This window comes from Bombina bombina, chromosome 9 (assembly GCF_027579735.1).
Source record: "Bombina bombina isolate aBomBom1 chromosome 9, aBomBom1.pri, whole genome shotgun sequence".
NCBI lineage: Eukaryota > Metazoa > Chordata > Amphibia > Anura > Bombinatoridae > Bombina > Bombina bombina.
Window position 1 is genome coordinate 265,362,273 of NC_069507.1, and position 62,483 is coordinate 265,424,755.

The window sequence follows — 62,483 nt, forward strand, 5'->3', positions numbered from 1 at the left end:
ATCAGGCCGTAGATGAGCGTGAAGAGGAAGAGTTGTGGTCACCATCACCACCAGAAACAGCCTTATCAGCATCGCTTGCTAGAACTGCGGCAATGCTGGAAGAGGATTGTGAGGAAGAGGAGTCAGAGGAGGAATGTGGCTTTGAGGAGGAGGAGGAAGACCAACCACAACAGGCATCCCAGGGTGCTCGTTGTCACCTATCTGGTACCCATGGTGTTGTACGTGGCGTGAAGAAGATACCTTCAGTGAGATCACTGAGGACGAGGAACGGGACATGAGTAGCTCGGCATCCAACCTTGTGCATATGGGGTCTTTCATGCTGTCGTGCCTGTTGAGGGACCCTCGTATAAAAAAGCTGAAGGAGAACGACCTGTACTGGGTGTTCACGCTAGTAGACCCCCGGTATAAGCATAAAGTGCCTGAAATGTTACCGATTTACCGCGAGTCGGAAAGGATGCAGCAGTTCCAAAATAAATTAAAAAGTATGCTTTACACAGCGTATAAGGGTGATGTCACAGCACAACGGGAATCTAACAGGGGAAGAGGTGAAAGTAATCCTCCGATTCCCACGACCATGCCGGCAAGGACAGGACGCTTTACAGACGTGTTGTTGATGGAGGACATGCAGAGCTTTTTAACTCCTATGCATCGCCACAGCCCTTCGGGGTCCACCCTCAGAGAACGACTCGACCGACAGGTAGCAGACTACCTCGCCTTAACTGCAGATCTCGACACTCTGAGGAGCGATGAACCCCTTGACTACTGGGTGTGCAGGCTTGACCTGTGGCCTGAGCTATCCCAATTTGCGATAGAACTTCTGGCCTGCCCCGCTTCAAGTGTCCTGTCAGAAAGGACCTTCAGTGCAGCAGGAGGTATTGTCACTGAGAAGAGAAGTCGCCTAGGTCCAAAAAGTCTAGATTACCTCACCTTTATTAAGATGAATGAGGGATGGATCCCAAAGGGACTGACATTGGGTGATACATTTGAGTAAAAAAGGCCTGATGACATGAGCTGCCTTGGGCAAAAAATGGTCCACACGCTAATGTATTTTATCTTCGAATGCCGGATGACTTGCGAGACTTATCCACCACCAACTAGGGTTCAAGCCGCAATGTTTTAGGGCACTTTCTGCCTGGGAAACAAACATCAATTTTTCTGGCCGCTGCTACAGCAGCGGCTGCAACAATACCTAATTTTTCAGGCATGTGTACAATACATGCCAAATTTTTCTGGCCTCTGGTGCTGCACTGTGGCTTCAAAAACCACACCACTTATATCTGGTGGCACAGTAGATTGCACGCGCAGTGCTCCAAATTTGAAGTAGGAGGACTGACCAAGCATCTTTTTCCATCTCCCGGTTCCTAAAATCCATGCCATATACACGTCCCCTGGCGCCGCAACTGCCTCTGGGAACCTTACCATGGGTCCCAGACGGCACGTCTTGTAATTCTCTGTCTGGGATATTATCTATCTATCAAATCTATCTATTTATCTATCAAATCTATCTATCTATCTATCATATCTATCAAATGTATATTGCATCTATTGATCTATCTATCTAATCTATGTATCTATCTATCTATCTATCTATCAAATCTATCTATCTTGTGGCCGGACTGTTTTGTGACAGCCACTTGTGTTTCGGCCAAATGTCCGTCGGCCAAATGTCTGTCGGCTAAAAGTCCGGCCACGATTGCACGCGCAGTGCCCCAAATTTGAAGTAGGAGGACCAACCAAGCATCTTTTTCCATCTCCCGGTTCCTAAAATCCATGCCATATACACGTCCCCCGCTAGGGGGAGTAACAGGTATTAAACTGATCAGAATAGTACTACTTAACACACCACTCATATCTGGTGGCACAGTAGATTGCACGCGCAGTGCCCCAAATTTGAAGCAGGAGGACCGACCAAGCATCTTTTTCCATCTCCCGGTTCCTAAAATCCATGCCATATACACGTCCCCTGGCGCCGCAACTGCCTCTGGGAACCTTACCATGGGTCCCAGACCGCACGTCTTGTAATTCTCTGTTTGGGAAATTATCTATCTATCAAATCTATCTATTTATCTATCAAATCTATCTATCGTATCTATCAAATGTATATTGCATCTATTGATCTATCTATCAAATCTATCTATCCACTTGTGTTTCGGCCAAATGTCCGTCGGACAAATGTCCGTCGGGTAAAAGTCCGGCCACGATTGCACGCGCAGTGCCCCAAATTTGAAGTAGGAGGACTGACCAAGCATCTTTTTCCATCTCAATCCCCCAATAGGGGGAGTAACAGGTATTAAACTGATCAGAATAGTACTACTTAACACACCACTCATATCTGGTGGCACAGTAGATTGCACGCGCAGTGCCCCAAATTTGAAGTAGGAGGACCGACCAAGCATCTTTTTCCATCTCCCGGTTCCTAAAATCCATGCCATATACACGTCCCCTGGCGCCGCAACTGCCTCTGGGAACCTTACCATGGGTCCCAGGCCGCACGTCTTATAATTCTCTGTCTGGGAAATTATCTATCTATCAAATCTATCTATTTATCTATCAAATCTATCTATCTATCTATCTATCTATCATCGTATCTATCAAATGTATATTGCATCTATTGATCTATCTATCTAATCTATGTATCTATGTATCTATCAAATCTATCTATCTCGTGGTTGTGCAAATGGACTGTTTGCGGTTGTTTGCGGTGCGTTAAACGGGGAGTTTGGTCTGTCACTGTGAAGCGGGCGTAACCCTTACACTACCTGATCGATACAACATCATACCTGATGTTTTAAAGCACGTTATTCCAAACAATTTAGGAATGTTAGGTGATTTATGCCCTTTATGGATTAAAACCAGACTCTGCATCAACTATGTAATTTTCCGTGGGAGTTTTGCCATGGATCCCCCTCCGGCATGCCACAGTCATGCAGGCCCATTTATCAAAGGGCTTGCGGACCTGATCCGACACTGCGGATCAGGTCCGCAAGACCTCGCTAAATGCGGAGAGCAATACGCTCTCCGCATTTAACATTGCACCAGCAGCTCACAAGAGCTGCTGGTGCAACGCCGCCCCCTGCTGACTGGCGGCCAATCGGCCGCCAGCAGGGAGGTGTCAATCAACCCGATCGTATTCGATCGGGTTGATTTCCGGCGATTCCTGTCCGCCTGCTCAGAGCAGGCGGACAGGGTTATGGAGCAGCGGTCTTTGTGACCGCTGCTTCATAAGTTGTGTTTCTGGCGAGTCTGAAGACTCGCCAGAAACACGGCCCTTCAAGCTCTGTACGGAGCTTGATAAATGGGCCTGCAGGTGTTAGTCCCCTTGAAACAACTTTTCCATCACTATTGTGGCCAGAAAGAGTCCCTGTGGGTTTTAAAATTCGCCTGCCCATTGAAGTCAATAGCGGTTCGCCCGTTCGCGAACAGTGGCGGACGTTCGCGTTCGCCGTTCGCGACCGGAAAATTTTCAGTTTGCGACATCACTATGTATATACACAGCGAAGATCTGTATCTAGTAATCCTAAATAAAAGAACACTTATAAACAGTGTCTATTATCGAATTCTTTATCATTTATCTGTCTAAATATGTTATCTAAATACATGTCTATGAGCTAAATTACAAGTGGAGCGCTAATTTATAGCGCGCGGGCAAACGGGCAGATTCGCCATTACACGCACGTTGATATTTTACCCCATAAACTTAAACGAAGCATCGTTTTCATGTCGACAGCCTCCCAGCTACAGCTTGCATAATTTGAATGGCAACAACACAGCACTATACTGTATGTGTATACAAATGTATTTATGCGAATAAATGTGTATATAAGTTTTTCTTTAAGTGTAGACATAAAATATCTCAAACTTGCAATTATCTCATAGAAGGAAATGAGGCTGTTTCAACAGTTACATCTGAAAATGATAACATTAAGTATTACATTAATTGTAACGCTACTCATGTTATCGATCTCCTAACCTGTGAAGTGTGTTCCAGACAATGGCATCTACTTATCAAGCCGTCAACTGCAAATGTGCTGGAATTCCGCAGCATATTTGTGGCGAGCCTGATTCCCCTTAGTTATCAAACCCTACAGACCGGCAAAAGTAGAATTTTGTGACGTAACATACGATCCGCCGGGCAAAGTCCGACACAGATCGATGCTTACGTCATTACAGATGTTCCGAATGCAAATTCGGCACTATCTGACTACTTTTGCTAGTTAACAAATATCTACTGGAGGCGGCGGATACCATAGGAATCAATGGGAGTCTGAAAGCAGCGAAAGCTTATGTTCGCTGCTGCCCGATATCCCATTGATTCCTATGGTAATGTTTACACCTAACACCCTAACATGTACCCCGAGTCTAAACACCCCTAATCTGCCGCCCCCTACACCGCCGCCACCTACATTATACTTATTAACCCCTAATCTGCCGCCCCACCACCGCCACCGCCGCCGCCACCTACATAAAGTTATTAACCCCTAATCTGCCCCCCTACACCGCCGCCACCTACATTATACTTATTAACCCCTAATCTGCCCCCCCTACACCGCCGCCACCTACATTATACTTATTAACCCCTAATCTGCCCCCCCTACACGGCCACCACCTACATTATATTTATTAACCCCTAATCTGCCACCCCCTAAACCGCCGCCACTATATTAAATTTATTAACCCCTAAACCTAAGTCTAACCCTAACCCTAACACCCCCTAACTTAAATATAATTTAAATAAATCTAAATAAATATTCCTATCATTAAATAAATTATTCCTATTTAAAACTAAATATGTACCTATAAAATAAACCCTAAGCTAGCTACAATATAACTAATAGTTACATTGTAGCTAGCTTAGGGTTTGTATTTATTTTTTTTATTTTTATTTATTTATTTTTTTTTTAAAGATTTTTATTGAGGTTCTGCAAATACATAACAGTAAACAAAAGTTCAGCAACATATACGTATAAGGTACAAAAATATTTGGTTAACATTGACATTCGGGTAGAGTGTATTGAATTACAATGTATAGGACACCTTTATAATTAGAAAGACAATATAGTACTACTGCACAAAACACCAAATCTAACAATTGGGACCTCATTTTCTGTTTTTTATAAGAAATAAGAGATGAATGCACCTCCTAGTGATCAGCTGGCCACTCATGGGCCTATGTAATTTAAATAACTAGAGAGGAGGGCTCTAATGTTACAAACGTCTCTTTTGGACCTTGAGATTTAATTTTAACAGAGTAAGGCTGAGAGAAACAATGAAAAAATAGAAACTGAAGATCAGGTTGGTATGGGGAGACATCACCATTGGAACTATATGGCAAAAAGAGCTTATGTTGTGTCTCCCCCCAGGGTGTTTCGTCTCCACTGGACACAGACGGGAAAGGGGTAGTGGATATGACCCGCTCCCATAAACAGAGCGGGAAAGGGTGAGGGGAGACACCATCGGTGGAGGAATATTGTGGGAGCCAACAACCCTATTAAACTGAGACCAAGAGACACTATGCTAAATAAGTACCTGGGTATTAGTGGGTGATACCATTTGTAGATTGAGCGTCCTTAATATTGGGCTGCGTGGAATGGTTATGCAGGTTTATAATCAAGAGGTAGCCATAGCAAAACGACAAAATTGCTTATATAACTAGATATCCTCTCCCAGGCATGGGCCCTATACCCGGGTGGGAGGCAGATTACTTGTAATAATAGTCGTTAGCAGTCATAGTATAATAGACCACAGGGTTTAAACCTTAATTATGTGGGAGGGCAGTTGCCACTGTCTGCAAATGGACATTTATATGGAATTGAACAGAGGCTTGGAGGGTAGGTGAGAGAAAAATATAGTGGGAAACTTAAACTTTATTGAACAGGAAGCCCTTGTATTAAACTAATCTGATGAGCTAAACAGTAGCTAATAGAATAAGGATTAAGAGCCTCTCAAATGTATGTAGGATGTTAGCTGCCTGTATGTGTCATCCTCAGGGAGCATCTTTTCAATAGGTAGGTACACAGTTAAAGAAAACAAAACAAAAAAAACAAAACAAAAAAAAACAAAAAAAGGGCACAGCACCTCCCCAGGGAGTCATTCAAGTGAATCTAGGAAGATTATGGGTAGATTATGGGTAGTAAAATGTTAAACCACTTAGGGCACAGGTATCTGATATTAATGACCAACTCATGAGCAAAATTAATTATGCAGCAGTGACTAACGGTCCACAATAATGGATAAACAACTTGCTTTCAAAACAGCAGTATTATGTACAATAGTCCCACAACTGTTAATAATATATAGATTTAGGAGAAACTGTCCGTGACAATAAAGTTCATCCTATCCAAACTTACTGTATAAGCCAGATGCTCATATGAAATATTATGAATTAGTGGCATAAGTAAAATCTGGGTACCAACTTAGAATTAGAGACTGTCTTCGAGAGGTCGGCAGTTCAAGGGTCTAATTCTACACACCACGGCACAATGGCATGGCAAAATAAAGAGCCTCTCTCCCCATATGTATCTGAAGTAGTTGTATTCAATAGCTGGGCTGGAGGAAGGAAGAAAAGAGAAACGGCTGTCCTCGGGGCTAGTGTGGGTGTCGTTAGTGTAATAAGGCAGTCCCGGTACTCCAAACATGATTAACCCACACCTTGCCGGTCAATTCGAATTCCCCAGAGCTCCACGGAAAAATCTTGCTCTGTCTGTGGCCCAGAGGACGCAAGTTGTTGGGAGTCAAGCTTAATCCAAGGATTGGGAGCAAGTCTGGGGGCTCCCCACGCTAGCACTCTTTTCCCCAGAGCAGGCCTACTTACATACTCGTGCCTGGGGTCCTCTGCTGTATAAATAAGTCGGGCGGTTCGTGGTTCAAATTGAGAGGAAGAAACCCGACTTGCTGCAACTTCCCCTGACTGAGCCGGTCGCCTTCTTTGTGACCCCCTGGGTCGGCCAGTGACCATGTGAGATACCGGAACTCTCGAGGCCAACCGTCTCACCCTCCGCCTGCATCTTCTAATCCATCGAGGTGCCAAATCGCCCCCTGATCTCAGAACCATAGGCGGTAAGTGTTTATCTGCGGCTAGAGGTAGGTGATCCGCTATGCAGGGTTGTTGCAAGGGAGGAATTATGGAGGGTAGGCCGCTATCATTCAGAGACACAGGTTGAGATTGGGTGTTGAGCCCTCCGGCAATTAGATGGGTCAGCTCCTTTGTCAACTCAGTCCTTCTTGCCCTTAGGTCAGTATATTGGGACTTTGGTTTTAGGATAAGCTTGCATAGTTCAAATTCGAGATTTTTAAAATGATCGTGTATGAGCTGCGTCACCTTGGCCTCCCACCTAGTCAGGGCCTCCATTTTCTGGAGGAGATTTCAATCAGCTCCCCTGTATGAGTATATTATGACAGGTTTAGTGGCTTCAACAGTAGATTGCTCTAAATGGTGCAGGTTGCGGGATTTCTCTCTTAGAATGTGGATCGGGCAGTCCGAATGCGACTGCTATACCCCATATACTGGGGGGGGGGTGTTGAGACCTCTTGGTAAGGCCGCCGCCGGAGTTCTCAACGGTCCAGATCTGGATCTAGTAGTCATAAACCCTTCAAGTTTTATATCAATCTGCTCAGTAGCACCTGAGTTGAGCAAATATGAGAGTAGTTTTTAAAATAACTTGCAGGATGGGCTCTAAAACCGGCGGGTTAGAGAGATCATACTCAGAGCTTCAGATATTGCGACCTAACATGGCCGCTGCCCAGACACGCCCCCGGTTTGTATTTATTTTACAGGCAAGTTTGTATTTATTTTAGCTAGATAGAATAGTTATTAAATAGTTAATAACTATTTAATAACTACCTAGCTAAAATAAATACAAATATACCTGTAAAATAAAACCTAACCTAAGTTACACTAACACCTAACACTACACTATAATTAAATTAATTCCCTAAATTAAATACAATTAAATACAATTAAATAAAATTATCTAAAGTACAAAAAAACAAACACTAAATTACAGAAAATAATAAACAAATTACAAGATTTTTAAACTAATTACACCTAATCTAACCCCCCTAACAAAATAAAAAAGCCCCCCCAAAATAAAAAAAAGCCCTACCCTACACTAAATTACAAATAGCCCTTAAAACGGCCTTTTGCTGGGCAAAAAAAAAGGGACATTCCATTACTTTCTTAATCAACACTTGACACTTAGGTAATAATCTGCAGTTGTGATCCAAGATACCACAGCAGCAACAGAGAATTCTAGCTGCATTACACGGGCAGAAGTCTTCATCTTCTATCTTCAACCATCCGGTGCGGAGCGGCTCCATCTTCAAGACATCCGACGCAGAGCATCCTCTTCGGCCGACGTCTTCTTGCTGAATGAAGGTATCTTTAAAGGGACAGTATACACTCATTTTCATATAACTGCATGTAATAGACACTACTATAAAGAATAAGATGCACAGATACTGATATAAAAATCCAGTATAAAACTGTTTAAAAACTTACTTAGAAGCTGTCAGTTTAGCTCCGTTGAAAAGGTAGCTGGAAAGCCCACTGCAAGTGGCAAATAAGACACCCCCCCTCCCCCTTCTTTTGCATATGAAAAGACCCTTTACACAAACAGGAGCAAGCTGGAGAAGGTAGCTGACGGTATTCACATAAAACTTTGGGGCTTGGTTAGGAGTCTGAAAATCAGAGCAATGTTATTTAAAAATAAGCAAAACTATACATTTATTTAAAAAAAAAACTTTATGGGCTATATAAATAGATCATCTACAAAACATTTATGCAAAGAAAAAATTAGTGTATAATGTCCCTTTAAGTGACGTCATCCAAGATGGCGTCCCATAGATTCCGATTGGCTGATATAATTCTAATCAGCTAATTCCAATCAGCCAATAGGATTGAGCTCGCATTCTATTAGCTGTTCCAATCAGCCAATAGAATGCAAGCTCAATCCTATTGACTGATTGCATCAGCCAATAGGATTGAACTTAAATCCTATTGGCTGATTACATCAGCCAATAGGATTTTTTCTACCTTAATTCCGATTGACTGATAGAATTCTATTAGCCAATCGGGATCTAAGGGACGCAATCTTGGATGACGTCACTTAAAGGTACCTTCATTCAGCATGAAGACGTCGGCCGAAGAGGATGCTCCGCATCGGATGTCTTGAAGATGGAGCCGCTCCGCGCCAGATGGATGAAGATAGAAGATGCCGTCTGGATGAAGACTTCTGCCCGTCTGGAGGACCACTTCTGCCGGATTCGTTGAGGACTTGGGCCTTTTTTTTTGCCCAGCAAAAGGCCGTTTTAAGGGCTATTTGTAATTTAGTGTAGGGTAGGGCTTTTTTTTATTTTGGGGGGGCTTTTTTATTTTGTTAGGGGGGTTAGATTAGGTGTAATTAGTTTAAAAATCTTGTAATTTGTTTATTATTTTCTGTAATTTAGTGTTTGTTTTTTTGTACTTTAGATAATTTTATTTAATTGTATTTAATTGTATTTAATTTAGGGAATTAATTTAATTATAGTGTAGTGTTAGGTGTTAGTGTAACTTAGGTTAGGTTTTATTTTACAGGTATATTTGTATTTATTTTGTTTGTTTTTTGTACTTTAGATAATTTTATTTAATTGTATTTAATTTAGGGAATTAATTTAATTATAGTGTAGTGTTAGGTGTTAGTGTAACTTAGGTTAGGTTTTATTTTACAGGTATATTTGTATTTATTTTAGCTAGGTAGCTCAATTCCCCCTGTATTTGTTTTGTTTAAACTTTGGTGTCTTCTATATTGTATTGTACTGTACTTTTATCTTTGTACCCATGGACAGTGCTGCGGAATCTGTTGGCGCTTTATAAATAAAGAATAATAAATAAATAAATAGTTAATAACTATTTAATAACTATTCTATCTAGTTAAAATAAATACAAACTTGCCTGTAAAATAAAAATAAACCCTAAGCTAGCTACAATGTAACTATTAGTTATATTGTAGCTAGCTTAGGGTTTATTTTATAGGTAAGTATTTAGTTTTAAATAGGAATAATTTATTTAATGATAGGAATATTTATTTAGATTTAAATTATATTTAAGTTAGGGGGTGTTAGGGTTAGGGTTAGACTTAGGTTTTGGGGTTAATAAATTTAATATAGTGGCGGCGGTGTAGGGGGGGCAGATTAGGGGTTAATAAATATAATGTAGGTTGCGGCGGTGTAGGGGGCGGCAGATTAGGGGTTAATAAGTATAATGTAGGTGGCGGCCGTGTAGGAGGCGGCAGATTAGGGGTTAATAAGTATAATGTAGGTGGCAGTGGGCTCCGGGAGCGGCAGTTTAGGGGTTAAACACTTTATTTAGTTGCGGCGGAGTCCGTGAGCGGCGGTTTAGGGGTTAATACATTTATTAGAGTTGCGGTGGGCTCTGGGAGTGGCGGTATAGGGGGTAAACAGTATAGTATAGTGTGGGTGTTTAGTGACAGTATACCAATAAAGCTGGGAAAAAGCCGAATAGCAGCGAGATCAATGACTGTTAGTTAACAACAGTCCGCTGCTCATCGCCCCGTACTTGGTGCACGGCTTTTTGACAGCTTTTTTGGTAACTTTGGAGAACATATTCAGGTCCACGGCAGTGATGTTAGGCGATCTTAGGCAAGCGTATTGGTGCCATCGAATGCAAGTAAGTTGACGGCTTGATAGGTAGATACCAATGGGGCCAATTTATCAATGTCTGTCCAATATCATACGCTGTAGCGCATCATGTCCGACAGACATCGCTGAATGCCAGCAGCATACGCTGTTGGCATTTAACTTTGCACAAGCAGTTCTGGTGAACTGCTTGTGCAATACCGTCCCCTGCAGATTTGCGGCCAATCAACAGCTAATAGAGGGTGTCAATCAACCCGATCATATAGGATCGGATGGATTGATGTCCGCAGCCTCAGAGGCAGCAGACAAGTTAAGGAGTAGCGGTCTTAAGACGCTGCTTCATAACTGCTGTTTCCGGCAAGCCTGAAGGTTCGCACAGAAACAGGGGCATCAGGGGCTATTCGGTCCTTCATAAATCGTCCCCAACGCATTGATAGAACCAAGAGATTATTAAGAGAGAGATTTCTAGAACATATCAGATCGATAGAGGATTTGCACACACATTGCTAGAGACTTCTGTGAACATCCTGATTCAAACACAAATTGACTAAAAATACAGTGAATTGATGATATTGCTAATCCTAGGAGAGGTGGGGACAGAGAGGGTAAGTTAAACTTGAGAGAGGTTTATTGGATTTTCACTCTACAAAGTAGCTCACCTAGAGGTCTCAACACCCACACAGACGTAGATCTTTTTGTTTGAAGAAAAAACATTTTTCAGTCCCTTTATCAGATTTGTCATATAAGATATTGGTAAACATCCTGGTAAGAACTCGCTTGCAATGTTTTGTAGGAATTGCTTTGTCATTAAGTTTTTTCTCTTTGTATAAATTATTGTCTTTTTAGGTGATGTATTATATAGTCAAATGTACATTGTTTTGTAAAGCTTCTATATTAATCACATATTTATCTATGCTTTAAGTTGGTAAGCAATTTGATTTTTTTACTCACAGATAGGGTTACATATATACTTACACAAGCTATGTGCTGTCACTTTAAGGAATCATGTATAAAGTCTGTAGCTCGCTGATGTTCCATAGGATAGTGAACAAGTGAGTATGCGCATGAAAAGCGCCTGTCATTGAACCTCAGTTTCCCATGCACCAAGAGGTTTGCGACTCCCCCTCCAGTGTAAAGCAGTTTTTGTATAATGTAAAATCCAGTGCTATAGAACATTGTATCTTTAAACAACACATCTAAAATGTAGGAGCCGCCAAAGAAACCAGTGCCAGACAAAGAAAGTCTCTATTGGGTGTGTAATTGCCTAAACCAACAACGCCTCCCCCCAGGTGTTACAGCCAATCACAAGCTATCTCATGTCATGGAATCTGTGAAAATGCCAGTCACGTGCACACTCCTACACCTTCCTACCTGCTTTTCCTCAAAGAATACCAATAAAACAAATTTCATAATATATGTAAACTCAGACATGAAAGATATTTTTTTATTTTGCTATTTGGGATACAGATTGATTTTGCCAGCAGATCACAAGGGGTCCAATGATCTAAACCTTGCAAGTTCAGACATGTTTTTTCCCCACCGACCTTCGCAGGGGCTACCCTGGTGGAATTATCTTAAAAAGGGGCAGTTCCTACGAGTGGCGAGATGTCTCCTATTGAAAGTAATGGAGCTCGCTGGAAAGGGACAGTTTGCTCTGTAGAGAGAAGTTAGCAGCCATTGTAAATCACATTACGTTCTTTCTGCGTATAGCATCTTACAATCGCCTATGGATGTGTTTGTCTATTAGGGTTATAAGTATTTTGACTGTTGAGAAAATCTCTCCACCTTTTTAGTTTGTGAGATCTTTAGAGCATAAAATCTTTACAGAATTACACTGGGATTAGAGAGAAAATGTCATATACGCCCATTGAACTCCCATGTTCAGCCCAGTTTATGAAAAACGACAATTACGCGTTGTATTTTGGATTTATACGTACGACTTTTTAAGTGATTTTTGCACATCCAGTGTATCCAGATTACTATTTATGCTGTGAATATTTAATATAATTTACTCCTGTGTAATTTGCATACATACAAAATGCAGTATACGCCCCTTAGTGAGACACCCAGTTTTTAGGTTAAAAGTGGCTTTAGATGATTCCACCAGGAAACTAGAAGTACTGGTGAGCATTGTTTAATAATCTCGCCAGCCCAGAGAGCTTTAGATCATTGGTCTCTAGGACTCTTCTACTGTCACGTTCCTTTTAAAACCTTGAGGACCAAAGCTCACTGGGCTTGGTTACCATGTGATTATAGCTTGTGTTTACTATTAACATTGGACTTGTGTTGTGTTATGTGATCTGTATGTATCCCTGCTACAGCAACTCTCTTGTATTCAGTTTAGTGCTTAGTTTTGTTTGAAAAACCCAATGTTAAAGAAATAATATGCAACTTGGTCATCTCGTGCCTTGTCTGCGTATTACACAATCCTTAAAACAACTTGTTTAAAAAGCTGTGGAAATACAAGAGCATTTACATCTGTCAACAGGAATTAGTGAGAGGATATGGAAAGGGCCAAATGACCTTGACTTGCAAATATTCCCATTACATTGCTGGCTATCATGTAGAAAACAATAAAACGAATCTGGAGATAGCTAACTCTACAACGCTTATATCTTAGAAAATAAACAAATAATCATCAGACAAAAATCTCAGTATTTAGCTGCTTGTTCATGTGAGAAGATACAAATTGTGTTGAATATGTTGAGCTAAACGTTTTTTCAATAGAATTAGGAAAAATTATCATAAATTCTACATTCAAATGACTTGAAATAAGATTGCAAGTGTCTCCAAAGAAAGAGGACGTGGTGACCCCTCTAATGAGCTACGTGTGAGGACTATTGAGTATTTCTGCATTTCCGCTATGTTGGACCCCAGTGCAGTTGCTTTGCTGATTGCCCATTCTGCATTTTTTATAACAGGTTCAATGGAAAATATATTTATACTTCTGGTAAACTTTCTAGACTGGCTAAAAAGCAGGAAGCTTGGTCCATGCGACCAAATTATCAATTGCCTTGGCTTCTTCAACCTCTTTTTCCAGGGAACGGTGGTTATCAATGAGTTTTGTATCCGTTTATGGACAGGGTACTTCCAAGACTTTGTGGTAAAGATATTTGTGTCTATTCAGATATTTCTTTTTTTCTCTAGTCTCTGGTCTTGCACATTTCTTTGCTTCTATTACTGTGTGAAAATTATTCATTTTAGCTCTTCATTCTTCTTCCTGCTGAAGGCCAACATCTCTAAGATTGTGCCCTGGTTTCTCACATTGTTTGTTTTAGTGTCGGTCGGGTTTAGCCTGCCAGCCTTTTGGGAACTGTACAAGGACTTCTCACCGGTTCCTGGAAACTTTTCTGGGAATGTCTCAAGTTCTCTGAATTATATCTTTAAGAGTAAATGTAATTGTCTCTTCAGGATATACCTATGTCTCTCTTCAGCAGCTTTCACAATCTTCACATTGCTAGCAGTGACCATACTCATTTCTCTGTGTAGGCACATGCAGAGAGTCAGCAAAAACAGTGATGGCTTCGATGCCAGGCGGCTGGCTGCCCACATATCTGCCACCAGAACTGTAACGTTGCTTTTAGTTCTTTATATCTCCTTTTATATTGCTCTTAACTTTATTTTTAGCTCGCCAGCTGCAGTGGGCACTCTACTTTTTTCACTTTCCATGCTAATGATTTCAAGTTTCCCTTCACTGAACGCTCTGATTCTGATAACGGGCAACACAAAGCTAAAGAATGTACTGAAGAAGATATTTTTGGCCACAACAGAGACTGACACAAGTGAATTACACAACACTGAGTGCAATGCAGGGGGCATCACTAGCAGTGCAGGCTAGTATTGGCTCTCTGGATAGGTCAGTACCAGTATAAACAACAAACAGGGCAGCACAATTTTCTTTTTATGCCTTAGTCATTTAAGTTTTGTAGCTACGTCTGGTGATGTGCGTAGATGATATTTTGTCTTTAAAGAAAGGTGCTGGGATGTAACTTGTTTGCTTTATTATGTCAGTTCTAGTTTCAGGATTAAAAAAACTGTTGCGTGTTTAAACTGTGTATTAGTCCTTGGCTAACTTTCAAAAGATAGAAACAGCTGAACTACACAATATTTATTTTCACTAATGGAAAATATTTCTGTCAGTAACATCATTACGCTTGAAGGTGAAATGACTTTTATGGTTTCATGAAAATAAAGAAACACTCATGGTGAACACCTCAACTTTTTCTAAATAAAATTTTATTTGGTGATTTACACCAAATAAATTTTTATTTAGAAAAATGCATGGGAAAAAAACCAAGAGCTGAGAAAATCAAATGTTATATTGGAAGACAATAAATTGCGCTGATTAAAAAAGAAATTCAGAAATACCTAGGTAAATGCAATCAGGCAAAGTAAGCAGCTGCCTATGGCAAACCTGACTCTGGGGTGGAAAATAATGGGATACATATTAGCAATCTTTCCTTTTGTCTCACATCCAACATGCAGCAACTACAGTTGTAGGTACTCCACCTGTACCTCTAGGATTAGAAGTGTAATGTTAGCCATATAGGGACTGAGAAGAGATGTGAAATAAAATGCTCCCAAACTAATGTATAAATCAAATGTTCTAATGCATTAGTGTGTGTTATTTATGCACTAATACCCCTAATCTACTAGTTCCCCACTCTACTATAGGGGTTAAACACATAACTAAATTCACACTCTGAAGCTGCAACCCATGGAAATTCCAAAATCAAGGGTAACAATGTGCTGTGGCTCCCAATCAGCACTTTAGCTATGTGTTTAACCCCTTAGCAGGGGACTCTACATGATAGGTTAAGGGTATTATTACAAAGTAGCGTGCTCTTTTCTTTTAAAATATATATTTGTGCACTAAAATGTCTCTTTATGTGTCCATGTGGTTTGACTTACGTGGGTAAAACCTCTAGAAAGTAAAGAACTTTATTGATGAGCAGAATCATGATGCTCCATGTCATACTCAAGCAGCTTATAAAGGAGACAAATTGTTAAACAGATAAGGAAATTGAGGACAGATGGTGATGGTGCAGACTCATTTTCATTTAACCCCTTTATGTGTCTGCTCTTTTTAGCATCCATCCAAAAGTGCCTGAGGTATTAGGTAGTTAAGAATATGTTTTGCTTACTTTATATAAGAACTATTGTAATAGTAGGAGATTCTGTTGTTTTCTCGTCATGTATTTATGTCATGAGAAATGATTTATGAGCTTTAAACTTTATCAGTAGCTCTATATGAAAATTGTGATGATTTGCTTTGTGTATGTAACTCACATTTGACCATTAGGTTGTGATACTGTATTTAATGTGATTCTGGTGACCTTTGTAAGACTTTTTATTTTAAATGGACATAAAGGTAGAAGAATAAACTATTGTGACTGGTGGATACGTTTGTATGCTGCTCTTTATCGCCTCACTGATCACGTCTTCTTCAGGAACACTAATGCTTTGTGGTTGGGGGTGCAACTTATTTAACCCCTTTTCAAGAGTTAAACACTGAGTCTGATGTTTAATTTGTACCAAACAAGTATATCAGGTGGCACTGCTGTTCATTATTGTTCTCTGAACACTTAAAAACTGTGACATATGATTCATCTTATAAACAAGCATTAAAGGGACACTGAACCCAATTTTTTTCTTTTGTAATTCAGAAAGAGCATGCAATTTTAAGCAACTTTCTAATTTACTCCTATTATCAATTTTTCATTCTACGAGCAAAAACAAGTGATGCCATTATTAAAGCAAAATGAAAAGAAAAAAACCTCAAAATCTGAAGTATAAAAAAGATCACTCAGAGAAATAAATATAAAAATTATAATCTTTCCATTCATCATGTGAGGGATTCATATCATTCTTGCTATGCATTGATCTTCTGGGGTGTTGCTGGGTGGCAAAAGGCTAGGGGATCCAGCCCAAAGGTTTATTTGATGCTACATCCCCAACTTATTGACATTACTTCCTCCTTAAGGAAGGTAGAGAGATAGAGAGAGAGAGCGAGAGAGAGAGAGAGAGAGAGAGAGATGGAAGAGAGAGAGAGAGAGAGAGAAAGAAAGAAAGAGAGAGAGAGAGAGAGAGAGAGAGAGAGAGAAGGCGAAAGAGAGGTAAATAAAGAGGGAAGAGAGGGAGATCGAAAGAGGAAGAGAGGGGACAGAGAGGGAGGTAGAGGAGAAAGAAGGAGGGAGAAAGAGGGAGAAAGAGGGAGAGATTGAGAGGGAAGGGAGAGGTTGAGAGGGAAGCGAGGGAGAGCGAGAGGAATAGGAAAAGAGAGGGGGAATGAGGGAGGAAGAGGAAAATAGAGGGGGAGTGAGGGAGGAAGAGGAAAATAGAGGGGGAGAGAGGGAGGAAAAGAGTGGGGAGAGAGAAAGAGGAAGATAGAGAGAGGAGAGAAAAAGGGAGTGCGAAAGAGGAATAGGGAAAGAGAGGGAGAGAGAGAAAGAGGAAAAGAAAGGGGAAGAGAGAGAGAGAAGAGAAAAAGACAAAGGGAGAGAGAAAGAGTGTCAGCGCCTCATGTCTGCCAGGTTGTTGCTGGGATTCACATACAAGGCTCCCGTTAGCTCATACTCATACAGTTCTGGTTTCAGTCCCGCCCAAGAACAGCCTAACTTCTCCTTGATACATACAATACAACTCTGCCCCTAGAGAGCTCATGCTCTGACTGTGATCTGCACATCACAGGTCCTAGGATTATTCAGTGTTGAAGACGCTCTCACTCTGTTCTCTCTCCCCACCTCTGTTATCTCTCCCTCCCTCTGTCATCTATACCCCTCCCTCTGTCATCTCTCCCTCTGTTATCTCTCCCTCTCTCTGTCATCTCTCTCGCTCCCTTTGTCATCTCTCCCTCTGTTATCTACCCCTCCCTCTGTCATCTCTCTCGCTCCCTCTGTTATCTCTCCCTCTCTCTGTTATCTCTCTCCCTACCTCTGTCATCTCTTTCCCTCACTCTGTCATCTCTCTCCCTCTCTGTCATCTCTTTCCCTCCCTCTGTTATCTCTCCCCCTGCCTCTGTCATCTCTCACCCTCCCTCTGTCATCTCTTATTCCTCTGTCATCTCTCTCGCTTCCTCTGTTATCTCTCTCGCTCCCTCTGTCATCTCTCCCTCCCTCTGTCATCTCTCTCCCTCCCTCTGTCATATCTCTCCCTCCCTCTGTCATCTCTCTAGCTCCCTCTGTCATCTCTCTAGCTCCCTCTGTCATCTCTCTAACTCCCTCTGTCATCTCTCTAGCTCCCTCTGTCATCTCTCTAGCTCCCTCTGTCATCTCTCTAACTCCCTCTGTCATCGCTCTAGCTCCCTCTGTCATCTCTCTCGCTCCCTCTGTCATCTCTCCCTCCCACTGTCATCTCTCTCCCTCCCTCTGTCATCTCTCTTGCTCCCTCTGTCATCTCTCTCGCTCCCTCTGTCATCTCTCGCTCCCTCTGTCATCTCTCTCGCTCCCTCTGTCATCTCTCTCGCTCCCTCTGTCATCTCTCGCTCCCTCTGTCATCTCTCGCTCCCTCTGTCATCTCTCGCTCCCTCTGTCATCTCTCCCTCCCACTGTCATCTCTCTCCCTCCCTCTGTCATCTCTCTCGCTCCCTCTGTCATCTCTCTCGCTCCCACTGTCATCTCTCTCGCTCCCTCTGTCATCTCTCGCTCCCTCTGTCATCTCTCTCGCTCCCTCTGTCATCTCACTTGCTCCCTCTGTCATCTCTCGCTCCCACTGTCATCTCTCTCGCTCCCTCTGTCATCTCTCGCTCCCTCTGTCATCTCTCTCGCTCCCTCTGTCATCTCTCTCGCTCCCTCTGTCATCTCTCTCACTCCCTCTGTCATCTCTCGCTCCCTCTGTCATCTCTCTCGCTCCCTCTGTCATCTCTCTCGCTCCCTCTGTCATCTCTCTCGCTCCCTCTGTCATCTCTCGCTCCCTCTGTCATCTCTCTCGCTCCCTCTGTCATCTCTCTCCCTCTGTCATCTCTCTCGCTCCCTCTGTCATTTCTCTCCCTCTGTCATCTCTCACCCTCCCTCTGTCATCTCTCTTGCTCCCTCTGTCATCTCTCTCCCTCTCTCATCTCTCTCTCTCCCTCTTTCATCTCTCACCCTCCCTCTGCCATCTCTCCCTCCCACTGTCATTTCTCTCCCTACCTCTGTCATCTCTCTCCCTCTGTCATCTCTCTCTCCTTCTGTCATCTCTCTCCCTCTGTCATCTCTCTCTCCCTCTGTCATCTCTCTCCCTCCCTCTGTCATCTCTGCTGTATACCCCCCTGCTCTGCTGTATACCCCCCTGCTCTGCTGTATACCCCCCTGCTCTGCTGTATACCCCCCTATCCTGCTGTATACCCCCTGCTCTGTTGTATACCCCCTATCCTGCTGTATACCCCCTGCTCTGCTGTATAACCCCTATCCTGCTGTATACCCCCTGCTCTGCTTTATACCCCCCTACCCTGCTGTATACCCCCTGCTCTGCTGTATACCCCCCTGCTCTGCTGTATACCCCTGCTCTGTTGTATACCCCCTGCTCTGCTGTATACCCCCCTATCCTGCTCTATACCCCCCTGCTCTGCTGTATAGCCCCCTGCTCTGCTGTATACCCCCCTGCTCTGCTGTATACCCCCCTGCTCTGCTGTATACCCGCCCTGCTAGGGCCCCTGTACATGATGCCAGCTGTAAGTACTAGGGCCCCTGTACATGATGCCAGCTGTAAGTGCTAGGGCCCCTGTATATGATGCCAGCTGTAAGTGCTAGGGCCCATGATGACAACTGTAAGTGCTAGGGCCCCTGTACATGATGCAAGCTGTAAGTGCTAGGGCCCCTGTACATGATGCCAGCTGTAAGTGCTAGGGCCCCTGTACATGATGCCAGCTGTAAGTACTAGGGCCCCTGTACATGATGCCAGCTGTAAGTGCTAGGGCCAATGTACATGATGCCAGCTGTAAGTACTAGGGCCAATGTACATGATGCCAGCTGTAAGTACTAGGGCCCCTGTACATGATGCCAGCTGTAAGTGCTAGGGCCCCTGTACATGATGCCAGCTGTAAGTACTAGGGCCCCTGTACATGATGCCAGCTGTAAGTGCTAGGGCCCCTGTACATGATGCCAGCTGTAAGTGCTAGGGCCCCTGTACATGATGCCAGCTGTCATCTCTCGCTCCCTCTGTCATCTCTCTCCCTCTGTCATCTCTCTCCCTCTGTCATCTCTCACCCTCCCTCTGTCATCTCTCGCTCCCTCTGTCATCTCTCTCCCTCTGTCATCTCTCTTGCTCCCTCTGTCATATCTCTCCCTCTGTCATCTCTCTTGCTCCCTCTGTCATATCTCTCCCTCTGTCATCTCTCTCTGTCCCTCTGTCATCTCTCACCCTCCCTCTGCCACCTCTCCCTCCCACTGTCATTTCTCTCCCTCCCTCTATCATCTCTCTCCCTCTGTTATCTCTCTCTCCTTCTGTAATCTCCCTCCCTCTGTCATCTCTCTCCCTCCCTCTGTCATCTCTGCTGTTTACCCCCCTGCTCTGCTGTATACCCCCCTATCCTGCTGTATACCCCCTGCTCTGTTGTATACCCCCTATCCTGCTGTATAACCCCTATCCTGCTGTATACCCCCTGCTCTGCTTTATACCCCCCTACCCTGCTGTATACCCCCCTGCTCTGCTGTATACCCCCCTGCTCTGCTGTATACCCCTGCTCTGTTGTATACCCCCTGCTCTGCTGTATACCCCTCTATCCTGCTCTGTACCCCCCTGCTCTGCTGTATAGCCCCCTGTTCTGCTGTATACCCCCTGCTCTGCTGTATACCCGCCCTGCTAGGGCCCCTGTACATTATGCCAGCTGTAAGTACTAGGGCCCCTGTACATGATGCCAGCTGTAAGTACTAGGGCCCCTGTACATGATGCCAGCTGTAAGTGCTAGGGCCCCTGTACATGATGCCAGCTGTAAGTGCTAGGGCCCCTGTACATGATGACAACTGTAAGTGCTAGGGCCCCTGTACATGATGCAAGCTGTAAGTACTAGGGCCCCTGTACATGATGCCAGCAGTAAGTGCTAGGGCCCCTGTACATGATGTCAGCTGTAAGTGCTAGGGCCCCTGTACATGATGTCAGCTGTAAGTACTAGGGGCCCATGTACATGATGCCAGCTGTAAGTGCTAGGGCCCCTGTACATGATGCCATCTGTAAGTACTAGGGCCCCTGTACATGATGCCAGCTGTAAGTACTAGGGCCCCTGTACATGATGCCAGCTGTAAGTGTTAGGGCCCCTGTACATGATGCCAGCTGTAAGTGCTAGGGCCCCTGTACATGATGCCAGCTGTAAGTACTAGGGCCCCTGTACATGATGCCAGCTGTAAGTACTAGGGGCCCCTGTACATGATGCCAGCTGTAAGTACTAGGGCCCCTGTACATGATGCCAGCTGTAAGTACTAGGGCCCCTGTACATGATGCCAGTTGTAAGTGCTAGGGCCCCTGTACATGATGCCAGCTGTAAGTGCTAGGGCCCCTGTACATGATGCCAGCTGTAAGTACTAGGGCCCCTGTACATGATGCCAGCTGTAAGTACTAGGGCCCCTGTACATGATGCAATCTGTAAGTGCTAGGGCCCCTGTACATGATGCCAGCTGTAAGTGCTAGGGCCCCTGTACATGATGCCAGCTGTAAGTACTAGGTCCCCTGTACATGATGCCAGCTGTAAGTACTAGGGCCCCTGTACATGATGCCAGCTGTAAGTACTAGGGCCCCTGTACATGATGCCAGCTGTAAGTACTAGGGCCCCTGTACATGATGCAATCTGTAAGTGCTAGGGCCCCTACATGATGCCAGCTGTAAGTGCTAGGGCCCCTGTACATGATGCCAGCTGTAAGTACTAGGGCCCCTGTACATGATGCCAGCTGTAAGTACTAGGGCCCCTGTACATTATGCCAGCTGTAAGTACTAGGGCCCCTGTACATGATGCCATCTGTAAGTGCTAGGGCCCTTGTACATGATGCCATCTGTAAGTGCTAGGGCCCCTGTACATTATGCCAGCTGTAAGTGCTAGGGCCCCTGTACATGATGCCAGCTGTAAGTGCTAGGGCCCCTGTACATGATGCCAGCTGTAAGAGCTAGGGCCCCTGTACATGATGCCAGCTGTAAGTGCTAGGGCCCCTGTACATGATGCCATCTGTAAGTACTAGGGCCCCTGTACATGATGCCAGCTGTAAGTACTAGGGCCCCTGTACATGATGCCAGCTGTAAGTACTAGGGCCCCTGTACATGATGCCAGCTGTAAGTGCTAGGGCCCCTGTACATGATGCCATCTGTAAGTACTAGGGCCCCTGTACATGATGCCAGCTGTACGTACTAGGGCCCCTGTACATGATGCCAGCTGTAAGTACTAGGGCCCCTGTAAATGATGCCAGCTGTAAGTACTAGGGGCCCCTACATGATGCCAGCTGTAAGTACTAGGGCCCCTGTACATGATGCCAGCTGTAAGTACTAGGGCCCCTGTACATGATGCCAGCTGTAAGCTAGGGCCCCTGTACATGATGCAAGCTGTAAGCTAGGGCCCCTGTACATGATGCCAGCTGTAAGCTAGGGCCCCTGTACATGATGCCAGCTGTAAGCTAGGGCCCCTGTACATGATGCCAGCTGTAAGCTAGGGCCCCTGTACATGATGCCAGCTGTAAGCTAGGGCCCCTGTACATGATGCAAGCTGTAAGATAGGGCCCCTGTACATGATGCCAGCTGTAAGTGCTAGGGCCCCTGTACATGATGCCAGCTATACGTGCTAGGGCCCCTGTACATGATGCCAGCTGTAAGCTAGGGCCACTGTACATGATACCAGCTGTAAGCTAGGGCCCCTGTACATGATGCAAGCTGTAAGCTAGGGCCCCTGTACATGATGCCAGCTGTAAGCTAGGGCCCCTGTACATGATGCCAGCTGTAAGCTAGGGCCCCTGCACTTGATGCCAGCTGTAAGCTAGGGCCCCTGCACATGATGCCAGCTGAGCTGTAAGTACCAAGGCAAAGTACGCGCTATATCTGTATATACAGCACAGATACTGTATAAAATGTAATAGCTGTGCAGTGCACTGTTATTAACCCCTTATCCCCGCACGTCATTTCAGGTCACGTGTTGCACCTGTTACAGTATTTATATCATACCTGCTCTGCTTTATACCCCCCTACCCTGCTGTATACCCCCTGCTCTGCTGTATACCCCTGCTCTGTTGTATACCCCCTGCTCTGCTGTATACCCCTCTATCCTGCTCTGTACCCCCCTGCTCTGCTGTATAGCCCCCTGTTCTGCTGTATACCCCCTGCTCTGCTGTATACCCGCCCTGCTAGGGCCCCTGTACATTATGCCAGCTGTAAGTACTAGGGCCCCTGTACATGATGCCAGCTGTAAGTACTAGGGCCCCTGTACATGATGCCAGCTGTAAGTGCTAGGGCCCCTGTACATGATGCCAGCTGTAAGTGCTAGGGCCCCTGTACATGATGACAACTGTAAGTGCTAGGGCCCCTGTACATGATGTCAGCTGTAAGTGCTAGGGCCCCTGTACATGATGTCAGCTGTAAGTACTAGGGGCCCATGTACATGATGCCAGCTGTAAGTGCTAGGGCCCCTGTACATGATGCCATCTGTAAGTACTAGGGCCCCTGTACATGATGCCAGCTGTAAGTACTAGGGCCCCTGTACATGATGCCAGCTGTAAGTGTTAGGGCCCCTGTACATGATGCCAGCTGTAAGTGCTAGGGCCCCTGTACATGATGCCAGCTGTAAGTACTAGGGCCCCTGTACATGATGCCAGCTGTAAGTACTAGGGGCCCCTGTACATGATGCCAGCTGTAAGTACTAGGGCCCCTGTACATGATGCCAGCTGTAAGTACTAGGGCCCCTGTACATGATGCCAGCTGTAAGTGCTAGGGCCCCTGTACATGATGCCAGCTGTAAGTGCTAGGGCCCCTGTACATGATGCCAGCTGTAAGTACTAGGGCCCCTGTACATGATGCCAGCTGTAAGTACTAGGGCCCCTGTACATGATGCAATCTGTAAGTGCTAGGGCCCCTGTACATGATGCCAGCTGTAAGTGCTAGGGCCCCTGTACATGATGCCAGCTGTAAGTACTAGGTCCCCTGTACATGATGCCAGCTGTAAGTACTAGGGCCCCTGTACATGATGCCAGCTGTAAGTACTAGGGCCCCTGTACATGATGCCAGCTGTAAGTACTAGGGCCCCTGTACATGATGCAATCTGTAAGTGCTAGGGCCCCTACATGATGCCAGCTGTAAGTGCTAGGGCCCCTGTACATGATGCCAGCTGTAAGTACTAGGGCCCCTGTACATGATGCCAGCTGTAAGTACTAGGGCCCCTGTACATTATGCCAGCTGTAAGTACTAGGGCCCCTGTACACGATGCCATCTGTAAGTGCTAGGGCCCTTGTACATGATGCCATCTGTAAGTGCTAGGGCCCCTGTACATTATGCCAGCTGTAAGTGCTAGGGCCCCTGTACATGATGCCAGCTGTAAGTGCTAGGGCCCCTGTACATGATGCCAGCTGTAAGAGCTAGGGCCCCTGTACATGATGCCAGCTGTAAGTGCTAGGGCCCCTGTACATGATGCCATCTGTAAGTACTAGGGCCCCTGTACATGATGCCAGCTGTAAGTACTAGGGCCCCTGTACATGATGCCAGCTGTAAGTACTAGGGCCCCTGTACATGATGCCAGCTGTAAGTGCTAGGGCCCCTGTACATGATGCCATCTGTAAGTACTAGGGCCCCTGTACATGATGCCAGCTGTACGTACTAGGGCCCCTGTACATGATGCCAGCTGTAAGTACTAGGGCCCCTGTAAATGATGCCAGCTGTAAGTACTAGGGGCCCCTACATGATGCCAGCTGTAAGTACTAGGGCCCCTGTACATGATGCCAGCTGTAAGTACTAGGGCCCCTGTACATGATGCCAGCTGTAAGCTAGGGCCCCTGTACATGATGCAAGCTGTAAGATAGGGCCCCTGTACATGATGCCAGCTGTAAGCTAGGGCCCCTGTACATGATGCCAGCTGTAAGCTAGGGCCCCTGTACATGATGCCAGCTGTAAGCTAGGGCCCCTGTACATGATGCCAGCTGTAAGCTAGGGCCCCTGTACATGATGCCAGCTGTAAGCTAGGGCCCCTGTACATGATGCCAGCTGTAAGTGCTAGGGCCCCTGTACATGATGCCAGCTATACGTGCTAGGGCCCCTGTACATGATGCCAGCTGTAAGCTAGGGCCACTGTACATGATACCAGCTGTAAGCTAGGGCCCCTGTACATGATGCAAGCTGTAAGCTAGGGCCCCTGTACATGATGCCAGCTGTAAGCTAGGGCCCCTGTACATGATGCCAGCTGTAAGCTAGGGCCCCTGCACTTGATGCCAGCTGTAAGCTAGGGCCCCTGTACATGATGCCAGCTGTAAGATAGGGCCCCTGTACATGATGCCAGCTGTAAGTGCTAGGGCCCCTGTACATGATGCCAGCTATACGTGCTAGGGCCCCTGTACATGATGCCAGCTGTAAGCTAGGGCCACTGTACATGATACCAGCTGTAAGCTAGGGCCCCTGTACATGATGCAAGCTGTAAGCTAGGGCCCCTGTACATGATGCCAGCTGTAAGCTAGGGCCCCTGTACATGATGCCAGCTGTAAGCTAGGGCCCCTGCACTTGATGCCAGCTGTAAGCTAGGGCCCCTGTACATGATGCCAGCTATACGTGCTAGGGCCCCTGTACATGATGCCAGCTATACGTGCTAGGGCCCCTGTACATGATGCCAGCTGTAAGCTAGGGCCACTGTACATGATACCAGCTGTAAGCTAGGGCCCCTGTACATGATGCAAGCTGTAAGCTAGGGCCCCTGTACATGATGCCAGCTGTAAGATAGGGCCCCTGCACTTGATGCCAGCTGTAAGCTAGGGCCCCTGCACATGATGCCAGCTGAGCTGTAAGTACCAAGGCAAAGTACGCGCTATATCTGTATATAAAGCACAGATACTGTATAAAATGTAATAGCTGTGCAGTGCACTGTTATTAACCCCTTATCCCCGCACGTCATTTCAGGTCACGTGTTGCACCTGTTACAGTATTTATATCATACCGCTGATTACTACGAGCACTACTACACATGACCGCCAGTTGTCAGCACTGCGCTCCCGGCATACCTCGCGCGGTCAGCTGATTCAATGTCAGATACGGCAGGTGCAGTTCTGGGTGTCGCCGCCAAGTGCCGCTAGTGCTCTTTCGGCCTTTGCCCCGCTCAGTGTTTACTCACTCAGTCGGTAAAATGTCAGGTGGCCGCAGGCAGCTTCTGGAACTCTTCTATGATGTCGTCTCCCCGTACTCCTGGTTCGGGTTCGAGGTGATGATCCGCCAGCTGTATACCCTCTCTGCCCTGCTGTATACCCCCTGCTCTGCTGTGTACTCTTCCTGCCCTGCTGTAGAGCCCCCTGCTCTGCTGTGTACCCCCTGCCATGCTGTATAGCCCCCTGCTCTGCTGTGTACCCCCCTGCCCTGCTGTATAGCCCCCTGCTCTGCTGTGTACCCCCTGCCATGCTGTATAGCCCCCTGCTCTGCTGTGTACCCTTCCTGCCATGCTGTATAGCCCCCTGCTCTGCTGTGTACCCCCCTGCCCTGCTGTATAGCCCCCTGCTCTGCTGTGTACCCCCTGCCATGCTGTATAGCCCCCTGCTCTGCTGTGTTCCCCCTGTCATGCTGTATAGCCCCCTGCTCTGCTGTGTACCCCCCTGCCATGCTGTATAGCCCCCTGCTCTGCTGTGTACCCCCCTGCCCTGCTGTATAGCCCCCTGCTCTGTACCCCCCTGCCCTGCTGTATAGCCCCCTGCTCTGCTGTGTACCCCCCTGCCATGCTGTATAGCCCCCTGCTCTGCTGTGTACCCCCCTGCCATGCTGTTTAGCCCCCTGCTCTGCCGTGTACCCCCCTGCCATGCTGTATAGCCTCCTGCTCTGCTGTGTACCCTTCCTGCCATGCTGTATAGCCCCCTGCTCTGCTGTGTACCCTTCCTGCCATGCTGTATAGCCCCCTGCTCTGCTGTGTACCCCCCCTGCCCTGCTGTATAGCCCCCTGCTCTGCTGTGTACCCCCTGCCATGCTGTATAGCCCCCTGCTCTGCTGTGTACCCCCTGCCATGCTGTATAGCCCCCTGCTCTGCTGTGTACCCCCCTGCCATGCTGTATAGCCCCCTGCTCTGCTGTGTACCCCCCTCCCATGCTGTATAGCCCCCTGCTCTGCTGTGTACCCCCCTGCCATGCTGTATAGCCCTCTGCTCTGCTGTGTACCCCCTCCCTGCTGTATACCCTCGCTGCCCTGCTGTATACCCTCGCTGCCCTGCTGTATACCCTCGCTGCCCTGCTGTGTACCCTCGCTGCCCTGCTGTGTACCCTCGCTGCCCTGCTGTGTACCCTCGCTGCCCTGCTGTGTACCCTCGCTGCCCTGCTGTGTACTCTCGCTGCCCTGCTGTATACCCTCGCTGCCCTGCTGTATACCCCCCTGTGCTGTTCTATACCCCTCTGGGGTGTAATAGAATGTACAAGAGTTAACCTCTGGTGCAGATGCAGAATTTCCCTATATTTACCCTCTTGACTCCCAGAGACGCAAGGCATTGTAGCCCTCTGTCTTCCTGCAAGTTAATGTAATGATGCTTTATATGTGGTGACATCAGATGAGAACACATCTGTGTATGTGCAGTGAGCTGAGTGTGCACGTGCACAGTGATACTAGAGTGATGCACAAGCACACACTTCCCAGCTAAGCCCATAGTCACTGGTTTGTATACACATGCAATTGCTTTATTACATTTTTATACACACTTCCTATCATGTGCACAATTTATACAGGAAGGCGCAAATATGCCATTACAGTCACACCAGAGAGGATGGCGGTAGGCAGGTGTGTGCGTCAGCAGAGATCACAAGTCTCGGTTACTCCGAAGCCCTGGTCTGGCGAATTGTTTTTCTTACAGTCATGAAAAGTAAATAGAATCTCAGTGCACATCTCCCTCCTTCCCTGGGTTTAGTTATATTCATTGGGATCTTCTTGCCGTAGATACTCTGTCGATATCGTAACATCTGGAATGTGGACATACGCCTGCGCCCAGGGTTCCTTGGTGGGATTATGCATGCGTCAGGTATGTGCTCTTAATGTTTTAGCAAATACTAAACGGCCCGGTGTTAGTGTACATAATAATGGGGTGTTAGTGTACAGGGTAACCGTTTATACTGGGTGTTAGTGTACAGGGTAACAGTGTATACTGGGTGTTAGTGTACAGGGTAACAGTGTATACGGGGTGTCAGTGTACAGGGTAACGGTGTATACAGGTTGTCAGTGTACGGAGTGTCAGTGTACAGGGTAACGGTGTATACGGGGTGTCAGTCTACAGGGTAACGGTGTATACAGGGTGTTAGTATACAGGGTAAGGGTGTATATGGGAAGTTTTGTTTTCATGTTAGCGATGTATACGGGGTGTTAGTGTACAGGCTAACGGTGTATACGGGGTGTTAGTGTACAGGGTAATGGTGTATACGGGGTGTTAGTGTACAGGCTAACGGTGTATACGGGGTGTTAGTGTACAGGCTAACGGTGTATACGGGGTGTTAGTGTACAGGGTAATGGTGTATACGGGGTGTTAGTGTACAGGGTAATGGTGTATATGGGGTGTTAGTGTACAGGGTAATGGTGTATACGGGGTGTTAGTGTACAGGGTAATGGTGTATACGGGGTGTTAGTGTACAGGGTAATGGTGTATACGGGGTGTTAGTGTACAGGGTAATGGTGTATACTGGGTGTTAGTGTACAGGGTAATGATGTATACTGGGTGTTAGTGTACAGGGTAACGGTGTATACGGGGTGTTACTGTACAGGGTAATGATATATACGGGGTGTCAGTCTACAGGGTAACGGTGTATACAGGGTAAGGGTGTATATGGGAAGTTTTGTTCATGTTAGCGATGTATACGTGTCGTTAGTGTACAGGGTAACGGTGTATACGGGGTGTTAGTGTACAGGGTGACTGCGTATATGGGGTGTTAGTGTACAGGGTAACGGTGTATACAGGGTGTTAGCGTACAGGGTAACGGTGTATACGGGGTGTTAGTGTACAGGGTGACTTTGTATACGGGGTGTTAGTGTACAGGGTGACTGTGTATATGGGGTGTTAGTGTACAGGGTGACTGTGTATACGGGGTGTTAGTGTACAGGGTGACTGTGTATACGGGGTGTTAGTGTACAGGGTAAGGGTGTATACGGGGTGTTAGTGTACAGGGTAAGGGTGTATATGGGGTGTTAGTATACGGGGTGTTAGTGTACAGAGTAAGGGTGTATACGGGGTGTTAGTGTACAGGGTAAGGGTGTATATGGGGTGTTAGTATACGGGGTGTTAGTGAACAGGGTAATGGTGTATATGGGGTGTTAGTGTACAGGGTAAGGGTGTATATGGGGTGTTGGTATACGGGGTGTTAGTGAACAGGGTAATGATGTATACGGGGTGTTACTGTACAGGGTAACTGTATACGGTGTGTCACATTACAGGTGTTTTAATAAACTAGATATTCTTTTAAAATATTTAACTAATAAAAACAAAATAATGCTGAAGTAAACAGTCACTATTTATTTTGCCTGGTTTTGCCATAAAATACCTAAACAATTACCTTGTTCCACTCGCTGCAGTGAAATGTCCCTGACCTTGTTGCATCCTGCACAGTGATTACCTAGCACAGAGCACAAGTTCATTTTATATCTTTCAAAATAAATTATTTGAAAACCTTTTTTGTGCAATGCAGGTCATAACTGGTAACGTATATTAATGGGTTAAATGTTTCTTAAAGCTCTTCGACAGATGGCTGCAGTGCATGATGGGGCCCACTGTGCTAAAGTTAGGTGCCCTTCAAGGGTTGCTGTGTAACAAGCGCTGCCTCCTGCTAAACGGACTTTGGTAAGATCCGTACATATGTGACACTCTAGCGATATACGCGTCTGACAGTGTCAAGTGCTAGTTACTGTGTCCTCTGTCCCATATTCTGACCTTGTTTATCTTTTTTTTTTTTCTCCTGTGTATCTAATATTGCTGTACAGTACTTATCACTGTTACTAAAGTAAAGAGATCTCCCCTATACACCAGGACAAGCGCACGTGTTACTGACATGACCTGGTGTATCTAATATTGCTGTACAGTACTTATCACTGTTACTAAAGTAAAGAGATCTCCTCTATACACCAGGACAAGCGCACGTGTTACTGACATGACCTGGTGTATCTAATATTGCTGTACAGTACTTATCACTGTTACTAAAGTAAAGAGATCTCCTCTATACACCAGGACAAGCGCACGTGTTACTGACATGACCTGGTGTATCTAATATTGCTGTACAGTACTTATCACTGTTACTAAAGTAAAGAGATCTCCTCTATACACCAGGACAAGCGCACGTGTTACTGACATGACCTGGTGTATCTAATATTGCTGTACAGTACTTATCACTGTTACTAAAGTAAAGAGATCTCTTCTATACACCAGGACAAGCGCACGTGTTACTGACATGACCTGGTGTATCTAATATTGCTGTACAGTACTTATCACTGTTACTAAAGTAAAGAGATCTCCCCTATACACCAGGACAAGCGCACGTGTTACTGACATGACCTGGTGTATCTAATATTGCTGTACAGTACTTATCACTGTTACTAAAGTAAAGAGATCTCCCCTATACACCAGGACAAGCGCACGTGTTACTGACATGACCTGGTGTATCTAATATTGCTGTACAGTACTTATCACTGTTACTAAAGTAAAGAGATCTCTTCTATACACCAGGACAAGCGCACGTGTTACTGACATGACCTGGTGTATCTAATATTGCTGTACAGTACTTATCACTGTTACTAAAGTAAAGAGATCTCCTCTATACACCAGGACAAGCGCACGTGTTACTGACATGACCTGGTGTATCTAATATTGCTGTACAGTACTTATCACTGTTACTAAAGTAAAGAGATCTCCTCTATACACCAGGACAAGCGCACGTGTTAGTCACATGACCTGGTGTATCTAATACTGGTGTGCAGTACTTATCACTGTTACTAAAGTAAAGAGATCTCCTCTATACACCAGGACAAGCGCACGTGTTACTGACATGACCTGGTGTATCTAATACTGATGTGCAGTACTTATCACTGTTACTAAAGTAAAGATCTCCTCTATACACCAGGACAAGCGCACGTGTTACTGACATGACCTGGTGTATCTAATACTGATGTGCAGTACTTATCACTGTTACTAAAGTAAAGATCTCCTCTATACACCAGGACAAGCGCACGTGTTAGTCACATGACCTGGTGTATCTAATACTGATGTGCAGTATTGATCACTGTTACTATATAAAGAGAACTCCCCTATACACCAGGACAAGCCCATGTGTTAGTCACATGACCTGGTGTATCTAATACTGATGTGCAGTACTTATCACTGTTACTAAAGTAAAGAGATCTCCTCTATACACCAGGACAAGTGCACGTGTTAGTCACATGACCTGGTGTATCTAATACTGATGTGCAGTATTGATCACTGTTACTATATAAAGAGAACTCCTCTATACACCAGGACAAGCGCACGTGTTAGTCACATGACCTGGTGTATCTAATACTGATGTGCAGTACTTTATCACTGTTACTATATAAAGAGAACTCCCCTATACACCAGGACAAGCCCATGTGTTAGTCACATGACCTGGTGTATCTAATACTGATGTGCAGTACTTTATCACTGTTACTATATAAAGAGAACTCCTCTATACACCAGGACAAGCCCATGTGTTAGTCACATGACCTGGTGTATCTAATACTGATGTACAGTATTGATCACTGTTACTATATAAAGAGAACTCCCCTATACACCAGGACAAGTGCATGTGTTAGTCACATGACCTGGTGTATCTAATACTGATGTGCAGTATTGATCACTGTTACTATATAAAGAGAACTCCCCTATACACCAGGACAAGCACACGTGTTAGTCACATGACCTGGTGTATCTAATACTGATGTACAGTATTGTTCACTGTTACTATATAAAGAGAACCCCTCTATACACCAGGACAAGCGCATGTGTAATATAGGAGAAGGTCTAAGAGAGATTAATCATTTAATTGCAACTTATGTCCAAAATCATCAGCTCCCCTGATTTTGTTTTTTCTTTTTTTTTTCCTCTTGCACACTCCTGGCAGTGGAATTTCATATAAGGTGGGCATTGCTTTGTTTTTTTTAAATACAAATACAAGGGTCCTTATTACTCAAACCTATATGTATTTGCTATGTATTTACTCAGTAGTTATTTGACTTTCATTAATGCATGGATTATGTTAGGCATTGGTGAGTGATTGGCGGTTTGGTGCCACCTTAGCTATTTTTTCCTCTAGACGTTTATGTTACACATGCTGCAGGGGGTGCAGTAAGGAACATGTATTGTGTTTTGGGACCCTCCCTGCACCATGTGTAACTCATTAGTGTCTAGAAATACATGGCTGAGGTGGCAACCCTAGCCACATGTAGCCCTCCAAAGCGTCCCACATCCCCCGTGTTCTGTCTAGAGCATCTACAGAGCTCTTCATGTGGCTTGTTTTGTCCCCACTCATCCCCGGTGATATATATTACTAACCATAAATGTATTTATCACAAATTGTGTCTTCATTTACTACACAACACTATAGGACGAGGAGTGATGGGTTTGTTCTGTTTTCTAACGTAACTTTGGATAATTTAGTACGTTTTTGAGGAAAGAACTCAAATTTTTGCTAAACTGAACTAAGCTACAGGATGGAAGATCACAAGAGGACCATAAAGCATCTCCAAGGCAACAATAAGCTGAAAAGCAAACACACGATGAAGACTTAGCAGTAAAATAGGGAGGTATTCTCTCCGGGTGAATATAATAGTACATTACTGGGTAGGACTGGCTCCTCACTCTATAACCTAAAGAGATACAATGCCTGAGCTCCGCCTCAGAGGGACGTCACGCTCGAGCAGCTGGTTGAGTTTGTAGGAGCAAGTCAGTCACATGGTATGAACATATAGCTAGTACTGAGCACAGGGTCAGGTTAGTAGGAACGGTATCATTAGAGATCGGCTCTGTATGTTCTATCAGAGTTATACAGTGGGTGTTGGTAACTGTTCTGTGTGACAGTGGTTCCTTATAACCATTAGTGCGCCGCTGTACGCAACTGACTACAAAATAGAAATGTTTACAAGAAAATGCTTTTTTGTAGAAAAATCTATTTAGTTATTCATCATGAAATAAGGATTAGTGTTTAATTATGAAGCACGGAGCTGTGTGTTCATGGCTGTAACGTGTAAGTATGACGCACAAGGCTGTATGTTCATGACTGTAACGTGTAAGTATGAAGCATGAGGCTGTGTGTTCATGGCTGTAACGTGTACGTATGAAGCACGGGGCTGTGTGTTCATGGCTGTAACATGTATGAAGCACGGGGCTGCATTATGCAGTGTTTGCTAATAGCATGGTGTGGTTGCTTAGTTAACTGTTTCACCGCTTGGCTGCACACAAAACTGGCCTTAAAGGGAACACTGACTGGGAGCTAGCTGAACACTGGGGGAGCCAATGACAAGAGGCATGTATATGCAGCCCCCAATCAGCAGATAGCTCCCTTTACTGCATTACTGCTCCCAAGCATACCTAAGTATGCTTTTGAACAAAGGATACCAAGAGACTGAAGCAAACTAAATAGAAGTACATTAGAATTGTTCTGTCTGAATCGCCTCTCTAATCTCATTGCTCCCCTACAAATCTATATACACAGAATTAACCCCTTACTGAGTGTCAAGAAGCTCAATGAATAGGTCTGCACAAGGACCTAAGTGTGAATAGGGAGGAGCAAGCAGTAAAATTATATATAATGTTATTGTTTTTAGTTACATAAAACTACGTCATTTATTATTAATTTAATGGTTATTTTTATCTATTTACATAAAACTATGTCATTTGTTGTTATTAAGATAACTATTATTTTCTCCTTCTAATAAAGTACAGCCCAAAAGTTGATCAAATATGAATGATTAACCTGTTAAACTGGAGACGCTTCACCTCCAAAATTTTTCATAATTATCTATGTATTTCTAATGGTATCAGAGTGGATAAAAAAAAAGAAGTTTTTTGAGGAAAAATCTATCTAAATATAGTTTTGTCACTATTTAAACAGCTACTGAAAAAATACATCTACATGTTCTTCTCAGACTAATCTTTCCTTTGAGTGCGTCATTCTTTCTAGCATTTATTTAGTGTTTAATGTCCCTTCAAGCCATTCACAATGTCATGCTGTCCCAGAGGTTTCTGTAAGATTGTTTTGGACATTTTTTCTATCTAGTAGATCTAACAAATTCTTGGTTTTGTAGTTGTGTCTGCAGAAATAACGCCTCCTCTTCACAGCAAAAACATTATAAAATAATTTGTTGTCCTTTACTCTAACATAGGTAACAAAGCACCTGCGCTGGTCCCTAACAAAGGCGCTTACATGAACCTGGACCTGAAGAGACTGTCAGAGTTTTGCCAAGTTCCTCTTCGTCAGCCCAGTGATTTCTTCGAAGTTGTCATAAAAAAAGGTTTGTTCTTGTTGTATGAGCAGCACATATAGTTCTAGTCTCTGAGGATTATGTTGTATTTAGTTTTTCCTTTTTTGTTTCATTTTCTCTGTTCTGTTTTTCATCACTGAGATCATGTGAATTAGATTCACTAGGGGTCATGTGATGTAGATTCACTAGGGGTCATGTGATGTAGATTCACTAGGGGCCATGTGATGTAGATTCACTAGGGGTCATTATTAGATTTGTCTTTTACCTTAAACTTAATCTGAATGATCAGACGTGCGCATGCACAGAGCAGTGATCTCATTTGATTAGTCTCAGGTGTGCGTGCGCACATTAGAATATTTACTTCTACCACCCACATAAGAATAATTAACAATAAAAACATAGAGAGAATAGAAATTAAGTTAAATTAAGGGTTTTTGTTTTATTCTATGTATTTTAAGCATCTTTACAAAATAGGATTTTTTACTTTCCATAGTGACTGACGTTTAGGGCTTTTCCATGAGAGCTGTGTGTGAGGTTTGCTGAGGTGCAAGAAACTATTCACATGATCAGTTGTGTCAGACGGATGCTGCTGTACCCTTGTGACACTGTGTGCTTGTTAGACAATAAGCCTAATAATATCTATATTTCCTTTTGTCCTTGAGACTTACAACCTTGTGTTCTAACCCTATCAGCCACTAAGGGCTAGACTTATTAAAGCTGAGGCGGACAGGGGCGCGTATAGGCGCCTCTGTACGCCTCAGCTCGCCTGTGGCGGGGCGAAATTACCCGCAGGTATTCACCATTGCACACGAGCGCAATGCATGCAATCCCGCCCCCTGCCCGCGCACAGCCAGTCAAGCGTGGGCAGGAGCTGTCAATCTCCTCGGTCTGACTAGACCGAGGAGATTGAATTTCGCTACCTTAGAGGTGGCGCAGAGGTTAGGGAAGCAGCGGTCTGGTGACTGCTGCTTGATAAATTACGGCGAGCAAGTTCTTATGAGAACTTGCAGCCGTAGGGCTTTAATAAATCTAGCCCTAAACCTCTATCCTTGTATGCCCCTGTTGTTCTAGTGTCACACGGCTAACGTACAGACTCTGCCCTATGTCTCCTCACAGGCAGTCTCTCTGCTATGCGTTTTCTCACGGCTGTGGAGATGTCGCACCCAGAATTTGTGGAGTCGGTATCCCGAGAATTGTGGAGACGGATCTGGTCGGAGGTTCGTTAAACGTTTTTTATTACCCTGTTTCATGTGTTTGCTTTAGACCTTAAATGGTACACAGTGGGTTTATTATTCTGTATTGTGTAATGATTTCATCTCTCCCCACAGGACAAGGATATTACTGAGCCTGCCAGTATATTAGAGGTGAGAGATAGCTGGGCATTGCATTGCAACTGCTTATCTTTCTGTGGTTGGGTAAGAAGAACTGTGCAGGTGTTGTGACAATTTCTTAATTTATGCTTTTCAGGCTGCAAGAAAGGCCGGACTGCCTGAGGATCAGACCAGCAAGCTGCTGGAACAAATCTCATTGCCCTCTGTAAAAAACAAACTCAAGGAAACCACTGATGAGGCTCTGAAATATGGGGTGAGAAAATGATGGCAGGGCTATAGGTGTGAGGAGCTGGGGGCAGGGCTATGGGTGTGAGGAGCTGGGGGCAGGGCTATGGGTGTGAGGAGCTGGGGGCAGGGCTATAGGTGTGAGGAGCTGGGGGCAGGGCTATGGGTGTGAGGAGCTGGGAGCAGGGCTATGGGTGTGAGGAGCTGGGGGCAGGGCTATAGGTGTGAGGAGCTGGGGGCAGGGCTATGGGTGTGAGGAGCTGGGGGCAGGGCTATGGGTGTGAGGAGCTGGGGGCAGGGCTATGGGTGTGAGGAGCTGGGGGCAGGGCTATAGGTGTGAGGAGCTGGGGGCAGGGCTATGGGTGTGAGGAGCTGGGGGCAGGGCTATGGGTGTGAGGAGCTGGGGGCAGGGCTATAGGTGTGAGGAGCTGGGGGCAGGGCTATGGGTGTGAGGAGCTGGGGGCAGGGCTATGGGTGTGAGGAGCTGGGGGCAGGGCTATGGGTGTGAGGAGCTGGGGGCAGGGCTATGGGTGTGAGGAGCTGGGGGCAGGGCTATGGGTGAGAGGAGCTGGGGGCAGGGCTATGGGTGAGAGGAGCTGGGGGCAGGGCTATGGGTGAGAGGAGCTGGGGGCAGGGCTATGGGTGAGAGGAGCTGGGGGCAGGGCTATGGGTGTGAGGAGCTGGGGGCAGGGCTATGGGTGAGAGGAGCTGGGGGCAGGGCTATGGGTGAGAGGAGCTGGGGGCAGGGCTATGGGTGAGAGGAGCTGGGGGCAGGGCTATGGGTGAGAGGAGCTGGGGGCAGGGCTATGGGTGAGAGGAGCTGGGGGCAGGGCTATGGGTGAGAGGAGCTGGGGGCAGGGCTATGGGTGTGAGGAGCTGGGGGCAGGGCTATGGGCGGGGGGGGCAGGGTCATGGGCAGGAGGAGCTGGGGGCAGGGCTATGGGTGGGGGGGGCAGGGTCATGGGCAGGAGGAGCTTGGGGGCAGGGCTTTGGGTGTGGGGGGCAGGGTCATGGGCAGGAGGAGCTTGGGGGCAGGGCTATGGGTGTGGGGGGCAGGGTCATGGGCAGGAGGAGCTTGGGGGCAGGGCTATGGGTGTGGGGGGCAGGGTCATGGGCAGGAGGAGCTTGGGGGCAGGGCTATGGGTGTGGGGGGCAGGGTCATGGGCAGGAGGAGCTTGGGGGCAGGGCTATGGGTGTGAGGGCAGGGCCTGGTGAAGGAGTAGGTAGCAAGAACTGGGTATCAGGTGCTGATGGTAGAATTGAGGAGACCACCTCTCCTGTTGTGTTGCATTTCAAGGGACATTGAAGTAAACTTTACTTTCTTTGTATCATCTAAAAGAGAGAGCTTAAAAAGGTGGTGTGTCCATCTTCTCTAGGAAAGCAGAGGCAGATGGTCTTATCAAAAGAACAGTATATACTAATACTGCATTATTAGTTCAACAGATATTCATTCTTTTTTTTCATGAAAAATATTTTTTTTGACGTGTAAATGCTGCTTCGTTATACGCAGGACATTTTTGAGTACACGATAGGGCAGTAATATTCTGCTTTAGTGTTTTAGATCATTTTATCATTACATAAATACCTGCTTGTAATTCTATATTTAAAGTGATGGTAAAGTTCACTTAATCTCGATCAAGTATATCATTCTGTGTGTAAAATCAATATGTTTCATTCATCATTTGTTATATATTTTCATAGAAATAAAGTTATCACCTTTTATAAAGCAATTTCAAGATGTCCACTAATTCAACCCATAATATTTTTTTATTTTTTTTTACCTCTAGATCACGTTTTTATCTAATCCAATTGAAATTTTGTCCGTTAGGCAACCTACTCCACGTCATCCGCCCCTTTAATCATCTGCACATGCGCTATTAAAATTTTCTTCAGATTGAAAACCGTGTGCCCTCCCGTTTCACACATGCGTCTTACTTGCAGATAGGAATCCTAAGCGGCATCGGCGATTAGCACATGAAAGCTGAATTGGCGACTAGCGCATGCGCAGTGTAAGGCAGCATAGGGAACGCGCTTTTGAGAGACGTAGAGAGCGGGTGGGACCGCTCTATACGTAGCAAAACGGAGAACGCGGAAATAGGGACTGGGAGGAGTCAGCACATAAACGGTAGGGATTTAAAAGTATATATTGTTTTAAAACTATTGCTGTAATGTAGAAAAAAAACGTAGCGATTACATTATGGTAATATTTAGAAATGCATTGTTGTCTTCAGTAAGTCTAAACTTTACCTTCACTTTAATGACTTGTTTTAATCTCTCTGTAAGGGTTAAAAGTCCACTGCCAAGACAGTCCTGAGCAGATCACAGCTGGTAATTGGTGGCTACATGCATATGCCATAGCCTGATTGGCTAATGTATTTTAGCTCCTTAACTGTGTGTTAAACCCCTTTGCAGTAGCTAAACACAGTTAAACAGATAGTGTACTCATGCAAGCTGATTCAGGAACACTATATAATGGGCCATTCTACTTACACAGGGAAACTTATTTCTTTTGATGCCTCTTGTTTACATAAATTTTCTGTAACCATTACCGCAGTATTGGCCTTTTTAGTATAGGTGGAGAAAATGCAGCTTTTTCAGATGACAAAATGATTTAATACACCCCCATTGGGAACACTTTGAAGGGCTGACAATTTTACAGTACACTGTTGCTTTAACAGCGAGCGTTGATACAATACTAAAAACTTCTAGCAATATAGAACATTTTGAAAATATAAATCAGTGTCAGCTTTTGTGTCAAAGATATGAGCAATAGTGCCACGAAATACAAAAATTACAATTGCAAAATAGAATGTCCCTTTAAATGTATATTAACCTTTTTGTTTGACCATATTTAGATATTGTCTTTCTGTCCCTTATATGCTGCTGTCTGTCTCTTCTTTTCGCAGGCGTTCGGGATGCCCACTCTCGTGGCTCACATTGATGGCAAGCCTCACATGTACTTCGGGTCGGATCGCTTTGAATTAATAGCGCACCAGCTGGGTAAGTTTTATATAATTGTATAAGACCCACTGTCTCTTAGGTTTAGCGTTCAGTTATTGCTAAAATGAGGCGGTATAGCCTGAGAGTGCCGGTGGTGTCTGTAGCTGAATAAGGGGGTGTGAGTGCTAAAGTGAGGCGGTATAGCCTGAGAGTGCTGATGCTGTCTGTAGCTAAGTAGGGAAGGGGCGTTAGTGCTAAAGTGAGGCGGTATAGCCTGAGAGTGCCGGTGCTGTCTGTAGCTGAATAGGGGGGCGTTACTGCTAAAGTGAGGCGGTATAGCCTGAGAGTGCCGGTGCTGTCTGTAGCTGAATAGGGGGGCGTTACTGCTAAAGTGAGGCGGTATAGCCTGAGAGTGCTGGTGCTGTCTGTAGCTGAATAGGGGGGCATTAGTGCTAAAGTGAGGCAGTATAGCCTGTGTGTGCCGGTGGTGTCTGTAGCTGAATAGGGGGACGTTAGTGCTAAAGTGAGGCGGTATAGCCTGAGAGTGCCGGTGCTGTCTGTAGCTGAATAGGGGGGCGTTACTGCTAAAGTGAGGCGGTATAGCCTGAGAGTGCTGGTGCTGTCTGTAGCTGAATAGGGGGGCATTAGTGCTAAAGTGAGGCAGTATAGCCTGTGTGTGCCGGTGGTGTCTGTAGCTGAATAGGGGGACGTTAGTGCTAAAGTGAGGCGGTATAGCCTGAGAGTGCAGGCGGTGTCTGTAGCTGAATAGGTGGGCGTTAGTACTAAAGTGAGGCGGTATAGCCTGTGTGTGCCAGTGGTGTCTGTAGCTGAATAGGGGGGCGTTACTGCTAAAGTGAGGCGGTATAGCCTGAGAGTGCTGGTGCTGTCTGTAGCTGAATAGGGGGGCATTAGTGCTAAAGTGAGGCGGTATAGCCTGTGTGTGCCGGTGGTGTCTGTAGCTGAATAGGGGGGCATTAGTGCTAAAGTGAGGCGGTATAGCCTGTGTGTGCCGGTGGTGTCTGTAGCTGAATAGGGGGACGTTAGTGCTAAAGTGAGGCGGTATAGCCTGAGAGTGCAGGAGTTGTCTGTAGCTGAATAGGGGGGCATTAGTGCTAAAGTGAGGCGGTATAGCCTGAGAGTGCAGGCGGTGTCTGTAGCTGAATAGGTGGGCGTTAGTACTAAAGTGAGGCGGTATAGCCTGAGAGTGCCGGTGGTGTCTGTAGCTAAATAGGGGGGCATTAGTGCTAAAGTGAGGCGGTATAGCCTGAGAGTGCAGGCGGTGTCTGTAGCTGAATAGGTGGGCGTTAGTACTAAAGTGAGGCGGTATAGCCTGAGAGTGCCGGTGGTGTCTGTAGCTAAATAGGGGGGCATTAGTGCTAAAGTGAGGCGGTATAGCCTGAGAGTGCAGGCGGTGTCTGTAGCTGAATAGGTGGGCGTTAGTACTAAAGTGAGGCGGTATAGCCTGTGTGTGCCGGTGATGTCTGTAGCTGAATAGGGGGACGTTAGTACTAAAGTGAGGCGGTATAGCCTGAGAGTGCAGGCGGTGTCTGTAGCTGAATAGGGGGGCATTAGTGCTAAAGTGAGGCGGTATAGCCTGAGATTGCCGGTGGTGTCTGTAGCTAAATAGGGGGGCATTACTGCCCAGTAGTCCGCTCCCAGTAGGGACAACGTTACACAACACAAACTTTACTTGTCACTGCAGGAACTTGTATGTAGATTGGCATCTCCTGACACCCATTTTAGCCATAACAAACAGCAGACTCTGGAGAATATATCCTCTGAGGGTGAGAGCAATAACACCAGATGTGCCCAGAAGGATGTGACTGCACCCACTGACAAAGCCTAAGCGAGGCTGAAACATACGTCTGGGGTTTGCCATGTGCCTGGTATTGTGGGGCTGTGCATTATATTGCAGGATGCTCTTCTCTGGGCACATTCTAGGCAAATAGAAGCAGCTCCTGGAGTTCTCACTAGCTGTGTTTCCTCATTGAGACCTTTCTGTATATGTGTACGAGACCCTATATATCAAACTATTTAACAGTAAACCCAAAGTGTAATTTACCATAAAATATTTCATTAGAAAAAGAGAGGGATATATTTTTTATATATATATATATATATATATATTTAGTTAATTATGTAAAATAAAAACATTTTTTTTAAAGTGCCATGATACCCAAATGTTGAAACACTTGAAAGTGATGCAGCATAGCTGTAAAAAGCTGACTAGAAAATATCACCTGAACATTTCTATGTAAAAAAGAAAGATATTTTACCTCAAAAGTTCCTCAGTAGCCACATCCCATTGTAAAGGACTTCTAAGCAGCAAATCAGTATGTCTGTCCCGGGACAGCTAAGGGAGTGAGCTTCTGTGCACACTCCTCCTATTTCCCTATTCAGTTTAAGGAAGTTTACTATAAAATCTCATGAGATCACTGTAAAAGAGTTGATGACCTCAGCACTGCTGATGCTGATTGGCTGCTGTTCATTTTTTTTTTTTTTTTACCTGCAGCTGAGTAACTTTTTACACAGAACTTACTCTGCTGAGCTGAGTATATTGTGAGGTAAAATATCTTCCTTTTTTACATAGAGATGCTCAGGTGATATTTTCCTCTCAGCTTTTTACAGTTATACTGCATCAGTTTCAAGTGATTTAGCATATGAGTATTATGTCCCTTTAACTCTAATTATTTGTTTTACCTGCTTGTACCTGTAGTTCCCCAGCCCAAGAGAGGCTGACGTAAATACTATGATTTTCCCTCCTACGTGCTACAGTGATTGCTTGATCAGTGCAGGAGCTCTTTTATACCTGTCTCTGACAGCATAGGAGACTAGATAAACCTCAAGAGGCTTTACATGGGGTGTGTCCCTGGTCTGCAGCGTATTTTGTATGCAGAACCTTTAAGGAGCGGTGATAACTTGCTGATATGTGCCAGGTTTACATATTATCCCTGTAAGGTTCTAACGCACTCAGCTGCTGCTCTTTATTTTGTTAAAATGTCCGATTATAAACGCAACATTAAAGGGTAAAATATAGTGATTTGCTTGAATTATTTAGACCATGTCCTTTGATCACTAGCGACCCTTCATATCTACTGTAAGTGTTTAAACCACAGCTAATATGTTAAACACATGGTTTAAGAACTGCCACTGTGTTATGTGACTAGCACTGCTGATTGGGTTCGCATCCGTTTCTGCTCAGGACTAGCAGTTCTCTTTGCACCTCCCAAGCATTACTTTAACTGTATTTAACCCATCTGCAGGGTTTAAACACATAGGGCTCGTTTCCATTAAGCCGTAATTAGGTTTGCGTTCACTCGCAAACCGATAAATATGCTGTCGGAAGCACTATCGTTCACCGACTGCTTTCAACAGCCCGTTATACCTCAATTTTGGCAACCAGACTCTGTCTGGCGAAATTTTTTTCGTGTCCCATACAAAACATCAGAAGCCGCTAATCTATAAATGATACCAGGTTTCCAATGACCGCGTAAACATTTAATACACTGTCGGAGGCTGCCGAAACATTAACAGAAATTTATACCCAGCTCAACTAGGTGTAAAATAGGGAAAAGGAACTTTTTCATGTAATTGGCAAGAGTCCATGAGCTAGTGACGTATGGGATAAACAATCCTTCCAGGAGGGGCAAAGTTTCCCAAACCTCAAAATGCCTATAAATGCACCCCTCACCACACCCACAATTCAGTTTGTTTTACAAACTTTGCCTCCTATGGAGGTGGTGAAGTAAGTTTGTGCTTGATTTTTATGATTTCTTCTATGATAAGCGCTTCTAAGCATTCTGAAGCCCAATTCCTCTCAGAGTGCAGTGTTTGTCAGAGGGATGTGAAGAGAATATCGCCTATTGATTTTATGCTTTCCCTCGCGGGAAATCTTTTCAAGGGTTCTCTGTTATCGGTCGTAGGGATTCATCTCCTACCTCCCTTTACAGATTGACGATATAATCTTATATACCATTACCTCTGCTGATAGTTTTCAGTACTGGTTTGGCTATCTGCTATATGTGGATGGGTGTCTTTCGGTAAGTATGTATCGTTATTTAAGACACTCTCAGCTATGGTTTGGCGCTTTATGTATTAATATAGAGTTTTAGATATATGTATTTTACTTATATTTGCCATGAGTCCGGTCTATGTGTATTTCCCTTTGCAGTCTGGCAGTTTCGTTATGGGAATCATGTTTTAGGAAGTCTGTCTTACCTGGGGTATAGTCTTTTTCTTTAAATTTGACTTGTTTTTTCTTTGAAAACTTGCGGGCAAATTAGGCTTGCGAGGGCACAAAATGCTGTTTTTTATTGCATCATTCTTGCATGAGAATTTTTTTAACGTGAATGTGCGTCTGTAGTGACGCAAGTTCGCCATTTCCTGCGTCTTAGTTGACGCCAGGTTGTTTGGCACGAATTTGCTATGCTATTTGCTTTTTAGCATTTGCATTTTTTTCCATTGCTGAAACCGCTATATGTGGAAATAAGATGTTTCTGTTTAAATGTTATTTTTTCTTTTACATTTTACAAGATGTCTCAATCTGATTCTGTCTCAGAAGCTGCTGTAGGAGCCATGCTGCCTGAACACAGTTCTACCAAATCTAAGTGTATCTGTTGTAAGCTAGTGGAGAATATCATGATAAGCTTTTGCATGCAGAAAAGGTTTCTATTAGTGCTAGTACAGTATCTGTTGTTCCTTCAACATCTAATGTTCATGATATCCCTGTTGATATGAAAAATTATATTGCTGATGCGATACAGAAGGCTATGGCTGCTATACCGCCTTCAAATAAACGTAAAAGGTCTTTTAAAACTACTCATAATACTGATGAAATTTGTAATGACCGACAACATACTGATATATCCACCTCTGATGAGGATCTCTCTGATTCAGAAGATCCTACTTCAAATATTGACACTGATAAATCATCTTATGTTTTTAAGATTGAGTATATTCGTTCTTTGTTAAAAGAAGTGTTGATAACTTTGGATATTGAGGAGTCTGGACCTCTTGATAATAAATCCAGTAAACGTTTAAATTTTGTCTATAAACCTCCTGTGATTACTCCTGAGGTTTTTCCTGTTCCTGGTGCTATTTCTGATGTGATTGCTAAGGAATGGTCTAAGCTTGGTGCTTCTTTTGTTCCTTCTTCAAGGTTTAAAAAGTTGTATCCTTTGCCAGTAGCTAAATTAGAGTTTTGGGGAAAAGTCGCTAACGTTGATGGGGCTATTTCTACTCTTACTAAGCGTACTACTATTCCTATGGAAGATAGTACCTCTTTTAAGGATCCTTTAGATAGAAAAATTGAATCTTATCTAAGGAAAGCTTATTTACATTCTGGCTATATTCTCAGACCTGCTATTTCTATGGCTGATTTTGCGGCTGCAACAACTTTTTGGTTGGATAGCTTAGCACATAGGGAAAAATATTCTGATTTGCATAGCATTGTTTGCTTCAACATGCTAATCATTTAATCTGTGATGCTATTTTTGATATCATCAAACTGGATGAACTGGAACAATACCAAATGGATGCAGATCAAATGTAGAGGAACATGCAACTCCACTCCACATTTGTAGTCTACGGTTTAACATGTGGATGTGGGAGGATTTACGTAGGGAGAACGAAACGGAAAATAAAGAGGAGATGTTATGAGTATCTAAACAATATTGAAATAGGTTTAAGAACCCATAGTGTATCTGACCACTTTAGAGTCCATCACAATAAAGATCCGAGCAGCCTACGCATCAGTATTTTAGAAGTGGTACCTGTAGGGGAAAATCCTCATCAGAGGCTGATTACATTGAGAAAAAAGGAGACAAGATGGATTCAAGAATTAGAAAGCCTTACCCCTAAGGGCTTGAACATAGATCTAGACTTACAGGCTTTTATGTTATAAACTCTTGTCCAGTAAAAATAAGTTTTTAAACACCTATATAAATTTAAGGAGAAGTGTGTATTATACCATAACTCAATAAGGATGTATATTGATTATTTAATACCGTAGGTTTAGTCATAAGTTGGTTAATTAACACTAATGAGCATAATATAGAGGCTGCTATGAGGGGTGCAGTAGGGTACAATAGCTAACTGCTGAGTTTTAAGTTCACATACAAAAACAAAGGTCCACGTAACAAATAGATCAAGATTAGAATTAGCCTTGTTGGTGGGTTCAGGTAAATTGTTTAATAGGTTGAAAGTAATTTTTAGAACAATAAGAATTTAAGAATTTAGTGTAATGGGAATCTAGATAATAAAATATATACAGGTGGCCCTCGTTTTACAACGGTTCAATTTACACCGTTTCAGAATAACAACCTTTTTTTCCCAGTCATGTGACTGCAATTGAAAAGCATTGAGAAGCAGTGCATTTATTAAAATAGCCAGTAGGTGGAGCTGTCCGCTTGTGTTGCAGCAAAGCCAAGCAAGCTGAAATTAATCAGTTTAACCAGACCTGAGCTATCGAGCAGATTTTAAAGGAACAAGCTCTTCCTGTCTATAAATCAGTCCAGATTGGAATGCATAGAAAGAACTGTTTGCAGAAAAATGCAAGTGAAGTCTGTGTTGTGTGATTATTTTATTAGGTTTATAATGCTGTTTAGCAAAAAATTTTGTTCATTTAACTTAGTTTAATTATATATTCTGTGTTGTGTGATTATTTTATTAGGTTTATAATGCTGTTTAGCATTTAAAGTCTTCATTTCAAAGCTTTAAAAATAATGTATTAGGTGTTACTTATGACAATTTTGAGAGGGGCCTGGAACCTATCTCCCTCACTCCCCATTGACTTACATTATAAACTGGGTTTCAATTTACAACGGTTTCGATTTACAACCATTCCTTCTGGAACCTAACCCCGGCGTAAACTGAGGGCTACCTGTATTTCAAATTCACTCAAAAAATAAGCTTTAGTACAGTGGGCATTAATAACAATAGAAATGGTTAAGAATATACGGGACAGTGGCTGAGAAAGGGGCGTGTAGTGTTTACTTTGTGGGCAATGAGCCGAGTAGCGAATAGAACAAGCACTGCCACACAATAAGGGTCCCGGCAAGATATACCAGGTCAGCTGTTTGATCTGTGAATAGGTTAGTAGGAGGCGTGTGCTGTGTACATTGACGTAATGAACGTAGAAAGGTAAGAGGCATAACAAATAGAACACAACATCGCCGCACAATAGGGTTCTGGACCATATGAATCAAGGCAAGCGGTTTGACCAATAGAATAGAAGGATCGGCGAAAAGGTAATAGGGGGCGTGTACTGTTGATACTTTGAGAAATGTACCGTTGCAAAGGAAAGGGGTGTCATAGAGCATAATATTGCCATACAATAGGGTCCCGGTCACACATAGCAGGTCAGAAGTTTGACTAATATAACATCAGGATCGCCGAAGAGGTTAGTAGAGGGCTATTCGCAATTGATATATATAATAGAAAGGACGGGACTTGTTGATGGCAACATTATGAATACACAGTCATACAGTTAATCATATATAGATGTGGTTACTGATAACAGACATATGCTGTACTGTTTCTAATAAGAGAAGAATGTCTAGAAATTTAATCGCTAAGTAATTTATCATTTAGATGTTTATATTTTTAAGTAGATGTTTATTGCTGTATAGGGCTGTTTACATATTGCACATGGCTAGGGTGTGTGTTTGTTTTGGTTCCACGTAGTGACAGGAAGAGGTGGAGCAGGCAAAGCCCTATTTAAGGAGGGGATCCTCATATGAGTAATACACGTTCATTGTCTTGAAAAAGTTTGCAAAGGACAAACGAAAAACGCGTAGACAGAACGGTCTAATTTTAAAGACAAGACTTGGCACTGAATAAGAGACATTTTTAAGCTAGACTTATAAGCCGGATTTTTAAGTTGTTTTTTTAACGAAAGTGCTTTGATTGGAGGAGTCTGTGGATCTATATAGTCTTAAGAGGAGCAGGAGTTGTCATCTGTTGAATCCTGTGGAGCAGAGAGACTTTCCCTTCAAGCTACTTCATAAGGCAATTTTTATATGGATCTCTTGTAAGTGCAATAGATTGTGTGCACAAATAAAGTATAAAACTTTTTACCTTGAATCTGGGATGCACTTTGTGTTCTTATCTTTCCAGTGCATCAAGATTGATGTTAAATTTATTTATTTCGCTATTTTAGCTAGAAGAGCTTTATGTCTCAAATCATGGAATGCTGACATGGTATCTAAATCTAGGTTACTATATCATTCCAGGGTAATAATTTGTTTGGTTCCCAGTTGGATTCTATTATTTGCACTATTACTGGGGGGAAAGAAGTTTTTTTTACCCCAAGATAAAAAGTCTAAGGGTAAATCTAAAGCTTCTAATCGGTTTCGTTCCTTTTTTCAGAATAGAGAACAGAAAACCATTCCTTCCCTTAAGACTCTGGCTCCAATTGGAAGCCATCTTCGAGTTGGAATAAATCCAAGTCTTTATAAGAAACCAAAGCCAGCCCCCAAGTCTGCATAAAGGTGCAGCCCTTAATCCAGTTCTTCTGGTGGGGGCAGATTGAAATTATTTCAAGACAATTGGGCAGGTTCCATTCAGAATCATTGGATTCAGAATATTGTTTCTCAGGGGTATCTAATAGTTTTCAGAATAAGACCTCCTGTGAGATTTTCTTTCTCTCACACGTTCCAACAAATCCTGTGAAAGCTCAGGTCTTTCTGAAGTGTGTTTCAGATCTAGAGCTTTCAGGAATAATTGTACCAGTTCCACTTCTGGAACAGGGTCTGAGTTTTTATTCAAATCTATTCATTGTCCCGAAGAAGGAAAATTCTTTCAGACCAGTTCTGGATCTGAAGTTTTTTAATCAATTTGTAAGGGTCCCAACTTTCAAGATGGTGACTATAAGGACTATTCTGCCTTTTGTTCAGCAAGGTCATTACATGTCCTCAATAGACTTACAGGATGCGTATCTTCACATTCCGATTCATCCAGACCACTATCGGTTTCTGAGATTTTCTTTTCTAGACAAGCATTACCAATTTGTTGCTCTTCCATTTGACCTAGCAACAGCTCCAAGAATCTTTTTGAAGGTTCTCGGTGCCCTTCTATCTGTAATCAGAGAGCAGGGTATTGCAGTGTTTCCTTATTTGGGCAATATCTGGCTCAATCTTTTCATTTAGCAGAATCTCACACAAATCAACTTGTGTTGTTTCTTCAAAAACATGGTTGTAGGATTATTTTACCGAAGTTTCTTGATTCCTCAGACAAGGGTCACCTTTTTAGGTTTCCAGATAGATTCAGTGTCCATGACTCTGTCTTTAACAGACAAGAGACGAATGAAATTGGTTTCTGCCTGTCGAAACCTTCAGTCTCGATCATTGCCTTCAGTGGCTATGTGCATGGAAGTTTTAGGTCTCATTACTGCAGCATCGTACGTGATCCCCTTTGCTCGTTTTCATATGAGACCTCTACAGCTTTGTATGCTGAATCAATGGTGCAGGGATTATACTCGTATATCACAGTTGATTTACTTAAATCCCAACATTCAACTCTCTCTGTCCTGGTGGTTGGACATCATCGGATTATTCATGGGGCCTCTTTTGTTCATCTTTCCTGGACTGTGATTTCAACAGATGCGAGTCTCACAGGTTGGGGAGCTGTCTGGGTGTCTCTGACAGCACAAGGAGTTTGGTAACCTCACCTCTTGAGGATTCTAATCAATATTTTAGAACTCTCTGCTATTTTCAGGGCTCTTCATGCTTGGCCTCTATTAAAGAGAGAATCATTCATTCGTTTTCAGACAGACAATATCACAACTGTGGCATATGTCAATCATCAGGGGGGGGACTCGTAGTCCTTTAGCGATGAATGAAAGAAGTATCTCGGATATTTTCTTGGGCGGAATCCAACTCCTGTCTAATTTCTGCGATCCATATCCCAGGTGTAGACAATTGGGAAGCGGATTATCTCAGTCGTCAGTCTTTACATCCATGGAAATGGTCTCTCCATCCAGATGTATTTTGTCAGATTGTACAGATGTGGGGTCTTCCCGAAATCGATCTGATGGCTTCCCATCTAAACAAGAAGCTTCCCAGGTACCTTTCCAGGTCCAGGGATCCTCATGCGGAGATGGTGGATGCGTTAGCAGTTCCTTGGTTTTACCAACCTGCTTACATTTTTCCGCCTCTAGTTCTCCTTCCAAGGGTGATCTCCAAGATCATAATGGAACAATCGCATGTGTTTCTGATAGCTGCAGCATGGCCTCACAGGTTTTGGTATGCGAATCTTGTTCGGATGTCCAGTTGCCAACCATGGCCACTTCCTTTAAGGGCAGACCTGTCTCAAGGGCCGTTTTTCCATCAGGATCTCAAATCGCTAAATTTAAAGGTATGGAAATTGAACGCTTAGTCCTTAGTCATAGAGGTTTCTCTGACTTAATGATTAATACTATGCTACAGGCTCCTAATTTTGTTTCAAGGAAGATATATTATCGGGTTTGGAAAACCTATATTTTATGGTGTTTTTCTCATAAATTCTCTTGGCATTCTTTTAGAATTTTACAGTTTCTTCAGGATGGTTTGGATAAAGGTTTGTCTGCAAGTACTTTAAAGGGACAAATTTCTGCTCTTTCTGTTTTATTTTTATAGATATTCACTGTTTTGTTCAGGCTTTGGTTTGCATCAAGCCTGTTGTTAAATCAATCTCTCCTCCCTGGAGTCTTAATTTGGTTTTGAAGGCTTTACAGGCTCTGTCTTTTGAGCCTATGCATTCTTTGGATATTAAACTACTTTTTTGGAAAGTGTTGTTTCTTTTGGCTATCTCTTCAGCTAGAAGAGTTTCTGAATTGTCTGCTCTCTCTTGTGAGTCTCCTTTTCTGATTTTCCATCAGGATAAGGCTGTTTTGCGGACTTTGTTTAAATTTCTTCCTTAGGTTGTGAATTCTAACAACATTAGTAGAGAAATTGTTGTTCCTTCTTTATGTCCTAATCCTAAGAATTCTCTTGAAAGATATTTACATTCTTTGGATGCTGTAAGAGCTTTAAAATATTATGTCAAAGCTACTAAAGATTTCAGGAAGACTTCTAGTCTATTTGTTGTTGTTTTTTCTGATCCTAGGAAAGGTCAGAAAGCCTCTGCCATGTCTTTGGCATCTTGGTTAACGCTTTTGATTCACAAGGCTTTTTTGGAGGCAGGACAGTCTCCGCCTCAGAGAATAACAGCTCATTCTACTAGATCAGTCGCCACTTCTTGGGCTTTTAAGAATGAAGCTTCGGTTGATCAGATTTGCAAAGCAGCAACTTGGTCTTTGCATACATTTACTAAATTTTACCATTTTGATGTATTTGCTTCTTCTGAAGCAGTCTTTGGTAGAAAAGTTCTTCAGGCAGCTGTCTGTTTGATTCTTCTGCTTATAATTTAAGTTTTGTTTTTTTTCTTGAAATTTATGTGAAATTTATGAGACTTATTTTTTGTGGATTTAATTTTCATTTTTATGACCCTATGAGTCCACGGATCATCTTAATTACTAATGGGATATTCACCTCCTGGTCAGCAGGAGGCGGCAAAGAGCACCACAGCAAAGCTGTTAAATAGCTCCTGCCTTCCCTCCCACTCCAGTCATTCTCTTTGCCTACGTTAGTGATCGGAAGTGATAAAGTGAGGTGTTGCAGCAGAGAGACTTTACTTTCTGTTGTTTAAGGCATTAGTTAAGACGTTACTAGGGAGTCTGGATTTTACTAGGTGTTAATTCCCCTTCTGGTGGCAAGCAGACACGTCGGCAGGACTTAAGCTGAGGTCTAGGGATGTCTGTATTAAACGCTTCAGAATTATTTTTGGTTGAAAAATAGTTTAAAGACACGGTAACACCCGATATTTTATTGATCAATCTGTGAATCCAGACATTCCAGGTCCTTCAACATGTTAATTCTCATATCTAATGTGAATGGAATAGATGTAAAGCAGACTTAAGTCGTTACCTTTAACATGTAAAGACACAATTTATGCTGTTTTACAGTACAGAGGTAAACCTCTTTTTCAGAGCCAGCATTGTCTTGATGTTCAAGATGCATTATGACAATGTTCAATATATTCTGCAGCCTTCTCCTCAAGTGTCCTAAAAACTTAGCGTCCATTTAACCAGTGTCCTGCGCTTCCTCCACAAAGACTTCTCCTAGAGTTATCTTGCAAGGCATCGCTTCGCGTTGTCGGCTTTTCCCATACTGCAGGGAGAGCGCAAGAGGAAAACTAATCATTCACTGAGCAAGGTTTCTGTCACGGTTATTGCTATCCTAGAAGTCCCCTCCCAGGCATGAGGAAGGGGATACTTCGGTAGCATCTGAGGATAAAATCTCAGTTTCTGACCGTATAATTCCTCCTGCTTATACTGAAGTAGTTTCTTTCAGATTTTAGCCAGAACACCTCTGTCTGTTACGTAAGGAGTTTTTAGCTACTCAGGACTACAACACCATGGTTGTTGTTAATCTTATGACGTAGATCGAGTTTCCAAGATCTTTGTTAAGTAATGGGAGAGAACGGGTATCCCTTTTGGCTCCATTTCCTGTATTTGGAAGAGATGTTTATCCATAGCGGACTCTTTCAAGGAGTCTTGTCAGACGGTACCCAAGGTGGAAGGGACAATTTCCACGCTAGCTGGGAAACCTACTATCCCTTAGAGCAGAGCTTTCCAAACTTTTTATGTTGGCGACACAGTTTTTAGACCTACATCATTTCGCGACACAGTAATTCAGTTGTACTGGCAAACAGGAGGTAAAACTAACTTGTTTTAAGAGATACGGACACGTACATAAATGATGTAATAACAAAATGTATTTACAAGTAACAGTATGTAAGTGTGCAAGAATTAAAAAAAGTTTAACACCAACAGCTACTTAATATTTTAATGGGATGTATGAGGTTGATGGGATGAACACAATTTCAGAATATTTGGTGGAATATTAGATAAAGACACTCGCCTTACATCATCAAGCATTTTTAAGCTTCTCCTTCCTATCCATATATCAGGAGCAGCAATGCACTACTGGGAGCTAGTAGTTGCAAAACAACCCCTCTGACTTCAGCTCAGCGTTTAAGCTGCCACCCTCAGAGCTCGGTGAGTCCGACTGACTACTGCCCGCGCTGCAAACACACTGCTGTCCCACTTACTGACTACACATGCAGTCACGAGCCGATTAAGGAGACTACACGTGCAGTCACGAGACGATTAAGGACACTACACATGCAGTCACGAGCCAATTAAGGAGACTACACGTGCAGTCAGGAGCCAAAGTGCCGCCAATGGGAATAGTTTCAGTTCCCACTGAGCTGCGCCAATAGGTTAAGATGATCTGTGACCCCCTAGGTATCAATCACGTGTCAACCATGTGATATGCGAAGCAGGCAGGTGGAAAGTCAGAAACCAAAAAAAAAATGTAAAAAAAAAATTAAATTTAAAAAAATTTGTGCTGAAGCAGGGACACACCTACACACTGCTGCCGACACACTAGTGTGTCCCGACACACAGTTTGGAAAGCACTGCCTTAGAGGATAGTTGTTCCTTTAAGGATCGGGAAAAAAGATTAAGATTATGGTTAGGATTAATTTTTTCTTTCCCTTCAAAATTTCAAGGTATTTATTCTTCTTCTTCCTCTGAGCAGGAGGTAGGTTTTGGCTTTCAGGATTATCTGGAGCCAGATAAGAGGTAAGGGTGTCCTTCCACTGTGTAGGAGACCTATCCAACCTGGGAGTGATAGTTCCTGTTCAAATTCAGGAACGGGGTCTGGGATTTTATTCTAATCTGGTCGTGTTTCCAAAAAGCGGAGGGAACCTTCAGTTCTATTTTAGATCTCAAGAGTTTGATCAAATTCCTAAGAGTACCGTCCTAGATGGAAACTATTTGTTCCATTCTCCTTTGGGTCCAAGAAGGTCAATTTATGACAACGGTGGATTTAAAGGACGCGTACTTGCATGTTCACATTCATAGGGATAGTCACAGGTTTCTAAGGTCTGCCTTTCTAGACAAACGCTTCCAATTTCTGGCTTTGGTCTTGCCACAGCTCCCAGAATTTTCTCAAAGGTTCTGAGTTTGTTGTTAGCGGTGCTTCGGTTACAGAGCATTGCTGGGGCGCCCTAGCTGGACGACAGTCTAGTCCAGGGGCCATCTTTTCAAACAAGATCCCACATGGAAACATTGTTATCCTTCCTGCAATATCTAAGATGGAAGGTAATTTTGGTAAGGAGTTCCTTAGTCCCTTGGACAAGGGTATCCTTCTGGGGAACCATAATTGATTCCCTATAAATGATGATTTTTCTGTCTGAAGTCGGGAAATCAGAGATCTTCGACATTTGTCTAGCCCTTCAGTCCACTCCTCGGTCTTCAGTGGCCAGTGCATGGAGGTGATCGGGTTGATGGTGGCGACAAATGGACATCATCCCGTTTGCTCGGTTTCTCCTCAGACTATGCGGACTTATCTCCCCGAACTCTGGAGCGGGAGACAAGAGGTATTCTTCAATGGTGATTGTCTCTGGATCATCTCTTCCAGGGAACCTGCTTTTGCAGACCATCTTGGGTGATTGTGACAACAGATGCCAACCTTCTAGGATGGGGGGCAGTCTAGGGCTCCCTAAGGGCTCAGGGAGTTGGTGATCAGTCAGAATCTGTTCTACCCATATAGCATTCAGGAGCTGAGAGCGATCTTCAATGTTCTTCTGGCCTGGCCCCAGTTAGCCTTGGTTTAGCTTATTAGGTTCCAGTTGGGCAACATATCTTCAGTGCGTTACATTAATCTTCAGAGAGGAACAAGGAGTTCCTTAAGATGACAGAAGTATGCAAAATAAGTGTGTGGAATTGTCTGTCGGCGGTCCGCATCTCAGGGTTGGACTACTGGGAGGCGGAATTCAGCAGCAGACAGACTTTTCCTCCGGGGGAGTGGAATCTCCATCCGGAAGTTTTTCCCCAACTGATCCTCAGATGGGGTCAGCTGGAACTAGATTTTATGGCATCTCGATAGACGGCCAAACCTCTGAGGTACGGTTCGGAGTTCTGGGACTCTCAGGCGGTTCTGATAGACGTCCTGGAGGTTCTTTGGACCTTCAGACTAGCTTACCTAATTCCTCCGTTTGCTCTCTTCCTCGGGTCATTACTCAAAACAAGCAGGGGAGGGCTTCGGGGATCCTCATTACTCCCGCTTGGCCTTGCAGGATTTGGTATGCAGATCTGGTGGACATGTCGTCTCTGCCACCTTGGAGACTTCCGTTGAGGAAGGATCTTCTAATTCAAGGATCTTTCCTTCACGCAAATCTAGTTTCTCTGAGGCTGACTGCTTGGAGATTGAACGCTTAATTTTATCCAAGCAGGGCTTTTCTGACTCGGTCATAGAGACCATGATTCAGGCTCGGAAGCCTGTTATAGAAAGATTTTCCTTAAGATATGGCGTAAGTATCTCTGTTGGTGCGAATCCAAGGGATACTCCTGGAGTAGAGTCAGGATTCCTAGAATTGTCTTTTCTGCAACAGGTTTTGGAGAAAGGGTTATTGACAAGCTCCCTAAAGGGTAATATTTCTGCCTTATCCGTTCTATTACACAAACGTCTGACTGATGTTCCAGATGTGCAATCCTTTTGTCAGGGCTTGGTCAGGATCAGGCCTGTGTTTAAGCCAGTTAGCCCTACATGGAGTCTTAATTTGGTTCTCAGAGTTCTTCAAGGTGCTCCGCTTGAGCCTATGCAGTCCTTAGATATTAAGTTGTTATCTTGGAAACTTTTATTCTTGTTGCTATTTCTTTTGCTTGCAGAGTATCAGAGCTCTCTGCATTGCAGTACGAGTCCCCTTACCTTATATTTCATTCAGATAAGGTAGTTTTACGTACTAAATTAAGATTTCTTCCTAAAATTGTTTCTGATCAGAACATTAATCAGAATATTATTGTTCCTTTATTGTGTCCTAATCCTCCTTCTCAGAAAGAACGACTACTGCACAATTTGGACGTGATCCGTGCTTTAAAGTTTTACCTGCAGGCGACTAAGGACTTTCGTCAGTCTTCTTCTTTGTTTGTGATTTTCTCAGGACAGAAAGCTACGGCTACTTCTTTCTTTTTGGCTGAAGAGTATCGTACATTTTGCATATGAGACTGCTGGACAGCAGCCTCCTGAATACGGGAGAGTTACGGCTCATTCCACGAGGGCTGTTGCTTCCTCATGGGCATTCAAAAATGAAGCTTCTGTGGAACAGATTTGCAAGGCTGCAACTTGGTCCTCTCCACACTTTTTCAAAGTTCTACAAATTTGACACTTTTGCCTCGGCTGAGGTCGCTTTTGGGAGAAAGGTTCTTCAAGCAGTGGTGCCTTCCGTTTAGGTTCCCTGTCTTGTCCCTTCCGTATCATCTGTGTACTCTAGCTTGGGTATTGAATCCCATTATTAATTAAGATGATCCGTGGACTCCGTGTCATAAAAAAGAAAATAAAATTTATGCTTACCTGATAAATTTATTTCTTTTTTTGACACGAGGAGTCCACGGCCCGCCCTGTTTATTGTAAGACAAGTTGTTGGTTATTATAAACGTCAGACACCTCTGCACCTTGGTTTTTTCCTTTCTATCCTTAACTTTGGTCGAATGACTGGAGTGGGAGGGAAGGGAGGAGCTATTTAACAGCTTTGCTGTGGTGCTCTTTGCCGCCTCCCGCTGACCAGGAGGTGAATATCCCATTAGTAATTAAGATGATCCGTGGACTCATCATGTCAAAAAAGAAATAAATTTATCAGGTAAGCATAAATTTTCTTTTTTCAGCGGAAATAGCTGTTTTTATTTTATCTCTCCCTTTCTAGTGACTCTTCTGTGGTCCTCCACATCTTGGGTATTTCTATCCCATACGTCACTAGTTTATGGACTCTTGCCAATTACATGAAAGAAAACATAATTTATGTAAGAACTTACCTGATAAATTATTTTCTTTCAAATTGGCAAGAGTCCATGAGGCCCACCCTTTTTTATGGTGGTTATGGTTTTTGTATATAAAGCACAATTATATTTCCAGTTCCTCTTTTTGTATGCTTTTTTACTCCTTTTTTTATCACCCCACTACTTGGCTATTCGTTAAACTGAGTTGTTGGTGTGGTGAGGGGTGTATTTATAGGCATTTTGAGGTTTGGGAAACTTTGCCCCTCCTAGTAGGATTGTATATCCCATATGTCACTAGCTCATGGACTCTTGCTAATATGAAAGAAATGAATTTATCAGGTAAGTTCTTACATAAATTATGTTTTTTGAGACCTTTTTCCCATTGAAATCTAACCTGCCTCCCAAAAATAAACCGACACGTCAAAACCCCTCTATCTTGCCATCCACCCCCCACATCACAACTTATAATAAATGTATTAACCACTAAACCACCATTCACCCACATCGCAACTTATAATAAATGTATTGACCTCTAAACCGCCATTCCCCCACATCTCAAAGTACCTCTAAATTATTAACCCCTAATCTGCCATCCCCCCACAACGCATTGAACCTATTTAAACTATTAACTTCTAATCCGCCATCCCCCCACAACGTAAATAACTAATCTAATCACGAAGATCCCCAACCTAACACCCCTAAATTAACCACAATTACATACAATAAAAAATACTAAGTTACAATTAAAATAAAAAATCCTAACATTACTTAAAAATAAACTAAGATTAAATTAAAATAGATAAATCTAAAATTACAAAAAAATCAACCAAACTATCTAAAAAAAAATTTTTTTAAACCTAATCTAATACTCCTATAAAAATAAAAAAGCCCCAAAAATAAAAACACCCCCTAATCTACCAATAGCCCTTAAAATGGCCTTTTGTAGGGCATTGCCCTAAAGCGATCAGTTCTTTTACCTCAAAAATACAAATTAAACCCCACCAAAATAAAAAAAACTGTTACCCATTTCCCCTAAAGGGACATTTGTATGGGCATTGTCTTTTAAAAGGGCAATCAACTCTTTTGCAGCCCATTAAAATAAAACCTAAGTTTAACCCCCGAATCGGTACTTACAGTTCCTGAAGTCTGGCGGAGAAGGTCGTCTTCCAGGTGGCGACATCTTCATCCAGCACAGGGACCTCTTCTATCTTCAAATTAGCCAATAGGATTTCAGTAACTCTCATCCTATTGAGGCAATAGGAATGCAAGGTACCCCAAATATAAAATGGGTACCTTGTATTCAAACTTCAGTGTGCGGCAACAATTGTACGAAGAGGATCCTCCACGCTGGATGTCTCCGCGGCCGCCGGTCTTGTTCTGCGGCCACCTCCGCTCTGCGCCGGATGAAGATAGAAGAGGTCCCTGTGCTGGATGAAAATATCGCCGCCTGGAAGACGACCTTCTCCGCCGAACTTCAGGAACTGTGAGTACCTATTTGGGGGTTAGACTTCTCTTTTTTTTTTTAGTTTAGAGATTTTATTTTAATGGGCTGCAAAAGAGCTGATTGCCCTTTTAAGGGCAATGCCCATACAAATTCCCCTTTAGAGGCAATGGGTAACTTAGGGGTTTTTTAGTGTTAGGTTTTTTTATTTTGGGGGGTTTGGTGAGTTGGAGGATTTACTGTTTGGGGTTAATTTGTATTTTTGAGGTAAAAGAGCTGATCGCTTTAGGGCAATGCCCTACAAAAGACCCTTTTTAAAGGGCTATTGGTAGTTTAGTCTTAAATTAGGGGGTGGTTTTATTTTGGGGGGCTTTTTTATTTTTATACGAGTATTAGATTAGGCTTAAAGGGACAGTCTACACCAGAATTTTTATTGTTTTAAAAGATAGATAATCCCTTTATTACCCATTCCCTAGTTTTGCATAACCAACACAGTTATAATAATATACTTTTAACCTCTGTGATTATCTTGTATCTAAGCCTCTGCAAACTGCCCCTTTTTTCAGTTCTTTTGACAGACTTGCAGTCTAGCCAATCAGTGCCTGCTCCCAGATAACTTCACGTGCACGAGCACAGTTTTATCTATATGAAATACGTGAACTAATACCCTCTAGTGGTGAAAAACTGTTAAAATGCAATCTGAAAGGTGGGCTTCAAGGTCTAAGAAATTAGCATATGAACCTCCTAGGTTAAGCTTTCAACTAAGAATACCAAGAGAACAAAGCAAAATTGGTGATAAAAGTAAATTGGAAAATTGTTTAAAATTACACGCTCTATCTGAATCATGAAAGTTTATTTTGGCCTAGACTGTCCCTTTTATTTTAATTTTTTTTGATAATTTGGTTAATTTTTTTTTTTTTTGTAATTTTAGATTTATTTTAATTTAATCTTAGTTTTTTTTAAGTAATGTTATGATTTTTATTTTAATTGTAACTTAGTATTTTTTTATTTTATGTAATTGTTGTTAGTTTAGGGGTGTTAGGTTAGGGGGCTTAGTGATTAGATTAGTTATTTGCGTTGTGGGGAGATGGCGGATTAGGGGTTAGTACATTTTGTTGGTTGCGTTGTGGGGGGATGGCGGAATAGGGGTTAATAACTTTGATAGATACTTTGCGAGATGGGGTTGGCAGATTAGGGGTTAATGCATTTATTAGTTATTGTGGTGGATGGAGGTTGAGAGAGAGATATTGCGCATGCGTTAGGTGTTTGATTTTATCTTAACGGTGAACGACAGGGAAAATATATGCGCCACACTTGTATGTAGCCCCATATATGTGATTGAGTGTAGTGTAAGGTTGGGTTACCATAGTAACTTATTTTCAAGAAATCTGGCATCGGGTGGAAGCGTTAACACCACGCTAACCTACACTTACACGAAAAGGGCGACTGCACGCAATGCACTAAGTTAATCAATGGAAACCTGCTACTAAATTGGAGCCGTAAATTACTTTTAGCTGCCGGCAACTTTGGTAGCTGACGGCTCAATGGAAACAAGCTCATAGTTGCAGGGTCACTAGGCATACAGTTAAATGTTCTTACAAGTTAGGTCATGTAATTTCTTTCTCTATAAGAGCTCCTTACTAACACTTGTCGTCGTGCAAGAGCCGTGTGTCTGTAATTAGTTCTTCTGAGACCATATTAATCATCTGTTTTATTTTCAGGTGAGAAGTGGCTGGGTCCAGTGCCGCAGAAATCGCGCTTGTAAGTCGTCTAACCAAGAACAAGTAATTCTCAGCTGCGTCACATGTAAATGATTTGTATATTCCAGTGATTTCTAGTTATTCTGCTTAATAAATTCCTCAATGTTTATTATCTGTATTGATTTATTTTCTTATTACAGAGGGGTAAGTGCTGCGCAAACACTTACCTCACTGATTAATACGTTAGGTGCTGCACAAACACTCACCTCACTGATTTATACGTTAGGTGCTGGTCAAACACTCACCTCACTGATTTATACGTTAGGTGCTGCACAAACGCTTACCTCACTGATTTATACGTTAGGTGCTGCTCAAACACTCACCTCACTGATTTATATGTTAGGTGCTGCACAAACACCTCACTGATTTATACGTTAGGTGCTGCACAAACACTCACCTCACTGATTTATACGTTAGGTGCTGCATAAACACCTCACTGATTTATACGTTAGGTGCTGCTCAAACACTTACCTCACTGATTTATACGTTAGGTGCTGCACAAACACCTCACTGATTTATACGTTGGGTGCTGCACAAACACTCACCTCACTGATTTATACGTTGGGTGCTGCACAAACACTCACCTCACTGATTTATACGTTAGGTGCTGCTCAAACACTTACCTCACTGATTTATACGTTGGGTGCTGCACAAACACTCACCTCACTGATTTATACGTTAGGTGCTGCACAAACACTCACCTCACTGATTTATACGTTAGGTGCTGCACAAACACTCACCTCACTGATTTATACGTTAGGTGCTGCACAAACACTCACCTCACTGATTTATACGTTAGGTGCTGCACAAACACTCACCTCACTCATTTATACGTTGGGTGCTGCACAAACACCTCACTCATTTATACGTTGGGTGCTGCACAAACACCTCACTGATTTATACATTAGGTGCTGCACAAACACCTCACTGATTTATACGTTGGGTGCTGCACAAACACCTCACTGATTTATACGTTGGGTGCTGCACAAACACCTCACTGGATATATAAATGCAAGTGGTGCAGTTCAAGGGACTTGAAACCTATCATTTTTCTCTTATGATTCAGATAGAACATTCAAGTTTTAAAAATGTTCTAGTGTACTTCTATTATCAATTGTTTTATTCTCTTGATATCCTTTGTTGAAGGAGCAGCAATGCACTACTGGGAGCTAGCTGAACACATCAACCAATGACCAGAAGCATATATGTGCAACCACCAAACAGAAACTAGTTCCTTGCTCCTGAGCTTACCAAGGTATGCTTTTCAACAAAGGATGCCATGAGTAGTAAGCAAATTAGATGAGAAAAATAAATTGAAAAGTTGTTTAAAATGGTAGGTTCTGTATGAATCATGAAGGAACATTTTTGGGTTTCATGTCTCTTTAACCCTGCACCTGATCGGGGCATTCGCCTTGTCATAAATCTTGCTGTTCCTGGGCTTCCAGCATCTGCCTTCATATGGTAGCGGTGCGAGATCAGTACTCAGTTACTGTATGAAGGCAGATTGTTAGACAGTGACATGGTGTCTCTAATGATCTCTGTTGGTGCCAGCAGGATGTGTGGTGGGGCCCTATGCTACTGGAAAAAAAATTGGACAGGGAGGGATGTGGGTGGAACGGGGAGGAAGTGCCCTATATAAAACCCGGGAGGGGGAAGGTTGGGGAACCACTACACTTCCAAAAATTTTTTTTTTTTTTTTTTTTTTTTTTTTAAAAAAACAAAATGAAAAAGATGTATAAATTAGGTATTGAAAGACAGCCTCCAATACCAAAGATGGCTGCCACTAGGGGAGGGGGGGGTTAGTGATCTCTTTGGAAGAAGGGACCAGGGATATAGGAGGGATCACTATACTGCAGAAAGTAATAATAATAAAAAAATAATTAACCCTTTACTGCCAGGGTTAAAGTGTCTACATCGTAACAACTGTTCGGATGTAAACAATTTGAAATCTTGCGATCATGCACGGGATCACAAAATTTCAATGATGGGATTGCGTCAGGGGGGCGTCCCTATGATGCTAGGGACGCCCTCCAGACCGCAATCCCATCAGGGAATCGCCAGTGGCTTCAGGAAAGCCACCTGGTTAGGCCGTTTTATTCTGTCCATCGGCGTTAAAGCCCAGAAAAATTTGGACGGAATGTAACGGCGTTAAAAAAAAAAAAAAAAAAAAAAGTCCTAAACTTCCTACTTGCCATTACCTAAGATGGTGGGGAGGGAAAATAGCTGTTTTGTTGGGAGATGTTAGGTAGGAGGGTAATACCTACATTACTATATTATTTTCCTTATCGGTTACATTAACCCCTTCACTGCCTTGAATAAGTGTGATGCACAGCTGCAATTAGCAGCCTTCTAATTACAAAAAAACAATGGCAAAGCCATATATGTCTATATCCGAACAAAGCAATCCCAGAGAAGTTTTTTCAACCATTAATATCATGATTGCACAAGTGGTTTGTAAATAATTTCAGGGATTAAGTTGCCGTTAGAATTTTAAAATCTTTTACCTACTGTACATCCTTACAGTTAAACTTTTTTTTTTTTTTTTCATGCTCACAGTGATAAACCTATAAAAAAAAAAAAATGTACATTCTGCGTGTCTAGTTGAAAGGGGGCACTCTAGCACTGCTTAACTTTTCGTTATGAAGATCTGTGAGAGGCCCTATACTTGTGCACTATCGCCACTGGTGGGACTATTAGTAAACTGAGGCGCACATGTGTGGCTTTACCCCAGATGCCTTGGCTATAAACCTAGATAAATAAGCTCTGAGTGATATCAAAATAAAGTAGTGAGAAGAAACTATACAAGGAAAGGTCAGTAGGTGCTGGTTGTATAGGAAGAGGTATTAGCAGCAGGTAAGGTCAGTAGGTGCTGGGTGTATAGGAAGAGATATTAGCAGCAGGTAAGGTCAGTAGGTGCTGGGTGTATAGGAAGAGGTATTAGCAGCAGGTAAGGTCAGTAGGTGCTGGGTGTATAGGAAGAGGTATTAGCAGTAGGTAAGGTCAGTAAGTGCTGGGTGTATAGGAAGAGATATTAGCAGCAGGTAAGGTCAGTAGGTGCTGGTTGTATAGGAAGAGATATTAGCAGCAGGTAAGGTCAGTAGGTGCTGGGTGTATAGGAAGAGGTATTAGCAGCAGGTAAGGTCAGTAGGTGCTGGGTGTATAGGAAGAGGTATTAGCAGTAGGTAAGGTCAGTAAGTGCTGGGTGTATAGGAAGAGGTATTAGCAGCAGGTAAGGTCAGTAGGTGCTGGGTGTATATGAAGAGGTATTAGCAGCAGGTAAGGTCAGTAGGTGCTGGATGTATAGGAAGAGGTATTAGCAGTAGGTAAGGTCAGTAGGTACTGGGTGTATAGGAAGCGGTATTAGCAGCAGGTAAGGTCAGTAGGTGCTGGGTGTATAGGAAGAGGTATTAGCAGCAGGTAAGGTCAGTAGGTGCTGGGTGTATAGGAAGAGGTATTAGCAGCAGGTAAGGTCAGTAGGTGCTGGGTGTATAGGAAGAGGTATTAGCAGCATGTAAGGTCAGTAGGTGCTGGGTGTATAGGAAGAGGTATTAGCAGCAGGTAAGGTCAGTAGGTGCTGGTGTATAGGAAGAGGTATTAGCAGCAGGTAAGGTCAGTAGGTGCTGGGTGTATAGGAAGAGGTATTAGCAGCAGGTAAGATCAGTAGGTGCTGGGTGTATAGGAAGAGGTATTAGCAGCAGGTAAGATCAGTAGGTGCTGGGTTT

General features: G+C 43.6%; 2 protein-coding genes across 2 annotated transcripts; both read left to right on the forward strand.

The window, feature by feature from the left end:
• Nucleotides 1–13,495: 13,495 nt before the first annotated feature.
• LOC128640571 (taste receptor type 2 member 4-like) lies at nt 13,496–14,470 on the forward strand. The gene has a single exon (XM_053693042.1). It carries the CDS (start codon nt 13,496–13,498, stop codon nt 14,468–14,470), a length of 975 nt encoding a protein of 324 aa, XP_053549017.1.
• An 11,352-nt stretch (nt 14,471–25,822) lies between these two features.
• Nucleotides 25,823–58,870, forward strand: GSTK1 (glutathione S-transferase kappa 1). The gene is made up of 8 exons (XM_053692797.1): nt 25,823–25,972; nt 27,676–27,757; nt 34,108–34,236; nt 35,323–35,423; nt 35,535–35,570; nt 35,674–35,790; nt 38,669–38,762; nt 58,723–58,870. Exons 1-8 carry the CDS (start codon nt 25,898–25,900, stop codon nt 58,764–58,766), a joined length of 678 nt encoding a protein of 225 aa, XP_053548772.1. The 5' UTR covers nt 25,823–25,897; the 3' UTR covers nt 58,767–58,870.
• Nucleotides 58,871–62,483: the final 3,613 nt, after the last annotated feature.

Excerpts from the sequence above, each read along its gene's own strand:
- LOC128640571 (XM_053693042.1), top strand. The coding sequence starts at position 13,496 with ATGTTGGACCCCAGTGCAGTTGCTTTGCTGATTGCCCATTCTGCATTT.
- GSTK1 (XM_053692797.1), top strand. The coding sequence starts at position 25,898 with ATGTCAGGTGGCCGCAGGCAGCTTCTGGAACTCTTCTATGATGTCGTC. Across the intron at positions 35,791-38,668 it reads ATGAGGCTCTGAAATATGGG|GCGTTCGGGATGCCCACTCT; the intron begins GTGAGAAAATGA and ends TTCTTTTCGCAG. Across the intron at positions 38,763-58,722 it reads ATTAATAGCGCACCAGCTGG|GTGAGAAGTGGCTGGGTCCA; the intron begins GTAAGTTTTATA and ends TTTTATTTTCAG.